The sequence below is a fragment of the Lactuca virosa genome, chromosome 3 (assembly GCF_052849685.1).
Source record: "Lactuca virosa cultivar CGN04683 chromosome 3, Lactuca_virosa_CGN04683_v6, whole genome shotgun sequence".
Lineage (NCBI taxonomy): Eukaryota > Viridiplantae > Streptophyta > Magnoliopsida > Asterales > Asteraceae > Lactuca > Lactuca virosa.
Genome location: NC_136428.1, coordinates 279,874,355 through 279,946,403, shown reverse-complemented (window position 1 = coordinate 279,946,403; position 72,049 = coordinate 279,874,355). Strand labels below are relative to the sequence as shown.

Genomic DNA, 72,049 nt, shown 5'->3' with positions numbered 1-72,049 from the left:
GTTGTGGCTAGTGTCGAGGCATGAGTCGGGACTGATGTTGTAATTACAGGGGCAGCCACATATTGTTGTCTTTTAGCGCGTTTTTGAGATAGGTTGCGCTTCTTTTTGTTCCAAAACTTTCGCTTCTTGCTCTTGGGCTTGTGGTCTGAGGCGTCTTCGTGGGTAGACACCCACTGGTGTTCTTGACTGTTACTGCGGTTAAAATTGCCAACACCGCCTTCACCTCTGTTGGCGTTGTTAGCATTGAGTTGCGCCATGACGCTGTCACGACTGCCGTGACCGCAGCTTGGAAAGTAGTAGAGTCTATCTGCAGGATTGCTGCATCGTTTGTTGGCTGGTTACCTCCTTGTGAAGACATAACTCTGTTGCATGGGGAGAAAGGATTTCGTGAGTGGGGATGATTCTAATTATACCCTTATCATTTATATACACATATATAAATTTCGCACTTTACTGAGCTATTCTTGATGTTTCTGCTAACGTTCCGGAGACGGAGTTTATGGTAGTGGGTAGAAGTAGGTTTTGTACGGGCGTTAAGTTTTTCCCATCCTAGGATTATGTTTGTCCAAACACACTTAGTTGACGAGTTCTGATGGGATCCGGTGCATTACTGCTGGTATGACCGCACCCTATAGGTTTACGGAAAGGCTCCTTTCAACCATGAGGTTTAAAAGGCGAGATGATAATGAGTATTGAATAAGGGTTTATACGTAAGGAGTTATCTCACTAAGTTTATCTTAGTTCTGAGTGTATCGTGTTCCAATGTTTTTGGTGTCCTTTGAAAACAATTCATAATGAGAGTCTATATATAATAAACTTATGAATTCTTAGTAGTATTGCTCCCAATGAAATAATACGGATGCCCCTTTCATTTGTATGATTATAGTATATTTAGTTTTTAGAGAAAGGTTTTGAGCATGATGCACGTCTACACCACATTATTGCAAGGAAAAGTTTGGACCGCAAATAAATCTCTCGACTAGTGTAATCACTAACTCGCGGGGTCGGGCCTACACATGGAGGGGAGTAACACCAACGCATACTCATAGGCCTAATCTACCAGGTCTTGTGAGTAAAATGAACTCTGCTCACGGCAATTCGTCCCCAAATGGTGATTGTTGTTGCTGATGGCGACTCCATCCCTTGATCAATGTTGCCCAACGGGGCACATGTTCGATGTAGTCGAGGCGGTTCGCGAGATCCCTGGCTATGTAAGGAGAGTTGTCGACCTCTGGCTCCACTTCCGATTCTTTTTCCTAATCACCCACTAACTCTTCGGGTTCGGAAAGTAGGGGTCTCCTGGTAAGTAAAATCTTGCCATGATGTTCGTGCGAGAATAGGGGTGAGGTAAGAGGTATATAATAATAATCATATTCCTAGAAATACTTATAGGGGTTTGATCCTCTTTAGTTACTTTTATGATGACATGGTGCATACCAATGACATATCTAGGTTATATATAACTTTAGCGTATCCATTTAGTGATTGTAGACCCACTAGTAAGAATCAGTTTAGTTTTCACATAAGTTATACTACCACAAAATACTCCTATAGTATTTTAAATGTTATGTTTGGTTGTTAACGATTTTCTGGTATGGGTGTTGGTAAGTTGATAGACTTGTTGTCCACTATGACTATCCCCCGACACATACTAGTCACTTCTCGGACGAATATAGTTGATCAGGCTATATTCCTCCCAGACTTGATTGCATATCCCAGGGCATATTCACATTGCACAACTCTTCTATTTTTAACTTTTGTGTTTTCCTTAGACGTGGCACTAAACCGGTATGCATGTATGTACTTATACTTTTAACAAGAAACTATTTATTTCTAAAAGTATAGTTATTTTAAAATGTTTAAATCAGAGACTTAAGTCCCAATGCATTTATAGTTTGTATATCTTATATGGTTCGATATACTTAGTTCACTGTAAACAATGCTCTGATACCAATCTGTCACACCCCCAAACCAAGGATGGCGGAAACGTCCGGGGGTGGAGGACTTCATGTATAGTATCACAACAACGAGTATAATAGTGCTCAAAGTAAATACAACCATCATAAATATAATTGAAAAAGTTATACCATAGTATGTTTTACATGTTTCAAATCAATTACACTATGATGACAAAATGAAATGTTTGACGATTTAACGTCTCATCCTCAAAAGCAGTTGATTTCCTGTTTCACTGAACCCTGAGAATACAAGTAGTTTGAAAAAGTGTCAACAATTAAGTTGGTGAGTTCATAAGAGTTTTATTTGAGAAAGAAGTCGTTTCCTTGTAAAAAAGCGATAGAGTATGATTCTAGAAAATTCAATATTTTCTTTATTAAACGCGAAATGGACTCTCCTATGTTATGCAATAATGTACCCTAGAAAGACCCGTAGATTCCTTCTATAATTACCCAATGTATATAAGTTATATAAAATCTAAGTTAAATAAACTGTTGAATATAATGGGTCTGCCCTAGGTCCACAACCAAACAAGGAACAGGAAATAAGGCGGGCCCACCAATTCTAAGTTGATTGTGACTAGATTCTTATATAACTCTGGCATATACACTTAGCAATTATAGCTGAAGTCTAACAATTTTAGATGAAATGTAGTTTTGATAGAAGTATGTTTCCAAAGAAAATCCAATATTTTCCTTATAAAAGTCATGTAGTCTTAATTGTCAAGACCGAGAATATGTGTGTGTTTTGTACTTATAATGTTCATAATGGTAATGTGTCTCCAAATAAAATCAAATATTTTCTTTATAAAAGTCATGTAGTCTTAATTGTCAAGATCGAGAATATGTACAAGTATTTTTCCATACATAAAGTAATTCATGCAAGTTTAAATCGACATAAACTCGTTTAATTTAGAAGTAAAACCCCTTTTCAAAGTAGAATTTTCCCTGTAAACTTGAAAGATTGTTAACTCCCTATGTGAGTCGCTATAACCATACTACGACAGAATAACCTGCTGCGACGTTCTTCAGGCGTCGGAAACGAAATGACATTTGTCACCCCCGATCGGCCGATCGGACTTATGCAAGCAGCATGGGTGTGGATTGTCAATCCCAATATAGATCTATACACAATTATCACGCTCTCCCTACAAGAGACTCTGGTTATAACTAATTCAGGATTTTCTGTGGTACTTAAGAGTACCCCGAAGGAGAATGTCTCACAACTTACGTTAACTAGTTTACATATAGTTTTGAGTATAAAACCTCTTCCGTGGAGGAAGTGAAATCACCTTTTATGAAAATACATTTGTGATATAAATCCATAAACTATTACTATTATAGTTTATCAAGTAGTATATGAAAAACCCATTTGTTTTGAGAGTAAAACCTTTTCCATGTAGTATGCTTTTATCGAAACTTCATAAACTATACTTAATGTAGTTTATTATATGTGTTCGAAATGAATGGAGGAAAAACCTTAACATGAATGACTAATTTCTGTTTATGATGATAAACTAACAAGAATGCATCCAAACATTGAGAAACTTATCGTTATGCACTTTGCTGAACATACTACAAAGTGTTGTTAATATGGTAAACTATGTAACTAGTTTTTATCCTTTCTGTACTGTTTTGAAATCATCATAGAAAAATCATACGAAGTCAAAAACTAACTCCGTAAACTCTGAGAGTTTAGAAAATGTGTCTAGTTTATTCATAATTTTTATTATGATTTTTAGAAGTCTCTAACTTATGTGAAAGTGTTCATAATCACAGACTGGTCCGAATTCGTTTCTGAAATGATAGGCAGTGTTGTAAAAATCACCATAAATCGTAGAAAAATCATATGGAGATGTGAAAGTAGTAATTTTAAAGGTATAAACCTGAACTACTTGCATATTAAACAGTTTTGAAAGATATTAAGTTTAAGTTGGATAATACAGTTCGTGAACAGGTCACAACTTTTCTGTTGTAAGCTGTCAAGTTGAGTTTTGAATATGTTTTGGTATTTTAACTTGTATTCCCCCCTGAAAACTGAAGAAAACTAGAAAATGTAAGGGTATGAACTCACCTTGAGTGATTTCTTGAAGAGTGGAAGGTTGAAGATGATGAGTTTCAAGTCTAGATCACTTGATGAACACACGAAGTTTTGGATGATCCTAAAAACGATTTTTGGTGTTAAGATATGAGTCGATGATCCAAGAGTGTTATGAAAACATGTAATAGCACTTGAGTTAGAAGGAAATACTTACCAATAAGTGAATAAATGACTCAAGAACACATCAAAAGTGTGGCTGAAAGTTGAGAGAAAAGAGTCCCTCTTGATGGTTTAAGAAGTGTATAATGTTTGATGGTGAAGCAAATGATCAAGGAAATCCCAGACATTTCCTTATATGGAGGGTTGCTGGAGCAAGTGGCTAGGGTGAAGGGATGTTTGCCTTGGTTTGTGTGATGTGGATAAAGTTGGACCAATGAGAAAGTGACACTTAGGAGGCAAGTAGGCACACTTGACCCACTTGTGGTATAGGATACTCTTCTTAATGTAAAATAATGATTTATAATTAATAAATCTTTGAAAAATAATTAAAATAAGTGTTATGGGGTTAAAAATGATAAAAATATGAATTTGGTGAAAAAATCCCGTCAAAAACGGGCTTAGGAGGCGAAAGTAGTCGAAAACCGGCATTAGGGACCGAACCTGCGAGGTTCGGCTCTTAGGAGTGTGAGAACCGGGAAGAGGGGAGAAGGAACCGACAGAAGGATGAGAAGACCGAAGGTCCGAAGGGAGGGTGCGAGGGTCTCGGATGGGGGGCCGAAGTTCGGTCCTTGCTGCTGGCTTCGGTCCGAGATGGCTTATGACAATTTCGCTTCTGACAATTTCGCTTCTGACATGTTCGGCTCCTAAGAGGTTCGGCTCCTAAGAGGTTCGGTTCCTAAGAGGGGTTTCGGTCCAATATAGCTGTTTTTCGAGAAATCTTTCCGTTTTGCGTGATTTTTGACCAAGTTAAGGGTCGGGATGACCCGGATGACTATAAAAAGTTTGAGAGAGATTTTGGGAGAGATTTGGGAGAGATTTCACATACTTGGAGAGATTCACATACTTGGAGAGATTTGGGAGAGATTTAACATACTTAGAGAGATTTCACATACTTGGAGAGATTTGGGAGAGATTTCACATACTTGGAGAGATTTGGGAGAGATTTCACATACTTGGAGAGATTTGGAAGAGATTTCACATACTTGGAGAGATTTCACATACTTAGAGAGATTTGGGAGAGATTTCACATACTTGGAGAGATTTCACATACTTGGAGAGATTTGGGAGAGATTTCACATACTTGGAGAGATTTAACCTTAGCCATTATTATCGTATAATCTCGTAATGCAAGGTTCGTGAACCCTGTTATGCTTCGTTAATGATCGTTTTAAGTCCCCGAAAGGGTCCTTAGTCGTATTTTGATGCGTTTAACTCCCTTTTTAGGGTTTTTACATTGTTAACACATAGATTCTTCGAGACACTTGAATTTTTGACATACAAATACACATTTTTATACATAGAGTATCTTTTTAACATACAATACTAGTTAAGTTTGACCGGTTTAACTTGTTGACTTTGACTTTGACTTTGACTTAAATTTGGCGGTTGTCACATTACTCATTGATTATAGACAGTTTGGGAGGAGCAACGTGGGATATATCTGACTACAGTTGCCAGTTCAGCCGTTGAGAGGTGAGTCTTCTCACCATACCCATGGGTCTAAGGCACCAAGGGCGGCCCATTATGTGATTATGATATATGTGTTAGTCGTTATGTGTTTGGTATGTCATGTGAATGTGTGGTTGCATGGAAGACCTAGGGGGAGCCCGTGGCATTAAATGTAAGACCATGTGGGGTAGTCGATGGCTGTCCTAGGTAAAGACCATGTGGGGTAGCCCATGACATTCTTACAGGTTTTATGAATGCATGGCTTATGTGATATGTGTGTAGCTTTAATTAGCTAACAGGATATGTGTATATGTATGGTGTGTGGTATGCTCTGGGGAATTCACTAAGCATTTCGCTTACAGGTTGTTAATTTGTTTCAGGTACATCTGAGCCCAAGGGATAGGGCAAAGCTTGATGGCGCGGTGTGGACTCTCTCTCTCAGGTGACTTTATGGGACACTCTGATATTTGAAAATAAAGTTGTAATGAATATGGATTTGAAACAATTGTTTTGGAAATTCTTGATTTATGGAAATGTGTTTGGTTAATTAAAAATGAAAAAAAAAATCTTTGAAAAATTGGGTCGTTACAAGTTGGTATCAGAGCCTTGGTTTGAGGGATTCGGGCACACTCTCGGGTGTGCCAGGACTCAAACTAAGGGAATAATAAATTTCTTTCAAAATAAAAGTTAAAAACTTTTAAGAAATGAAAAGAAGAGAGTGCAACGCGCGCGATCGGCCGAGCCAAGTAAGTAGTTCCCAATGTGTTAGCCATGTTATGCTGATATTTGAGCTTGATGATCGTATGAGACTTGCTATGTGTATGCTTTTAAAATTGTATATGGTTAGGAGCTTATAGTCTCAGAATGATTGATTTGGCCTTATTTCTTGTTCCTTGTTTGGTTGTGGTCCTAGGGTGGAATCATTTATTCGAAAGCCTATTTAATCCTTTTCTATGTATAATTTGCATGTATAAAGGCAACCTGTTATGATTGGTCTGATTGATATGGGTAGAGAAAATCTTAGGACAACTTAAGATTTGGGTTATGCGGTGGTTTGTAGTAAATGATTTGTTTTGGGACGAATTGGAGCTATCAGGTAGAGCTTTGGGGAAAGGCACGGGTAGGTGTGGAAGGTAGTATTGGGCCCGTACTACTGAAAGCACAGGACCTATGCCCGAGTCAATGCTAGATCTGATCACTCTAAGGAGGACCGATGTGGGAAGATCCCGTTTATAGATGTTCTGATTTATAACATTTCAGTTCAGCATGGTGGTGACACGATTCGGGACAGGGGGATCAGGATCAGGATCGGGACCGGGGTCTAGGTCTGGATTGGGCAGCGGTACCGAGCCTATTGATGAGAGACTGCGCAATATCATTACAGCTGAGGTTACGAAGGGCATCCTTGACGCTACCCCAGTCATCTTTGGGACGTTCAAGGAGGGCATTATGGAGATCATGGAGGAGAGACTCAGATCATTTAGGGCTGAGATTGCTTCGGGCCAGATTGGGGTCCGGACTCCCTCGTTCCGAGAGTTCAAGGCATCTGGGGCGCCGGAGTTTTTTGGGGTCAAGGACCCCATTGTCAGCCGATTCTGGGTAGCAGATATTGAAAACGCCCAACGCATGAGTTCTTGCCCGGATGTGGCAAAGGTTGGGTTTGCTTCTTGCATGCTGAGAGACAGGGCCCGAGATTGGTGGGGCGAGGTGACTAGTCAGGTGGGACCAGCCGGAGTGGCCGAGATGTCATGGGCCGAGTTTGTCCGACGTTTTGATTTGGAGTTTGCACCACCCATTGAGGTGCAACAACTAGTGCGAGAGTTTCATGATTTGCGGCAGACCATAGAGACTGTGGCGGAGATCACCGCCAAGTTTCAGGAACGAACTTTGTTGATCCCACAGTATGCTACTGATGAGGAGATGAGATGGACCCGATATCATTCCATGCTGAGGGATGATATCTGGGAGTTTGTGAGCTTTACGGAGTGCAAAACCCTGAACGAGATGGTGGAGAAGGCCCGTGAGAGGGAGATGGACTTGGATTCCCGTACGAAGCGGAAGACTGAGCAGGTGCAAGCAGCAGAGGCTCAGGCTAAGAAGCCTAAGACCTCTGATTCTTTGGGTAGAGGCCAGCAGGGCCGGGACCGATGTGCCAAGTGCAGGAGGTTTCATAGTGGGGAGTGTCGGACGGCTGGGATATCGGGATGTTACTCTTGTGGTCAGCAGGGACACGTGAGCAGGGATTGCCCCAAGAAGGGCTTGATATGCTTCTACTGCAACCAGACTGGCCATAAAAAGTCCGATTGTCCGAGGTTGCAGGGAGGGGGAGGAGCAGTGGTGGTGCCCGCGCCCTCCACAATGAGGATCACAGATAGCCGCCCTGCTAAGGTGGATGCTCCAGCGGTGAGGAGCCGCGCCTTCCAACTGACTACTGAAGAGGCTCGAGCAACGCTAGATGTTGTAGATGGTACGTACCTAATATTCCCTGCCTATATTACTTTTGCATGACTTATGTGTGATCTATGCTTGCATAGGGACCTTTTTGGTCAATGGTATGTCTGCTCATGTCTTGTTTGATTCGGGTGCTACCCGATCGTTTGTGTCACTTGCACTTAGCAAGAAGTTTCAAGACGCGCCGGGAACCTTGGATTCCCCGCTTGAGGTAGAGATTGCTGATGTAACATCCTAAAAATACAGTCCAAAAATTTCGTTTTAAACCATTAGTCAAATATAAAAATCATAATTCATGTATCAAGTCACATGTCAAAATAAATCAGAGTATAAACATCCCAGGCTAAGCAAATGGTGTGTGCACTGCAATCTTCCCGAGCTCCTCTTTTACAAACTGAGTACCTGAAACCAAACTGAAAACCGTAAGCACGAAGCTTAGTGAGTCTCCCCCAAACTACCACATACCATACACATATCACATGCAACTAGGAGATACGGGCCCCGCCCTCACTCATGGAGATACGGGCCCTGCCCACACTCCGCTAACTAGGAGATACGGTCCCCGCCCACACTCCACTATCTCTGAGATACGGGCCCCGCCCACACTCAGTTACTTCGAGATACGGGCCCCACCCACACTCAGCTACTGTGAGATACGGGCCCCGCCCACACTCAACTACTATGAGATACGGGCCCCGCCCACACTCACTAGTCATGAAAATACATACAAGCTCTAAACAGGCAACAAGTATCACTAGCATATAAATATGTACCATATCAGCTATCTATGAGATACGGGCCCCGCCCACACTCAACTACTAAGAGATACGGGCCCCGCCCACACTCGCATTGCTATCAACACATATAAGTATCACACAGACAACAAGTATAGCAATCCAATAATCTGACTGATATCTATACTCAGATAATAATGAGATACGGGCCCCACCCACTCTCAACTACTAACGTATCACACATATACGGGCCGACCTTGGTGCCTTAGACCCGTTCCTACTGGAAGAGGACTCACCTCACACTGCTGAAGTCCCGCTGGCAAAACCCTAGCCGCTGGATGACAGATTCCCGAATCTGTCAACATCAAAATAACACCCAATTAATAATTGGGTTCCATCACATATACTCATAAGTCCATGCTTGGGTAAAGGCTACTTTACCCCTAACTTAGCTTGATTCAAGCCTACGACCCAATCCAACGGCCCAAAAGTCTAATAATAAACCTAAGCCCATCATATGGCCCAATTTTCCAAATTGGGCCCAAACCTTTACATGGTCTTCCCTTAAGGCCCAATTATTCAGTCCAGTCCAACATATCTCATTCTAAGGGCCCAATATTATACAACCATCTAGGCCCAAACTATGGCCCATCTATGGCCCAATTTTCCAAATTGGGCCCAAATCCTCATATGGGCCTTACCCCAAAGCCCATCTAAATATTCTAGTCCATAAGATTATTCTTGGATGGACCATATTGGCCCAATTACCAAAGCCCAACTCAAGGTCCAAGTGAAATTAGGGTTTTACATAAAATGACGATTAGGGTTAAGTGTTTCTTACTTAATCCATTAAGTCATTTACTCTACTAGATAAATGACATGGAATAATTTGGGCTTAATACACAATCCAATCCCAATGGCCCAAAGGTGGGTCCAAATAAGTCTAAGGCCCAAATACTCTTAATTAGTGTTTTCTAAACCCTAATTAGCGTTTCCCACCCAAACATGGCCCAATAGGCCCAAAATAAATCTTTGAGCCCATTAGGGTTTTGCTAGGTCCATTAGGGTTTTGCTAGTGGGGCACCACCCACTACCACCTCGGGTAGTGGTGGTCAACGGCGACACACGGCGGCGGCCACCACCTTATGGTGGTGGTTATTTTTTTTCATTATTCTTTGCTAATTACATATACAATGCTTGAAACCAAAAATAGACACACACACACACACTGACTAACATAATACACACACAGCCACCCTAGTGGTGGCCGGCGGTGGCTCATGGCGGCAGTGGCTTTTTTCGGCCAAATAAAACACACCACACAAACTCAACGGAAAATACACCCACCCACGCTATAATCTTGCAAGCAACTCCAGCCACCCCTTGGTGGCCTACGGCGGCGACAGCAAGGCTCTCGGATGGCAGTGGCGGTGGCCAAAACTGCTTCACGAAGGCAGCCACCCACCTGGTAGCGTTCAACGAACGGTAGAGACGCAAGAAAGCGGCAACAACGGCTAATCGACGGTGATGAGCATGAAAGGGTGATGCAATCAGTGAAAGAAGGTGGCGCTCATCAACGACGGCCTCGTCTTCGAGAATATGGTAGTGAAGCGACTCGACTATGGCCTATAACAGCCCCTGAAGTCGTCGGTCTTCCGGTTCCAACATAGATGGAGGCGGCAGCGGGCTTGGCGGCGCAACAACGGACGAACTCGGCTGGGCGGCGACTGAAGAGATCCACAACCCTCTCGTTGACATTCCTTGCTCCGACTTGGTCGTCAATGGACCTCCTGATAGTAGGAGGAGGCAAGGTGGTCGGGTTCGGAGGTTTGAGGCCTTAGCGGTGGTGGTCTTGGTTTTTAACGGCGACGGCTCGGGAGAATGAGAAAGAGGTGGCGCCGGAGATGGGAGGCCTAAGGTGAAGGTGGCGGCTGCATAAATTGTCCGTAGGGTTAGGGTTTCACAAGGGTTTTATACCCGCCTCCATGAAACTTATTGCCATAATGACACTTATGGCCCCTTCCTTCATAATTATTTTCGAAATAGGCCCCATATTTACTCTTTAAACCTTGCCCCTTGAATTCCTTTGCAAACTAAGCCCGGATTTTACTAAACAGCCCCCATCTTCTAAAATCTTTACAAAACTAATCCAAAATTTACCTTTTTAACCCCTAACGTTCAATTATGACATGATCGGTCTTCCCTTCTCTTTTTCTTCCAAATTAAATCCAAATAATTACCACGGAGCCCCCTGTCTTCATAAATAATTATAACTGGGTCCGGAACTTCCACTTTTAACCCTAAACTTCTAAATTATGCTAATTAGCTCTTCGAGACCATCCTTTGTTATATAATTATTTATTTTAGGGCTACATTCGTTCATTAATTTATTTATTTATCTAATAAATAAACGGGGTGTTACAGCTGATGATCGCACCGTTAGTGCTGCGAGGGTATATTAGCGTTGTGTCCTGAATGTGTTAGGCGAGAGGTTCCGCGTAGATCTAGTTCTGATACTGTTGCGAGGATTGAAAGTAATTATCGGGATGGACTGGTTGGGGGCCAACGGGGCCATGATTGATTGCGAGCGCCAGTTGGTCGGGGTTCAAACCCCAAGTGGGGGAGAACTGGTTATTCATGGTGAGTGGGCCTCGCAGGGACCGACCCTCTGTTCGGCTGCGAGGGCTAGGGAGTTTTTACAGCAGGGTTGTTCGGGATTTCTGGATTATATATCGGATACAAGGGTAGAAATCACAAAGGATGTAGGCAGTGTGCCGGTTGTTCAGGACTTTGGGATGTTTTCCCCGAAGAGTTACCAGGAGTGCCTCCGGAGAGGCAGGTGGAGTTTCGCATCGATTTGGTGTCGGGTGCCGCTCCAATAGCAAAGGAACCATATCGGTTGGCACCACCCGAGATGCAGGAGTTATCTACACAACTTTAGGAGCTGTTAGACCGAGGGTTCATTCGTCCGAGCAGTTCCCCGTGGGGAGCACCAATTCTTTTCGTGAAAAAGAAGGATGGAACCCACATGATGTGCATCGATTATAGGGAACTAAACAAGCTAATGGTGAAGAACTGTTATCCGTTGCCAAGGATCAATGATTTGTTCGATCAGCTGCACGGTGCGTCTTGGTTTTCCAAGATTGATCTTCGGTTGGGATACCATCAGATGAGGATTCAGGATGAGGATAGACCGAAGACGGCTTTTAGGACTCGGTTTGGGCATTATAAGTTTGTGGTGATGCCGTTTGGGCTCACTAATGCTCGTGCAACATTCATGGTTCTTATGAACAGGGTGTGCAGACCGATGCTGGATCGGTCGGTGATTGTTTTTATTGATGATATCCTGGTCTTTTCTAAGACCAGGGAGCATCATGAGCAGCATCTGAGGGAGGTATTAGAGACCCTGAGGGCGGAGAAACTTTATGCGAAGTTCTCTAAGTGTGATTTCTGGTTGCGGGAAGTACAATTTTTGGGGCATGTTATCAATCAGGAGGGTATTTCGGTTGATCTAGCCAAGGTTGAGGCTGTAATGCAGTGGGAAGTACCGAGGAATGCATCAGAGATTCGTAGCTTCTTGGGTTTAGTGGGCTACTATCGGAGGTTTATCCAGGATTTCTCCAAGATTGTTGTGCCATTGACCCGTCTGACCAAGAAGAATGTGACGTTTCGGTGGGGTGCAGATCAGCAAATGGCTTTTGAGACCTTGAGATGGAGGTTATGCGAAGCTCCGATTCTAGTACTACCGGAGGGATTAGATGATCTGGTGGTGTACTGTGACGCATCGATTTCAGGGTTAGGTGTGGTACTGATGCAGAGAGGGCACGTGATATCATATGACTCACGACAGTTGAAGCCGCATGAGGCAAATTACCCTACGCACGATCTGGAACTGGGGGCCGTTGTGTTTGCCCTCAAAATTTGGAGGCATTACTTGTATGGAGTGCGGTTTACCATTTACACCGACCACAAGAGTCTGAAGTATTTGATGGACCAACAAAACCTCAACATGCGACAGAGAAGGTGGTTGGACGTGCTAAAAGACTATGATTGCGAGATTCTATACCACCTAGGGAAGGCCAACGTAGTGACCGACGCTTTGAGCCGTAAGACGATAGGTTCCCCGATTGGGAGTGTGTGTTTGAGGATGACGGTGATCTCTCCATTATTGGAGATGATCAAAGAGGCTCAGGTTGAGGGAGTGAAGAAAGAGAATTGGAAAGTAGAAAGGATCCGAGGATAATATCCTTTGTTTGTTAAGGATAGTCGTGGTCTCTTGACGCAGTGTGGCGGAGTGTAGGTACCGGTGACCGGGGGAGTGAGGCAGAATATATTAGAGGAAGCGCATAAGTCCAAGTTCTCTATACATCTAGGAGCTACGAAAATGTATAGGGACTTGAGGCCGAGTTATTGGTGGCCATGCATGAAACGGGAAATTGCTTGGTTTGTAGAGCGGTGCTTGACTTGCAGGAAGGTCAAGGCCGAGCATCAGGGGCCTCATGGTAAGGTCCAACTACTACCCATTCCCATGTGGAAGTGGGAGGAGATCATGATGGACTTCATTACGAAGTTTCCAAGGACGACGAGGAGTGTGGATGCCATATGGGTGATTGTGGATAGACTGACGAAGAGTGCCCATTTCATTCCGACATCCGAAGTTATATCCGCAGAGAAGTTGGCGGATATTTACGTGCGTGAGGTGGTGGCTAGACATGGGGTTCCTATGTCGGTAATTTCTGATCGTGATGTTCGGTTCACATCCAGGTTCTGGAAGAAATTCCACGAGGAGCTGGGCACTCAGCTACATTTCAGCACGGCGTACCACCCCCAGACCGACGGACAGAGTGAGAGAACGATCCAGACACTGGATGATATGCTACGGGCATGCGTGTTGGATTTTGGAGGGAGTTGGGATACGTATCTTCCACTGGCAGAGTTTTTGTACAATAACAGTTATCATGCCAGTATCGAGCGAGCCCCGTTCGAAATGTTATATGGTCGAAGGTGCACGACCCCGGTTTGTTGGGATGAGGTTGGACATTGGGTCATAGGAAGCACTTAGGTAGTGCTCAAGACTACCAGGCTGATTCAGCAGGTACGCGACCGGATGCGAGTCGCGCAGAGCCGTTAGAAAAGCTATGCTGACCGACGACGATCATATCTTGAGTTTCAGGTGGGGGATTTCGTGCTGCTGAAGGTGTCGCCCTGGAAAGGGATCATCAGGTTTCGGAAGAGGGGCAAGCTGGGGCCTCGGTATATACGCCCGTTTAGGATCACGACCTGGGTGGGCAAGGTGACATATCGCTTGGAACTGCCAGAGGAACTTAGCCAGATTCACAACACATTCCATGTGTCGCAACTTCGGAAGTGCGTCACAGACGAGGCTGTGGTTGTCTCGTTGGGTGATATCCATGTGGATGAGAGCTTGAACTACATTGAGAAGCCCGTTGCCATCTTGGACAGGAAGACGAAGGTTCTTTGGAATAAGGTAGTAAGACTGGTGAAAGTGCAATGACAACATCAGAAGGGTTCCGAATGGACTTGGGAACCGGAAGAGGAGATGCGAGAACATTACCCCGGTTTGTTTGGGTCAGCAGACTTCGAGGACGAAGTCTAGTTCAAGTGGGGGAGACTTGTAACACCTGGTTGGATTTGGAAAGGTTTTATGCATGGACTCGGCAAGTTGGAAGATCAACTCGTCGAGTAGAGTCGTGGTATCATGGAACGCGGAACGGGACCGACTCGGCGAGTCGGAGTCGGCGAGTCCGAGCTGTTTAAAGAAAACCCTAAATTTTGGGGTTTGCCCCTATATAAACGACATTATACGCCTTTGTAGCCTCCTTTAGCATCATAAGAGATCGTTTACAGCCGCAAACACTTGGGTGTGTGAAGTAAGAGCTTTGGGAGCTTAATCTTGGGGCTGTGAAAGGAATTTCAAGCTTGAAAGAAGTATCAAGGGGAAAACACTAGATCTAACATCTAGTTCATATTGGGCATTGAATTGAGGTATGAATATGTTACCTTAAGCCTAGATTCTATTTGAGAGTTGTGACCAACTTTGATGAAATGGAAGGAAGCTTAGATCTGGACCTATCACAAGGATATGGTTCCAGATATGGACTTTCTTAGGTCCCAAATATCATAAAGTCACACCTTTTTATAAGCTTATCCCCTCTACATGCATTAAAACCTTGTTTGAAGGTTAGTTTTGGTGTTAGGGCCTTGGGAGGCTATGCATGCACGTAAAGTTTGCAACTTTACGTGACATCTTCACTAGGAGAGTATGGATCTAAAGTTTGAAACCTTAAATCCCAATGGAAAGAGGCGGCTGTCGCAGTAGTCACAACAGCTGTATCGGCGGCAAGGTTGGGAGCTGGTCGAGCTTTTCAGTACCGGGACTTCGACAACACGAAGCCCCCTACATTTGATGGTACTCAGGATCCGATTGTAGACATGAGGTGGCTATCCGACGTGGAGGGATGTTTCTTCACGTGTTCATGTCCTGCTGACCAGAAGGTCAGGTGTGCTCTGAACTTTCTTAGGTCCCAAATATCATAAAGTCACAGCTTTTTATAAGCTTATTCCCTCTCCATGCATTAAAACCTTATTTGAAGGTTAGTTTTGGTGTTAGGGCCTTGTGAGGCTATGCATGCACGTAAAGTTTGCAACTTTACGTGACATCTTCACTAGGAGAGTATGGATATGAAGTTTGAAACCTTAAATCCCACTGGAAAGAACCGAATACGTGAGAACTCGTCGAGTCCCTCTGGTCAATCGGCGATTCGAGAGGGTTTTCTCATTTACGGCCAAGGGTTCACGGCCAAGGGTTTACGGTCAAGGGTGTTCGGTTGGTGGTTTACGCCCATGAACATCAAGGAACTCGACGAGTCCCTCGGGTGACTCGGCGAGTCGATGAGTTAAGCAGGGGACCCGACGAGTGACTGATTGTGCTCGACGAGTCAAGGTCAGTATGGACTGTTGACCTTGACTATAGACCTTGACTTTGACCAGGGATGACCGTGGGGGTATTTATGGGATTATGCTGAGTTACTTACTCATTGATTATAGACAGTTTGGGAGGAGCAGCGTGGGATATATCTGACTACATTTGACAGTTCAGCCGTTGAGAGGTGAGTCTTCTCACCATACCCATGGGTCTAAGGCACCAAGGGCGGCCCATTATGTCATTATGATATATGTGTTAGTCGTTATGTGTTTGGTATGTCATGTGAATGTGTGGTTGCATGGAAGACCTCGGGGGGGGGGGGGGGGAGCCCGTGGCATTGGATGTAAGACCGTGCAGACCATGTGGGGTAACCCATGTCATTGGATGTAAGAGCATGTGGGGTAGCCCATGGCATTCTTACAGGTTTTATGAATGCATGGCTTATGTGATATGTGTGTAGCTTTAATTAGCTAACAGGATATGTGTATGTGTATGGTGTGTGGTATGCTCTGGGGAATTCACTAAGCATTTCGCTTACAGGTTGTTGATTTGTTTCAGGTACATCTGAGCCCAAGGGCAAGGGCAAAGATTGATGGCACGGCGTGCACTCTCACTCATGCGACTTTATGGGACACTCTGATATTTGAAAATAAAGTTGTAATGAATATGTATTTGAAACAGTTGTTTTGGAAATTCTTGATTTATGGAAATGTGTTTGGTTAATTAAAAATGAAAAAAAAAATTCTTTGAAAAATTGGGTCGTTACACAGACCGGCGCAGTCTCCAGCGCCGGCTACCCTGAGGATTACTGGAGGGGGTTAGGGTAGAGCAGAGCCTCCGAAGGCTCAAGGAAGCGCCTTCCATCTTACAACCGAGGAGACCAGGACAGTACCAGATGTGGTGACCGATATGTCTTTCTCCTATCTATTTGTTATGATTGTATTGTGAGCTTTCGTTTTCTTTATGCATAAGTTATTAGGACATATGAGAGGTTAAGGATAATTTATTGTCAAGGTATTATAGATGGTTAGGATCTGAAGATGCATTCGAGGTTAAGGAGTTAGAATAAAGAATCGCCAGCCTAGGACGAGCAGTTGTAATTCAGAAATCCAGAGGTCATCAGCGGGAATTCAGATTCTCTCGAGGTTCGTTACTTCGTATTGGGAGGATTGTCTTGCGTGGGTTAACCCCTATAAAGTTAAGAATGGTAATACTCGGTTGGGACGGTTAAGTCGCGTATCAGCTTCGCCATCAGTGGGTAGTGGTTAGTGCTCTAAGTGGGGGAGAATCGGGAATTCTCGGATGGGACGTTAGCTATGTAAGATGTTGTTTGTTGCGGTTCGAATAACAGTTTCCATAGTGGTTGGGTTGAGGCGGTCCAGACATGCTAAAGACTTTGTATGGGTTTTGTTAGTTATATGATCGGGTACTGAGTATATGTTATGCGGTAGCAATCAGTAGGTCTGTTTTCTGGTAGTGAGTATGATGTTTAGTGATAATAACCCATGTAATCGTATGTTAGGCGCTTGCTAGTTATCACCTATAGAATGCTCTTAGGAACTGTAGGTGGTTATGAAGGAGAGCTTGGAAACTCTGGGGTAGCAATTTGTTCTATAAGTGGATAGTGTGGGGTGAGGTTTCAGTATTGTGACACTTGTTGGTGTTGTGAAGGACATGGATTAGGCCTTCTTGGGCAATGAAGGAGGTGAGTATCTCCAGGATGGGGTGTTGGGCAACTGAAGTGATGACAACAGTGTCGATAGGTTATCGGGAGCATTCCAGTCATGAGCTGAGGGCCGAAGAGGGACATACCAGACTCATGCTGTGGGCTAAGAAGCAATCCAGACCTATGCTGAGGACCATGTAAGGGTATTCCAGTCATAGGCTGTGGGCATAGAGATTGTGATGGTTATGTCTCTGGTAGGAGCGCGTTCAAAAATGGATGTATTGTTGAGATTCGGGGGAGTTGTACTCAGTTGTGAAGAATCAGAGGATTGTGGATGAGACGCAAGGATAGATCCTTGGATCTCAAGTTATGAGTAGACCTGAGTTATGTTCATAGAGGTATTCCAATCTAGGGTATTCCATCATGAGGATGACCGGATCCTATGATTGATTGGACTTGATATGTTTGGTATTCCAACCCGAGGGTTGATTGGGCCAAACTTGTTTGTGGTACGAGGGTATTCCATCCTAGGGATGACTGGACCCGTCATAGGCATGCCTAGTTTTTCAGCCCGAGGCTTATTGGGCCAGGTATGAGAGTTTGTACTTGTTAGTTGGTTGTTCACATGAGTTGTTGAGGGAGCTGAAGGATGCATTATCCCGTCAGCACATAAGGGTTCGCTTCAGGATGAGGGAAAGTTGGGTTTTCGATACGTTGGATCATTAGGATTATGGTCAGGTTTGGCAAGGTGGCATATAAGTTAGACCTTCTGAAGAGGTTCGGTTAGATTCACATCACTTTTCACGTCTGGCAGCTGTAAGGGCGCATACTGGATGAGTAGGCGGTTGTATCGCTGGGTGATGTTCAGGTCGGAGAGCACTTGAATTATGAAGGGAGACCAGTGGCAGCATCGGAAAGGATCCGAGTAAACTTGGGAGCCGCAGTCCAAGATGCGGAAGCATTATCCTGAATTGTTCACCACAGCAGGTTTCGAGGACGAAGCCTAGTTTAAGTGGGGGAGAATTGTAACATCCCAAGATTTGTCATTTCTAGTTCCTGGGGATAGATTGGTGAAGCCATGAGAAGCATAAGGGTTAAATTGCAATTTTGGGACCCGGAAGAGTACGATGCGCGTACATAAGGGTACGCTGAGCATACTAGGCGCGCCCTAGTACGCTGGGTGTACTCATGACAGAAGGAAACCCTAATATTTAGGGTTTGAGTGCTATATAAACGTCCTTATGAGCTCAAAACCCTCCCTTACCTCAGCCTCCACTGTTTAGAGCCGTTTTACCCAAACCCTAGCCATTTCCTTGAGTGTGTGAGCTTATAGAGTGTATTTTGAGTGTTTTGAGAAGAAGGTTTTGAGAAGAAGGTGTTGCATCAAGGAGTTGGAGAAGAAGATCAAGCTTGTAGATCTGAAGTTGGTTGGTGCCCTAAAAGCTCCAGAAGGTAAAAAGCTTCAAACTTTATACATGCATTTTATAGATCTTGCTATTTTGGCTTTAAGGAACCATTTCTTGTCCCAAAAGTCCCAAGATGGTGCATGATGTGATTTGGACGAAATAAACTGTCCTTTTGGACTCTTGAAGAGGTTTTGAGTGACAAAAATGAGGTCCCAATGGCTTAAGATGTCCCATACATGGAGTAGGAAGGTCTTAATGGATTAAAACCAAGTATTAAGAGCTTTCTGGACGACCAAAGTGTTAAAGTTCGTGACTTTATGAGTCCTAGGCACATTTGGTTACTGGATCTGAAGTTTGGGCTAAGTGCTTAAGCCATTAAGCATTTATTAGGGTTTTGGCAAAACCCCGCGTACGCCCAACGTAAATCCAGTACGCCCAGCGTACTGGGTCAACCACCCCGATGGTGGTCAACATCAGGAAGAGTACGCCCAGCATACCAGAGGAGTACGCCCCGCGTACGTCCTCTATTGGGCTTTTGTTATTTGGGCTTCGGGATTTGGGCTGTTCATGGACTAGCTGGACTTGGGCCTTTGCTGGACTTTATGATTATGGTGTTTTGGGCCAGTTTTGAATATGGATCTTGGAGTGAGGCCTAATTAGAGAGTTGGGCCCAATTTGGTAAATTGGGCCAATAATGGGCTTTGCATGAGGACTTTCAAGATTATGGATTTGGTATTGGGCCTTGGCCCAATAAAGAGAAAAGACATGATGGATTGTGTGGACCCTTAGTCAAGACTGATATCTTGTGTATTGACTTGGTATTTATTATGTGATAGTTCGGGATTCCCGGTGAGACAGCGATCAGAGGTTTTCAGTACTTTCAACACTACTTGCGAGGTGAGTTATCCTCACTATACTCAAGGGTTTAAAGCACCAAGGCCGGCCCTTTGATTGGTTATTTGGAATTGTTGCTGTTGTGATATGTTAGCTCGGTATCCTTGTAGATAGGATGGTTATATGCTAGTATGATCTATTAGATCGGTATCCTGGTAGATAGGATGTGGTTATGCTTAGAGACCTGTAGTTGGTCTGACTGTCTGTATACTGTTTGGTGATTACCTGTTATATGTGCACATGCTTGTTATGGTAGTTGAGGGTATTCCATCCCGAGGATGAGTGGACTCTAGTATGTTGTCTTTATAGACCGTTATATGATTATCTGATATAGGTGCACATGTTTGATTGGTTGTGGGCATTCCAACCCGATGGTTGTGGGCCGAGAGTATTCTATCCCGATGGATGATTGGACTCGTAGTATGTGGGCATTCCAACCCAATGGTTGTGGGCCGAGAGTATTCCATCCCGATGGATGATTCGACTCGTAGTATGTGGGCATTCCAACCCGATGGTTGTGGGTCTGGGGTATTTCATCCCGATGGATGATTGGAACCATAATATTGTTATATATGTATTGTGTGTGGGCATTCCAACCCGATGGTTGTGGGCCGAGAGTATTCCATCCCGAGGATGATTGGACTCATAATATGTGGGCATTCCAACCCGATGGTTGAGGGCCTGGGGTATTTCATCCCGATGGATGATTGGACCCATAATATGTTGTTTGTTATTATATGTGTATGGTTATGTGTATGGGTATTTTGGGGGTAACTCACTAAGCCTTCGAGCTTACATTTATCGATTATTGGTTCAGGAATAGTGGATGACCGCGAGAAGGCGAAGGCGTGACCGTACACTTCCTCGATTTATGATTATGATTTCTGGGAACTCTGATGTTTAAACTATTTTGAAAACAAATTGTAATAATTGAATGGTTTTAAATGTTTTAAAAAGTTTTAAATTGACTCGAATTTTTATGGGTGTTACAACCTATTTGCCAAGTATTGGTCTATTTGTTAACTGGTTTGCAACATACTCATGTGTAAATGTGAATTTGTGAATAAGTTTCCAAAAATTGTGAATAAGTTTCCAAAATGCTAGTACATTAGTTGTAAAATTGTTTTTATAATACTCTATGTAATAGTAAATTTATACATGTATCACACAAATATATTAAAATATTATTATTTTTATAAATTTATACATATATCACACAAATATATTAAAATATTATTATTTTTATTAAATATGACATGTGTTATTATTTAAGATGGTTAGAAGGATATGTAGTAAAAAAATATAGGAGAATATTTTATTTCTTTAGGTGGGCTTTATGGAAATTCTTTCAAAACATTAAGCAAGTAGTTCAATCCCAGTTAACTAATTACTTATTAATTGTCTTTGTTAAATAAGCTATTTTATTTAATTAATAAATAAAACATTAATCAAATGGTCATTGCCCTAGCGGTAATGAGTGACTTTTTAATTTGAGTGGTCATGAGTTCTAGTCTTGCTGGAGACATAGGTGGTGATAGTTAGAACTAGATTAGTTTTCCGTTTCAAAAAAAAAATTTATAAATAAATAAATAAATAAAACATTATATTTATTATGTTTTATTTAATTAATACCAAATAAATTTATTATTTATAAGTATATTAGTTATTTCTATATCATTTTTCAAACTTTTCATGTCTGATCCTATAGATTCATATATTTATAGTACAAAACATTACTTGTATCTTGCATACTATATCCAACACATGACAACTTTCCTTCGAACCCTTTTTCCATTCGATTGGTTTTAACTATCGATCGATTAATTACATGAACCGATACATGTATACATGTATACAGGCACCATTTTACAAGATATAGATATAAAACATTTGGACAAACATTAGGAACAACAATAACTTGACATTAATGTTTTGGATGATGTTTGTCTTTTTAATTTGAGTGGTCATGAGTTCTAGTCTTGCTGGAGACATAGGTGGTGATAGTTAGAACTAGATTAGTTTTCCGTTTCAAAAAAAAAATTTATAAATAAATAAATAAATAAAACATTATATTTATTATGTTTTATTTAATTAATACCAAATAAATTTATTATTTATAAGTATATTAGTTATTTCTATATCATTTTTCAAACTTTTCATGTCTGATCCTATAGATTCATATATTTATAGTACAAAACATTACTTGTATCTTGCATACTATATCCAACACATGACAACTTTCCTTCGAACCCTTTTTCCATTCGATTGGTTTTAACTATCGGTCGATTAATTACATGAACCGATACATGTATACATGTATACAGGCACCATTTTACAAGATATAGATATAAAACATTTGGACAAACATTGGGAGCAACAATAACTTGACATTAATGTTTTGGATGATGTTTGTCTTTTTAATTTGAGTGGTCATGAGTTCTAGTCTTGCTGGAGACATAGGTGGTGATAGTTAGAACTAGATTAGTTTTCCGTTTCAAAAAAAAAATTTATAAATAAATAAATAAATAAAACATTATATTTATTATGTTTTATTTAATTAATACCAAATAAATTTATTATTTATAAGTATATTAGTTATTTCTATATCATTTTTCAAACTTTTCATGTCTGATCCTATAGATTCATATATTTATAGTACAAAACATTACTTGTATCTTGCATACTATATCCAACACATGACAACTTTCCTTCGAACCCTTTTTCCATTCGATTGGTTTTAACTATCGGTCGATTAATTACATGAACCGATACATGTATACATGTATACAGGCACCATTTTACAAGATATAGATATAAAACATTTGGACAAACATTAGGAACAACAATAACTTGACATTAATGTTTTGGATGATGTTTGTCTTTTTAATTTGAGTGGTCATGAGTTCTAGTCTTGCTGGAGACATAGGTGGTGATAGTTAGAACTAGATTAGTTTTCCGTTTCAAAAAAAAAATTTATAAATAAATAAATAAATAAAACATTATATTTATTATGTTTTATTTAATTAATACCAAATAAATTTATTATTTATAAGTATATTAGTTATTTCTATATCATTTTTCAAACTTTTCATGTCTGATCCTATAGATTCATATATTTATAGTACAAAACATTACTTGTATCTTGCATACTATATCCAACACATGACAACTTTCCTTCGAACCCTTTTTCCATTCGATTGGTTTTAACTATCGGTCGATTAATTACATGAACCGATACATGTATACATGTATACAGACACCATTTTACAAGATATAGATATAAAACATTTGGACAAACATTGGGAGCAACAATAACTTGACATTAATGTTTTCGATGATGTTTGTCTTTTTAATTTGAGTGGTCATGAGTTCTAGTCTTGCTGGAGACATAGGTGGTGATAGTTAGAACTAGATTAGTTTTCCGTTTCAAAAAAAAAATTTATAAATAAATAAATAAATAAAACATTATATTTATTATGTTTTATTTAATTAATACCAAATAAATTTATTATTTATAAGTATATTAGTTATTTCTATATCATTTTTCAAACTTTTCATGTCTGATCCTATAGATTCATATATTTATAGTACAAAACATTACTTGTATCTTGCATACTATATCCAACACATGACAACTTTCCTTCGAACCCTTTTTCCATTCGATTGGTTTTAACTATCGGTCGATTAATTACATGAACCGATACATGTATACATGTATACAGGCACCATTTTACAAGATATAGATATAAAACATTTGGACAAACATTAGGAACAACAATAACTTGACATTAATGTTTTGGATGATGTTTGTCTTTTTAATTTGAGTGGTCATGAGTTCTAGTCTTGCTGGAGACATAGGTGGTGATAGTTAGAACTAGATTAGTTTTCCGTTTCAAAAAAAAAATTTATAAATAAATAAATAAATAAAACATTATATTTATTATGTTTTATTTAATTAATACCAAATAAATTTATTATTTATAAGTATATTAGTTATTTCTATATCATTTTTCAAACTTTTCATGTCTGATCCTATAGATTCATATATTTATAGTACAAAACATTACTTGTATCTTGCATACTATATCCAACACATGACAACTTTCCTTCGAACCCTTTTTCCATTCGATTGGTTTTAACTATCGGTCGATTAATTACATGAACCGATACATGTATACATGTATACAGGCACCATTTTACAAGATATAGATATAAAACATTTGGACAAACATTAGGAACAACAATAACTTGACATTAATGTTTTGGATGATGTTTGTCTTTTTAATTTGAGTGGTCATGAGTTCTAGTCTTGCTGGAGACATAGGTGGTGATAGTTAGAACTAGATTAGTTTTCCGTTTCAAAAAAAAAATTTATAAATAAATAAATAAATAAAACATTATATTTATTATGTTTTATTTAATTAATACCAAATAAATTTATTATTTATAAGTATATTAGTTATTTCTATATCATTTTTCAAACTTTTCATGTCTGATCCTATAGATTCATATATTTATAGTACAAAACATTACTTATATCTTGCATACTATATCCAACACATGACAACTTTCCTTCGAACCCTTTTTCCATTCGATTGGTTTTAACTATCGGTCGATTAATTACATGAACCGATACATGTATACATGTATACAGACACCATTTTACAAGATATAGATATAAAACATTTGGACAAACATTAGGAGCAACAATAACTTGACATTAATGTTTTGGATGATGTTTGTCCAAACTCTTAAGGTTTATATATGATGACATATCTAAACCATAATTTATCATATTTCGTAACGTAGTAACATATTGATTGTCTCCCACAAACCTCCGACCCAAAAAACTATGAATAACTAGTTCAATGAACTCATTTTGGGTAAAAAGAATGTTTGAAGACTTGGATATTAACGTGAAGATTACAATTTCACAGCTTTTTATTTTATACATAAACAATTTGGCTCTACGAAACCTAATGACACAATGGATAGACCACTTTTAAAAGAAGAAAAAAAAAAACAATTTTACATTAGCCCACAGTGAAATTTGTGATTACACCTGACAATGAGGTGAGTTTGAAACGACTCAATCTTGATTTAAACCCGTTTAACAAATTTCAAAATCAAATCCAATCCTACTCTATAAGCCGCAAAGTTTTGAATAATCAAACTCATACCCTTATTCATTGAATCAACAGTTATCCAAACCCGTCCCATAACCCATAGATTTTTTTAAGAATCAAACAAAAATGTTTATTTAGAAAACGCATTACATATTTGAGGACTTTCAATTGGAATTAAATTCACTATTGTAGTAACTTCTGATTGACTTTTGAATATCGAATGCGGTGATAGAGAATAGCAATTGCAAACTTTTTTCCGGTTGATAATGACTTTATTGATTTATAAATGAAATTAATGATTGCTTGATGAAATATTAATGAAATTTCTTGGTAAAAGATCATCTAGAAGTCCACTCCTCGAGTTCTATGTAAAAATAGTTTGGTTTTTGGCTTTTGCCATTTGGACTTTCGATTAGAATTAAAATTAAACTTTAGACAGTATAAAATATAAATATATGATTCTAGAATTTATACGGGGCGGGTTATAAACGGTATTGATCGGTGATGATCCATACCCGACCCTTTTAATAAAAATATTAGCGGGTACGAGTTGTTAAGGGTCAAAACTCGCTCCATTGCAAGACCTATTTGTGATTATTTTGAGAAATTTTAAAATTTGGGGATATTTATGAAAAACCATATGAAAACATGGATATATTTGTCATTTTCTAAACAAAAGAATATATCTTTATATAGACAAATTTAAGTTTTTAACGAACACCCATTATTATAGAAGAATGAATATATGTTCTGATAAACAAGTTTCTCGGTCTTTTTTCTTTGAGTGTCTATCGTAAATTTAAGTTTCTTTGAATATCTAGTACAAAAACCACTATTTTTTTATAAAAAAAATAATAATAATAAATTACTTTTATTTCTAGCAATCAATGACTGGAATTAAATATTTTTAAACAAAAAACCAGATAAGATAGAAACACTTAACTAAAAAACTCATGGAATTAAAATGTTTTCCTTTTACCAAACACTACATAACTATATCTCCATTAGTTATACTTACATTAATTTATAAAATTTATTTAATTTAAACAAAATCCAAAACCCACTAACCATTTGTTGAAGTATTGTATTCGATCCCCTTCTCCTTTAAATATGCTCTTTCAGCTAATGTCATCCGTGATTGAAACGTTGCCCACTCCTTTTGACACCTCTCTCTCACCTAAAACCAAAAGCAATTCAAAATAGCATCCTACTTTATCAATTTTCTTTTATGTCAAAAAAGTCAAAAAGTCAACCGTACCCCTTCCCATGGTGCCTTCCCATTCTCGGAGTTTCCCTAAGAGAAAAAAAGGAAAAAAAAAAAATATTTTTTTAACAAAATAAAGTAAGTTGAAAAAATATTATATAAAGTAGATTGATATTTTGAAAAATGGGATTTTGAGAAATAGACTCTCACCTGGTTCCCGAGTGAAGGAACCGTTTGATGAATAATCCACTGAGCATCTACAACTCCTATCTTTTCGTGAGCGGGCTGTTTTAAAAGTTAAACAACCAACTTTTTATTCAAATTTATTATATTTTTGGAATAAAATAAAATAATATAATTTTGATATTATATATTATATATTATATATTATCACCTCGGCACATCTCCTAAGAGCAAAGTCCAAACCCCATCCATGGACCAAGTCGTTCTGTATATCAGGGTTTAATCTGGTAAGCTATATATCACTTTTTACTAATTTACCCTCGTTTATTTTTTCCTTTGATTTCCCTACCCATGTTGTCTTTTTAATTAAATATTTTTTTAAACATTATTTATTCATAAAACATTTTACCATCATTTTTTTTTCACCTTTCTCATTAAGTTCCAACCTTCTATATAATTTCTCTAAATGTGCACGTTTAATTAAATATTTTTTTAAACATCATTTATTCAGATAACATTTAATCAGTTCTTTCACATAAAATTCTAAATTTAATATATTTTCTCTAATTTTTTTTCCTTTAATTTCTCTAAGGGTATGTTTGGCGCGCCACAATTAGCTTATTTTTTGAGTTTTTTTAAGTTGTCATGTTTGACAAGCCAAAAAGTAGCTTATAAGCTAGCTTTTTAAAAAGCTACTTAGATTAGGTTATCAGAAGCCTTTTTAAAAATTTCCAAATATACTCCTTAATTAATTATAGAAACATATTATTTTAAATGCCCTTTTATGTCATTTTATATATTTCAGTTAGCTTATTAGCTAGTTTTACCAAACATCATTTTTTATCAGCTAGTTTTTCAGCTACCAGTTAACTTTTAAACATCATTTATTAAAATCGTTGTCAAAAACCTGGATCATATGCCAAACACAACGCCATGCATTCCGAGAGAAAACAGGAGCCATAATCTCAACAAATCTGTGTTTCATAAAAAAAATAAATTTTTTTTATTAGGTGTTAATAATAAAGCAAAGATTAAGGTTGAGATTTTATAAAAATATGTAAAGTGGCAAAAAAAAAAAAACATACGCTGCACATGGTGGCAAATGTGGATCAGTGCACCACCCATCCCTTTCCTCAGCTTCTCTAGGAATGAAAATGTGGATAAGTGAATTTACGAAATTACCCCTATTTCAACAATTGAGAATGAGTTTCATTTCTTACTTGTGCACTTCACTATCATCTCGTTTCCTTGTCATTTGCCATGTTAATCCACTATTAGCTGATAAACCTGGTTGGGAAATTTCTAATCCATGCTTCTTAACCAAACTTATATACCTGTGTATCAAATGCTACAAAGTCTTAAAAAAATTATTTACTTTTCAGTTACCAAAAAGATCAAAAGATTCTAAAAAATTCACCTTTCAGCATCAAAATCCTCCAATCCAAGATCCTCATCCCAGATGAATATATAATCATAAGGTGCCAATATATCCGGATGCAAAAACCGTTTTGCATACCACCTAAAAAATTCCAAACAAATAGTTTAAGTTTTTGAATTTATGCAAAAGGGTAATTTTGTAATTTTGTAAATAACTAAATATTACCATTTAGTTTGCTTGAGAACACTGACATGTATAGCTCTCTTTGACCATTCAAATTCATCCCATTCAGTTGTGCGTCCATCATAGTGAAACAACAAAATGGAGAAGTTCTCTGAGAACTAAACTTTCTATAATTAGATAGGTTTTATTTTATTTACACACACACACACACACTGTAAATGAAATAACCATAGCATCATTCACCAACCTTTTTCACAGCTTTATCAATGTTTTCCTTCTGCTCATAACCCACTGTAAATGTTACAAGGTACCTTGGTTTGATAATCAAATCCTGAAAAATACAAAATTTCATCCTTTCAAATAAATGTAATTACTAATTACCAAATACCAATATCAAATTAAAGTAAATAAAATAATGGATTTTTTTGAAAAAGATATTTACCTCACTGGGTATACCATAGAGTCTTCTGAGGTAGAGATCAGACTCAGATGCAACTATACCTGGTGGGAGTCTTTGAGCACCTTGAGGATTTGTTGACACCCATATCTGCATTACAATTTACAAGGATTTACATAGAAAGAAAACACATAGAGATACACAAAATGGAATAACAATAAACAAATTTACCTTTGTGTCCTCTGGTTCGTATGATGATAATCCCTTGTGATGCCTTATTAAAGACCAAACATTCAAGAGGGCTTGTGATGAGAGGCCTGAGTATTTGTCCTCTATGTAACCAAGATCAATGGATGGAAGTAGAGTAGATGGAAGGTTCATCTGTTTCAAAGACAAAATTAGGTTCATGTGAATGAAAGAATTATAAAACTGTTGAAACTTGAAAGTATACCTTGGTTAATGAAATTGTTGGGAAGGATACTCCTAAAAAGAATCCAAATACAATACTGATAAAAGTTGTTACTATTAGCCTCATTGTCTCATTTGGTCTTCTTACCATTCCACTGCATAAAAAATAATTGTAAATGACAATGAACAGATATTTTTCAGTGTAAGGAAACAATAAATCGAGTGAAGAAGAAGAAGAACCTGCGCATAGGTGTTCCCATATTTATTCTGAACTGGATGCCCTTTTAGAGCTCTTGTGAATCTAACAGATTGAGTGATTCATAACCTGTGGTTGAATGTGAACGATTATTGAGGCTTGAAGAACCATAATCAATTGAATTTAGTTTGTCAAAATCAGATTTATTTCGCCTAATATGAAGTGAAAAACATAATCGTTATCAGTTCCAAACGCTCAACACTGATTATTGCTATTTAGTTTGCAATGTGTATGCTGTTTAAACCCAGATCTGAAGCTATAACAAGTTATCGATAAGTTTAATTTCTTGTGTAGCTACAGAAATACAGTTTTTTTTTTTCTATTTATTTATATTACCAACCGACAACTATATTTACTGAATTACCAAACCACATACGGCATTCACAAACAAACAAGGTGGAGCGAGAAATCGGGGGAAAACGAACTCAATCGATGCAAACATAATGCAAATCAGCTCAGCCTAGATCGTAATCTAATTATATAAACCAGAAGAAAATGCAAATCAACTCTCGTAATCCATGAACATACACACAAATACAGCGATAACGTAAATTTCACTTACCTGAAATGAGCTACAGCAAGAGAAACCCTAGATTTGAGACGAAAATAGTGCTCGAATTTGAAATTTTTACTTCATCAAATACTAGTAACAGCTTCTAATCTCCTGAGTAAGTTCGAGAGAGCAAAATTGAAGTAACTAAACGGAGGGATTACCGAACGATTTTATTGAAGATCGATTGAATTCATGAAAGCTGATTGTAAAAGCTTGCACGAAGAATCTTTGAACAGACAAAATTCTATGATGATTGATGCGAATTGTTTATTTGAGAGCGTGGAAGATCGTTGGGCAAGACACTGTGTTGCCCCACTCTGTATTTGTGTCAGAAACAATAAGATCTTGACCGTTGGTTATGGTTTATGTTTGGAGACGTGTACGGACAATAAGGATTCAAAACTCTTCCCGCATTTTTTATACGTTATATAATAGTACATATACATAAAGTCATAAATATAATACAGCGATAAATACATATTATTCAAGGTATTTTTGTTTACGTTTGAGTTCATTTTTGCTGTTTCAATTTTGGATTTAAACATTAGTTTTTTTATTGGGTATTTTCTCATGAAACTGAGCGTATCTAAAAAATTTAGTTTTTTTTTTAATAAAAATAAAAAATGGTTCGTTATAAGAAAGTAAAAATAAAAACATAATGTTGTTATTATGTGCATTAAGTCATTTGTAGTTTGATGTTAATGTTTGTATATATTTCTATGAGCCTTTCAAAATTTCAAACAAATATTATCATATTGCAACAGAAAAGGTATATTTTTTGACCCGAAAATACGCAACAAAATATGCTCTTAGTTTAAATTAGATAAAATTTTAAACTAGACATGTTATGACAATAGTTTTTTTTTTTTTTGGTTATTTTTTTTTATTTATTTTCTAATAATGAGTTGTTAACTTTTTGTTTTTTGTCGTTGATATAACACTTCTAAACACTTGATATATTTGATATAAATCTATATTTATGTTATAATATAATTATAAATTAATATAAAATTGTCGTTTTACATTACATTTTGAAAAATATCATGACTCATAAAACTTGAATTTTGACATTGGACCGCTTCATATCTTTTAAGATAGAGACAAATGGGAATAACCGAACCACGTCTACAAAATGCCAGAACCTTTATATTAGTACAAATTTTAGAAATACAAAAAGTAATAATATTGTTTGTAGGTAATTTTATCATCACAGTTTCTATTAGGGTAAATTTGTTTTATCTTTCTATGATGCCTAAATCATTTTTGAAGCTAAAGACATGCTATAAAGAAAATCCAACATACGACTTTATGTCATAATCAAATAAGAAATGTTTAAATAGGTCAAAAAGATTATAAATCCGACAAGAAATCAACTCAAAGGGAACAATATATTAAAGAGGACAACAAATAAAGAGGACCCAAACAGTTAACTTAGGTGGTATTTTTTGATAATTTAATAAATTATACATTAATACGAAGAATTAAGAAATGATTAATTTAAATAAGTATAATTTCATAACAGATGATATTATTATTATTATTATTATTATATTACATTATTGATACATGTTTAGGACATAATTCAGTAATTGAAAGTGATGGATCTGCAAATAATCCTTTAGTGATTTTGGTCGCAATCCAATTGTTTGCAGCATCAGAATAGTGTACACCATCCCAACTAATGACCTTAGTTGGGTCTTTACAAGAATCAGCAAACACTTCACTCCCATTAATCTTTCCCCGATTCCCACAATACACGTCTTCATCCACATCATGGTACCCACAACATATCGTGAACCATTGTTTAAACCCTATCATAAATCCATATAAAAAAATGTCAAAGAAATTATTCATACATGATTAACAAAAACAAATCTTGTAATTGATAAAATAAATTTTATCACAAATTGAGCTCTGAGTGACACACCTAGGTCCTTTGCATTGCTAATTAGTTCATACTTTGCGGAGTACATGTCCACATAAATCAATATAGCTTTTGGGAGATCCGATCTCAGCTGAATTACTTTAGCTCTAAGTTGCTTGTTGAACTCAATGGCTATAGCATTTTGGTCTTTTGCACATCCAACCTCATCAAGGGAACCTTGTGGTGGATCAAGATTTTTCGCATATATTACGGGTAAGCACCCTATGGGTCCCGTATTATGTATCCAAAATGCCCTTGCCCCTTTTCCATATAATTGCTATACGTTCATGTTTTAGGTAAATGTTATTATGAAATTAATATAACCTATCATATTTAGAAAATATATCTTCAAAACAAGTGCAATAAGTATATATATGGTTTAACTCTTAACATAGATGCCACATTCTTTATTTCTCTTTGTGATGAAAACACGCATGTGTATTGAGTTATGACTTATGAGGCAACATCTACCCATATTTTGCCTTAAATAGGTTGACAAGACTTAGTTACCAACTTGGACACAATATCTTGTCTCACTCTCATCTTTATCATCTATTTTCAAGGATATATTCTATGACGTGCGTCCCACTTTGACATAAATGTGGACATTTTATAACATATTCTTAACTTATGGTTCCTAGTTTCAATCTAAAAGGTAAAAAAGAAAAAACTTACTTGAACACTAGAAGCAAATTGATTGACAAGGTCAGGGATCACAGCTCGACTCGCTTCAACTCCCAATGTCCTAAAAGCATATGCAATATCATTTTGGCCTATATCGATTGTGTATATAGCTTTCATGAAATCATCGGGTTTAGGTAAATTACTTCTTTGAGACTCCTCCTTAGCTACCAAATATACATTCTTTTAGTTAGGTAAAAACTGATAATTTAGCTCGAATATTTATTTTAAGGAATTTACCTTGATTATACAAATAAGTCGTTTTATCTTTAAGCTGATTAAAATGTTCAACTTGGACATCCAAAGAAAACGGGCTAACCCCATTTGCAAACCACGACTCATTTACACGTTTAATGGTCGCACCACCCGTTGCAAAATTCGCACCATGCGTGTAATTTGCTTTGATTGAATCCAAATATGCGCTCAAATACAACAATCCAAGTTTCTCAGCTAATTATATATCGTAAAACAATAAATTTTGTTAATAAATAAATGTTAAATACAACAATCCAAGTATTAATTAATCACAATTATTACCATAATTAAATGTTAAATACATTAATTATAATAAATATTACCATAATAAATATAAAATTCATTAATAATCTCCATAATTAATGCATTTCATATTTAATTATAGTAATATTTTTTATAATTAATACTTCTTATATGTGCCCTTAGGGCACATATTAGAAAATCCCATTAATAAATTCTTATTAATAAAACGTAAAATCACGATTATTTGTTTGTAATTCGTATAATTTTTTGTTTACCAATGAAGTCTATGATCAGGCGGCCATCGCTGGCTCTTCCGACGGGCCTCTTGAAGAAGGTTTCACCGCAGGGCGGCCCGGGAGGATAGAATGCCGCCGCTATGCCGCCAGTGTCAGAATTTGAATCACCGAAATTGTATATAGCCGGAATATGGCAGTTGCCGGAAGGCGGTGGAGATGGCTGACCGGTGGCTACTCCGGTAGCCAATGAGAGGAAGAATATGATAGCTGCCATGATGAGTACAAGCAAACTCCGGTGGTCCTTTATGTATATACACAAGCACCATTTCCTTCACTTTGCTTAAGTGTCACTTTAGCCCCTCTACTTTCACCAACTATTTTGAATACTGAACAACCAAAAATTTTAAATTACGTATATTTTAATAAAAGATGTTTAATAGTTATACATTTAAGCTTTTTATAATATTAATTAAATCATTATTGTTTAGTTTTAATCAAATTATTTAAGAGTTGTCTCCGTTAACTTGCTTTCCGCTCGTCTTCTTGTTTTAGTTGTAATTTTTGTACATTTTTTTTTAATTTAATAAGATTGTGTAATTGACTGACTAATAACATTTGTGATAAAAAATGTAAAATGGCTATGACAAATTGATAATTATATTTATGTAAGAGTATCTCCAACTAAACATTAAAACTAATCTTTTATACCAAATTAAATGTTCTCTCTATCAAACCTAACGTAATTGTTATACCATTTTGATGTAAATGATCAAAAAAAAAAACTAAATCTAGCACTTTACTATGCGTTTACTATAATTTTTGTGTACAGTTTATCATTCAAGTTTGGGTGTTAATTATATAGTTTTTCCAGTATCTAACGATATTTTAACTATAATACATGTTACTTTAATATTATATTATATGCTAAATTGATATTAATTTTTTATATATATTGAATTTGTTTTATTTTTTAAACTTATTTCATAATTTCAATTTTTAATTACATGCAGTTGACTAGTAATTGTGTTATTTAATAAGTTTTTTTTTTTTTTTTGCAAAAAGATGCACATAAAATAAATAACTAAAGTATTATTAAAAAGTATACATAAGTTAGAAAAATTAATATATTTTGAATACTCTTCTAGTGTCGATAAATAACAATACTAAAGTATCATTATCAAGATATTATTTTAATATACAAAATAATACAATATGTATAACCGTTGCATCTAAAAGGTTTATTAATCTGTTAAAGGGAAGGCTAATTATTAAAATATTCAAAATGCATGGTAATTCTAAGATCAATTCTTAAATATCTATTAAAAAATATTTGCAAAATACGTTCACACAATATATTTTTACACGAAATGACATCATTAATCGCAAAATGTTGTTGCTATTTCGTATGAGAAAAAATACGAATGTTTTAAAAGATTTTGTATTGTGGCAAAATACTTCAAGTTATCACTAATCAATTAATCTACTAATCAATTAATCTTGATTAAAGAGTCTCTAGTATTCATGTTTACTTTTCTAAATCTTATATATAGGAAATGAGATTTAATTTTTTACTGCAAATTGATAAGCCGTTTCTTTTATTCATATAGATGTTCAAACTCATGACCATACAAAGAAAAGAAGTAAGGGGCAATTACCTATAAAAACAATTTTACTGAAAAAAGAAGGATTTCACGAATGTATAATACTTCATATTAAATGTTAAAAAGATAACTTTTTATAATGGAAAACCAATAAATGTACTGTATCTCTTTTCTTTACTTTTAAAACACACATCTGGCATCATGTTGACGTATACATGCCGTTATGCTTCACCAATCTTCAACACAAATAGGCCACATTTAACTCATACAGATCATAACCTTTTAAAAATGTGTATTTTTTGCAAATTAGGGTTGTTATAATGAGTCACACTTTTATGAAAACATCTACAAATCAGATAAATATAATCTCTTTAATTAATATGTAACAATCAAGATTGCGCCAAAAAAAAGTAACATGCAATTCTAATACGTCGTACAAAAACTATGAAGGTTTTTTTTTTCTTTTGATTTATTTTTTGTTATTTTTTGGTAAGAAAGGTGTAGAGTCATTACCACCAGTACCAAAATAACGATCTCCAAATTCACCCATTCCTGGAATTACTCTTGAATGCTCGTTTAGACCGGAATCTATCTCTGACGTCACTATTTTAAGTCTTGGATATTGTCCACAAACTGTATGTATTCCTTCTGGTGCCTTCACATATCATTACCAAATAAAAATACAATCATCATTATATTTATCTTTTTATTGATAATGATATTATTTTATTTTAAGATAATGTTAAAATAAAACAAATTATAGTTGTTAGCCAAAATTAAAAAAATATTATCAAGACATTATTGAGATGAATTTATGAAAGAACTCTACTTTGGTTTTTCATTTTTTGGTTTAAACATAGAAAGATTTTTTTATATTGAGATTTTATATTATTTTTCATAAAAAAAAAAGTATTACATGAAACTTTAAATTATATAAAAACCACTATAATTTGGAATTATTTTTGATATAACCAGATTTTATTATTATTATTATTATTATTATTATTATTTATTTATTTATTTATTTATTTATTTATTTTTTTGTGATTTAACAATTATAACATTGAATTTAAGAAAAACATCTTTAACCATAAAATTAATCTTCTGATTGTTTTTTGAAATTCATTAACCCAAAAAACTCAGTGTTTTTTCTTTAAAAAAACAAACTTTCAGAGATCAAAGCAGAAAAAAATACTCTCAATGGTTAATAAAAAAAACAAAAAAAGAAAAAAAAAAAACTAGATGGCTTTTATGGAATCTGACTTTAAGAAATATGATCACATACCTATAATAGGTAAAAGGTACCTTACTTATTACAAATAATAACAACATACTTAATGTTTTATTCAAAATGCAAGTACTTTGCTATTATGGATATGGAAATATATCTACATTGTTATTATAGGTAAAAGGTACTTTACTTAATACAAATAATAACAATGTACTTAAATTATTATCCATAATAGAAACATACTTGATTTTTTACCAATAATAGCAACACACAAAACTTTACTTATTACAAATAACAGCAACATACTCGAATTTCCCTACCAATATAGGCAATCTACTTTATATATATATATATATATATATATATATATATATATATATATATATATTGCTATTTTTGGTAGAGAATATAAGTACACTGCTATCTTAATTAATCCGAATTGAGCTTACTGCAATAAGGTTAAGGAAAATGATGTTGGATTCAGATACACCCTTGTTGAGCAACAAGGAAATTGCCTCCACAGCAGAATCACCTGATTAATTATACAAAAATGGTTTAAAGAATATTAAACATTATTTTTTATTAAAAAAATTGATGATAAGTTCAAGTGTATTAATTGTATAAAACCTGAAGCAAGCACTGGATCAAGTAATAAAACTTGTCGGCTTGCAATATCTTTAGGTAGCTTCTCATAAATTAACTGCACCAAAAAATTTAATTTGATTAATAAGAATATTTAAAAAAGTATAAAAAATACAAGTTTATTTTATTTATATCTATAAATAACAACATACATTATTATTATTATTATTTAATGGTTTTTATAGGAGAAATTAGACCTGTCGATCATTCCCTTCGCGTTGAATAAGGACTTTACCGATTTTGATTCCTTTACAACAAGCTCTTAATGCATTTTCCATGCTTTCCCCACTAAAAAATTGTGAAATTTAAACTTTTTATATTTTTGATAAATATGAAATGAAGAAAGAGTGAGAGACTTATGTTCTTTTGTGTGGAAAAATACGTTGTTGAAAAGAAATACCTTCGAATGACTGACACCCCACATAACCTTTTGCAGAATACCACTCCTGTGTAGATGGATCCTGCAAAAAGGAAAAATAACTAGACCGGTGAGAAGGCATTTACGTCTTTTGTACATGTCTTACTTTTTTGGGTAAGAGAAAAAAAAATATTTTTATCCCATTTACATCAATGGACACAACCCAGTACTATATGTTATGTTTTGTCTTGTCCTGTATAACTTACCTGTTGGAGTAATGATTTGTTTTTCAGTAAAAGGAAGATGACCTAAACCATGCTCCACAACCTAAAAATTATTTCAGACGTTTTAAATGAATATAAGATTATAATCTTAAATCATATTTTAAATATTTTAAATTGTCATCATACCAAGCGAATAAGCCGATCCGCATAAAAAACAAAGTCATGCTTTCTTGTTTTCACATCACGTATGAGTGTGTGCATTCCGCGAATCTAAAAGAACACAAAGTGAAATAAAATTATTTGAAATAAATTATAAAATACATATTAATAAAATTTTTGATAGAATGTTTATTATTTGTTACCTGGAATGTTGAGGGGATAACAAAAAGGTTTTGATAAATTTTACAAAGATCATGTTGGCCAAGCTTTGTACGGATATGTTGGACTATCAAGTCAATGGCCACATCATTATCTGATCCTCTAGGGATGATAATATCTGCATGCTTCTTTGATGGAAGAATGAATTCTTCAAAACTAGGTTTTACATGTTTATCATACTGCAAATCAAAGTTTAAATGTATAAAAAAAATGTTATATCCAGGAATAATTCAAAGAGGTTTGGCCTGGTGTAGCGCAGGAGGGGATAATGTGGATCAGTGGAGTTGGGTTTAATCTACAAAATTAGTTATTATCTAGTATTCAATTTGTTAGAGTTATATTTTCTAGTTATTTAGGATCTGTTAGTAGCAGGACGTTATAAATATAACGGTCCATAGTTATTTTAGGGGAAGAAATAAAAAGTTAACCTTTGGTTATTGGAGTTTGCCTGTACTCGAATCCAGGTCCTATCATCTTTGTATCAGAGTGGTACGGTTTTGATGGCGGAGAAGCTAGAGGGAAAGGGAACCAATGGAGAGCATTTGGCGGCGTTGGAATCATCTGTCAACCGAATCATTGATTCCACGGAAGCTCATAAGGTGGAGGTGGCGGTGCAAATGGAAGAATTCACCAGGGCAATTGCTGATTTAACCCTGGCGATCAAGAAACCCACCAAGAAAAACAGGAAACACGATTCTGGTTCGTCCTCTAATTCAGAAACTGATCGTGGGAATGAAAATGATGACTCCAATGATTCTGATCAAAACACGCAAAGTTAAAAGAAATCAAAAAAAGGAAACAGGAAAAGAAACGCACTCAAGGATTGCCGAACAGGTATTTTGAAGTTCAAGAATTCAGTCAAAAGGATCAGTTGAAGGCGGTGGCAATTTGTTTAGCATGACTCAAAAACACCGTTCCGCTCTTAGAGGAAGTTTAAGCGGAAATTACTGGAGCGTTTCCAATCCTCCCATGAGGGTAGCGTTCAGGAGCAATTTTTAGATATACAACAGAAAGGGTCCGTTCGTGACTACGTGGACCGGCTTGAAGGTTTTGCGGGCCAATTGGCGAGCGTACCCGAGTCGGTTCAAGAGAGTACTTTCATCAAGGGGCTCAAAGTGGAGATACGTTCAGCCGTCCGGATTGCGGAACCAGAATCCCTTATTCAGGCAATCCGTATGGTTATCAAAATTGATGAGACCAGGGCTATTGGTGGCGTTAAAGTTGGTACAGGGGGACCAGATCGACACGTTGGAACAGCGGGGTAGATTCTAAGGGGACCCCGTCTCTAACATAGAAGTTAGTGAGAAGAAAGGAAGTGGGGGTGGGACGTTTAAGCGTTTGACAACAGCTGAGTTGGCAGAAAAATGGGCCAAAGGGATATGTTTCCAGTGTGACGAAAAATTCTCACCCGGTCATCGTTGCCCGAGCAAGACATTGCAGGTCTTAATTTTGGGTGATGAAGACGGGGGACAAAGATGAGTCGAAGGGACAGTTAATTGGACCTGATATTGGGCATGTCATGGCTTTAAACCTTGGGAGATATGACAGTTAATTGGCGGGAGTTATGGATGCAATTTTGGGATGGGGAAAGATTGGTCACTGTCCGGGGTGATCCTAGCATGGCCAAAACTTTGGTTTTGTGTAAATCTCTGTGTAGGATGTTACAACAGGAGGTGGAAGGATACATGATCCACGTGGGAACCATCGAAGGGGAATGGAAACTAGGAGGAACATCACAGTTGGTCCACACCGTTCTGGAGTTGTTTGACGATGTTTTTCACATGCCAGCCGACCTACCTTCGCAAAGGAGCCATGAACATGCCATCAATCTTCGAGAGGGTAGGGGACCGATTAGTGTCAGGCCTTATCGGTACCTGCATGCACAGAAAGATGAGATTGGGAGACTAGTTCGTGAGATGCTCAAGGCAAGAGTGATCCAACCGAGCACGAGTCCTTTCTTAATCCCGATATTGTTAGTTAAGAAGAAAGATGGACGTTGACGGTTCTGCGTGGATTACCGCGCACTTAATAAGGAGATGGTGCTAGATAAGTTTCCCATACCCGTGATTGATGAATTGTTGGATGAGCTTCACGGGGCAGTTGTATTTTCTAAACTCGATCTTAAGTCCGGTTACCATCAAATACGTATGAAGGTGGGGTACGTGCAGAAAATAGCTTTCCGAACACACGAGGGCCACTACGAATTTTAGGTAATGCCATTTGGGCTTACGAACGTGCCCATGACTTTTCAGTCCCTCATGAACAAGGTATTCCAACCATTTGTAAAGAAGTTTGTACTTGTGTTTTTTGATGACATTTTAGTATACAGTAAGTTTGAGAGGGAACACCTGGAACATCTAGAGAGGGTTCTCATGGTTCTGAGAAAAAATAATTTATATGCGAACAAGAAAAAATGTTTTTTTAGTTTGGAGCAGGTGCAGTACCTTGGTCACATCGTATCCAAAGAAGGGGTGTCGGCTGACCCAACCAAGATTTCAGCCATGTTGCAATGGCCGGTACCAAAGACTTTGAAGGAACTCCGGGGGTTTTGGGTTTGACTGGTTACTACCGTAAGTTTATGAAGGATTATGGTAAAATAGTGTGCCCCTGGCAGAGCAATTAAAGAAAGATAATTTCAAGTGGACCCCGAAAGCAACCGAAGCATTTAAAAAATTGTTGGTGGCAATGACTCGGGTACCTGTGTTGGTGTTGCCAGATTTTTCTAAGAAATTTGTACTCGAAACAGATGCGTCTGAGTACGGTTTGGGGGCGGTGCTCATGCAAGATGGTAGACTGTTGGCTTATTTTATTCATGTTTTGGGAACACGAGTACGTCTCAAGTCGGTTTACGAAAGAGAGTTAATGGCAATTGTGTTAGCCATTCAGAAGTGGAGACCATATTTGCTGGGTCGGAGGTTTGTTGTTCGAACCAACCAACGGAGTTTGAAGTTTTTAATCGAGCAACACGGTGTCACGGAAGACCACCAGAAATGGATCTCGAAAATTATGGGGTACACTTTTGACATTGTTTATAAACCGGGTAACGAGAATAGCGTGGCTGATGCGTTATCAAGAATTACTCCCGAGGCGTAGCTGGGTACTGTCACGGCTACAGTCTGTCGGTTTGATTGGGAGGCATTATAGGCTGACCTGCAGTCAAATCAAGAGATTTGTTCCATGAAAGAAAAAGTAGAAGAGGGAACCACACCAGCGGGGTATTCGGTGGACCAGCAACGACTGTTGTTTGAAGGCCGACTCGTAATTCCTAAGGTGTTGCATTGGGTATCGGTTCTTTTTAAGGAGTTTCATGAAGGTGTGGTTGGCGGGATATCAAGGGTACAAAAAACGTATCAACGCCTTGACCGTGAAGTGTACTGGGCAGGAATGAAAGGTGACGTGACGAAGAAGGTGGTCGAGTGTGACACGTGTCAACGACACAAATACTCAACGATGGCCCTAAGTGGGTTGTTGCAGCCACTTGAGTTGCCATCTATAGTTTGGTCCGAGCTTACGATGGATTTTATTGACGGGCTACCAAAATCGGAGGGTAATACCGTCATTTTTGTTGTTGTGGATCATCTCAGCAAATACACGCATTTTATACAGCTAGTTCGGTGGCAAATGTATTTGTGAGGGAGGTCGTGAAGCTTCACGGGATATCGGAGTCCATTATTTCTGATCGTGACAAGGTATTTCTTAGTAATTTTTGGAAGGAATTGTTTAAAGCAATGGGCACCAAGTTGAGAAGGAGTACGACTTACCACCCACAAACGGATGGTCAAACCAAGGTGGTCAATCGTTGTTTGGAGACGTATATGCGTTGTTTTGCGGCGGAAACGCCAAAGAAGTGGGTCACAGTGGGTCACATGGCTACCGTGGGCAGAATACTGGGATAACACTTTATTTCATACTTCAAAAAAGACGACACCTTTTCAGGTATTGTATGGTAGGAATCCGCCTCATCTGGTGTATTACGGGAAAGCAAAAACGGTGGTAGGCATGGTCGAGCAATATTTGGAAGAGCGGGATCAAGTGCTAAAAGAACTTAAAGTCCATATGCTCAAAGCTCAACAGAAGATGAAGAAAAATGTGGATGCACATAGGAGAAATGAAAGTTTTGATATTGGAGATCGGGTGTACTTAAAGCTTCGCCTATATCGACAACGTACTATGGCGAGACGGGTTAACAAGAAACTTGCACCTAGATATTTTGGGCCTTATGAGGTCATTGAGAATATCGGACATGTGGTGTACGTCTCCTGTTGCCAGAAACAGCTCGCATTCATGCTGTTTTTCACGTGTCCCAATTAAAAAGGGCCATTGGGAACCGTATTGCTGGTCCTCATTTGCCAGCTACCCTTACTGAAGACATGGAGGTTATCTTACAACCTGATGGCGTAGAAGGAGTTCGAGAGGGTGTCAAGGGTCGTGAAGTGTTGATTCGTTGGAAGGACTTACATGATTATGAAGCAACTTGGGAAGAGTTTGAAGTGTTGAATGAGCAATTTCCTGACTTTAACCTTGAGGACAAGGTTCAAAATTGGACGGAGAGTGATGTTATATCCGGGAATAATTCAAAGAGGTTTGGCCTAGTGTATGGCTGGAGGGGATAATGTGGATCAGTGGAGTTGGGTTTAATCTGCAAAATTAGTTATTATCTAGTATTTATCTAGTATTCAATTTGTTAGAGTTATCTTTTGCTCCATAGTTATTTTAGGGGAAGAAATAAAAAAGTTAACCTTTGATTATTGGAGTTTGCCTGTACTCGAATCCAGGTCTTATCAAAAAACTATAATAAAATGATAAAATCAACTAAAATTTCCAATATTGTTTTAAAAAAGAACTAAAGAGCACTACTTTAGTAAATTATAACATTAAAGCTTGTTGAAAACATTGTACTTTGAAAAATCAAACCAATTATAACATGGCAATTCCAATTTTTTTATTAGGACGTTATACTTTGAATTATCTTTTAAATTATAACAGTGAAATTTGCTTTGAATTTAGAAGATATTGCTATAATTGGGTATGTTTTTGAAATTATATTGCTTTAATAAGAAGAAATGAAAGTAGAATGCTATAATAAACAAATCAACAAAAGTATATTGCATTTAATCCTTTGATAAATGGTTACCTTATATTTTTTGAAAAAGGTACAAACAAATGTGACAATAGCTAGAATCACTAAGTTGGTATCTTCTAGCTCTTAAGCTAATTATACACATACTACTTGTAAAATTCATGCAATTTTTCATAAAGTTAATTTTGTTACTTCATAAAGTTTATTAAGATAGTAGATTTTGTTATTTCATAAAAGTTCATTAAGCAAAAAGAGAGCTCTACTAACTTGGTCAAGCACGTACTGAATATTTCTGCCTCTCTCAATGGTGTCACGCTTTATCCTCCTTCCCAATCGCACATCAGAGTCTATATTCATGAATTCAAAAGTTATTATTATATAATGGAAAATTTAATAATAAACATGTGAATCCAAAAAAAAAGTAAGTTATATAGTAAAATGAAAGATGATATAGTATCTAGCCATGTAAGTTTCACTTCATTTTCCATTATATTATTTTTCCCACATTGATTTTCTATTCTCTATATGAAATCCAACATTCGTTATAGAATTTTTAAATGGTTTAATTTATTTTAGTTAAAAGTACAAGAAAATCAATGTGAATAAATTATGATAAGTAATGAACCTGAATCAACAAAGATTTTCATGCTCATCATATCTCGAACTTTGCTATCATGAAGGACAAGAATTCCTTCAAGAATGATGACATCCGAAGGGTTTACCTACATTTAGCTCAAAGATCAAAATTATTGATTTGTCCTACACTAAAATTTGTTCATGATCATCATAATTAGTTCAACTTCACATACCATGCGACCTGATCCACTGCTCTTATGGATCTTATAATCATAATCTGGAATGTTAGCTGGTTGTCCCTTTTTTAATGTTTCCATGCATGATAAGAGAAGCTCAGTGTTGAAAGAATCTGTATAAATCATCATGACATAGTGTAAAGTTTCTAAATGTTTAAAGAATTTGTAGCATTAGGAATTTTGAGATGAATAAGTTAATTACCAGGGTGATCAAAATTGTAATCTTGTGCATTTGCTGATTGCTCATCACTCAAAGAACGATAAAATGAATCCTATAAAGATTTGAACTTGATTAAAGTACTTGAACTAAACTTTAGCATTGCTAGAATTAGAGTTCAATCAATAATCATACAAAACCATGTAGCTTGTAGCATCTAATGCATGTTACTTTACAACCTTTTGTAGGGTTTCAATGTGAATAGAGCTTGTGTCTTACTTGATTGATAAGAGCAACCCTTTGATCATGGAGTCTTGATATGATCACATTGCAAACAGTTGTTTTTCCAGATGCAGTTCCACCAGCAACACCTTACATTTCAAAGAAATGAAGTAATTTGTTAATATTAAGTATTAACATCACAACTGTGACATAATCTCAAACACAAACACAACTTTCTAAAAAAAAGTGAAGTTTTGAAGTATCAAGACTCTGAGACAGATGATTTACCAATGATGAAAGGCACTTTGTTTGGCTTTTGTGCACATGCACTGTCTTGTTGAGAAGAAGACTGATCTTTAACAATGTTACTCGATTTATCCGACTTTTTAGCATCCATCACAAGTGTGAAACTCTGATATCGATAAAAACAGTTAGTTGTGTAATTAAATTCACTAAACGAAATTGATTTGAAACAATGGAGTTCTCTTAGTTCAATACGAAGTCAAACTCCATTCCACACAAACATAAGTTCAACCCAATTAGATTTAAAGTTTTGAAACAATAATCAACATAACGATGATATAGAAAATGCACAAGTAGATGAACATATCAAGACATATTTTGATCGAATAAAATCTCATTGTTTTAGAAGAAAAGAGAGCAAGCGGGAAAATCACAGTTCTTTGAGTTGATGACGTAGTCCATTCTTACATGGAAAATCATGATTTCCTTTTTAATTTCTTTTCAGAGTAAATTGGGTGAATGATATATGTAGTTTGGGGTATATTACGTACTTAGTACCTATTATTTATTTATTTTTTTAACTTGGACCATCTTGTTTTTTGTTTTTGTTTTGATTTTGGTCCGTAGTTGACTATTTTATATTTTGTTCCTTTTTAGTATTTTCTAATTATTTTTGGTTATTTAAAGAATAAATTACATCGGCGTGGTTTGGCGGATCAAATAACTTGCACCACTCGTTCTTTGTTTTTCATGCACGATCGCTCGATAGTTCTTTGGGCATACATAGTTAATGAGAGCATGTTAACCTTCATCTCCCGCCCTGCATGCGAGGGGCATTTTTGTCTTTCTCTTTTTACTTCTTTCTTGTGAATCTTTGTATTGACATATCTACTCTAATAAATAAATCTACTCTAATAAATAAAAATCATTTCTATCATTTGTCACATTTTTTTATTCATTTTAACAAATGCGAGTATGTGATTAATTTTCACTTATCATTTAGTGGTAATTTTTGATTTTTTTAATTAACTATTCTAATTTTTAGGTTACAGAAAGTAATTAAAGTAATTAATGTGTCATTAATTTGTTTCTTTATATTTTCAAATTTTAATATGTTTCCTTTAATTTATATAATTCAAAATTAGCATGTTTTTTCAAAGTTCATTGTCATTTTAGACAAAATGGTCTACATAGGAAAAATAATCGAACTTTGTTGTTTTTCATTGATAAAACTAACAAAAAGGCTATATGGAAAAAATGTAATTATTTCTCTGTAGTTTGTTTTATTAGTATAAATTGATTTATTTATTTATCATTTTGTTTGTATATATTTTGAAATTTTATTTTAAAAAATACTTAATGTTTACACCTTGATATTTAACATTTCCTTTAAAAAAATATTTAATATTTATATCTTCATATATAACTTTTTTTAATCAACCCGTGTATTACATGGGTCTCATACCTAGTAATGGTAAAAGATCTCCCCCTCTCTCTCTCTCTCCCCCCCTCTCTCTCTCTCTCCCTACCTACTTCACACTTTATTCCCTCAACCATGCACATCTTTCTTCTCGTTTGCCATATTCATTTCCAAAGAAAAAAATGGTGATTTTTAGTTGTGGCTGATCTATGATCATACTTCTCATATGAGCAAAAACCTTAGTTTTTGTTTCTGTGGATGTTCTAAAACCAACACTGTGTGCCTATTTATTGGTTGGATCGATCTGTCAATGTGCCCTATATCCATCGACATCATTCCATGTTTGTTGAGGTCAAAAAATGTGATTTAAACCACTTCGGTTGTGGTGACTTGGTAAGACATATGGAAGATATGATGGATAACCAATTGACCCATGTTCAAATCCTGACATTACTCAGTCCTTGTGGCCATGAAGGTTCGCCTGCAGTGACTCCAGAGCATGAGGCAAAACCTCATGTTTGCAGAGGAAAATTAGTCGGTGCGCGAAAGCTGGCCCGAAAACCCTTGTTAGGGATGTTCCCTTTCCAAAAAATGTGATTTAAGTTGTTATTATTAAAGCTATGTCATAAGAAAAAAAGTATATGATGTTGATTGCAAGTTAGGTTTTTAATTTTCATGATTTGTTTTATATTGGATGTGACATTCTCTCTATTAAGTGTTGTTCTTGTTCTTCTTCAATCTAGTCATTTATATTTTGTAATGTAAGGGTTTAGTTTGAAGAATATTTTAGTATTGGTATATTTTGGTTTGATGGAGAAAAGTTGTTTTGTTAAAACTGTATATTTTTGTGTTCATCAATACATTTACCAATTAAAAGAAACCGGCATTGCAAGTTCATAACTTTTCTTAACATGAACTAACAAAATATGGTAAATACAAGATAAACCGTGAGTTGATGTCATATTAACCAAAACTAATGTAAAACATAACACAATAATGTTTAACAACCATATTAACAAGCACAACCTATTTCCAATTGGTTTTAGGTCTAACAAGAATATAATTTGAGCATTATCATTATGCATTGTTTGCACACAATATCTATGAGATTCCACAATATCCCTACTCCGACCCTGTTCAATGTTAGGTTATAACTCATAAACCATAACTTTGATTGAGTTGATTCCGGTGGCTCCGGAAAGAGATAACATTTTCTACAATTCTTATCTTTGATTTTATTTATTTATTTATTTTTATTTTTTTTCAATTCAGTCCCTTTTTTTTGAAACGGCAAATCTAACCTATTCCTAAACTACTCCTTAAATCCACCTATGTTCACAACGGGACTTGAACCCTCAACCTCAAAGAAGGAGGGCAACATCAGATACCGCTGAGCTATGCCGCATGGAAGATCAAGGATAGTTGATGTCTCTTAGATTTGTGCAACATTGTTATGCTTTTACTAAATTCCCAAGCTTTTGTTTTTGACATTTTAATGCCCACTCTTTTGTATGTATTACATATATATGGTTTTACTTTATAGCCTATGCTTATGATAATTAAACTTCCCTTTATAACTCATCCGAACACATATTGACACATACTTATACATACTTACATATTTGTTACTCTCTTACGTACACATAGGGGCGAAGCCAAAAAAAAAAAGGGTGTTCCTCAACTTAACATGAGGAAAAAGAATACAAATGAGGAAAAATGCTTGAGGAAAAAAATAACATATATCATAAATACCTAAATGATATTTTACTTTTAAAAACAAAAAAAAAATGAAAATGTGAGGGTGGACCTGGGTTACTATGGTCCTAGGGTGGCTCCTCCTTGCTTACACATACATTTACCTATATATTGTTCTTCACTTTCTCGTTTATTAATTTATACACTTAATTGGATATATTACAAGCCATTTATCATCTTTTTACTTACTCACACACCCTTATACACGTGTGTGTGTGTGTGTGTGTGTATATATATATATATATATATATATATATATATATATATATATATATATATATATTATTAACATTTGTTGGCTTCTTTTCTCACATTCACATACATTTGTAGTTTTGTACATTGTTATACACGTTTAATACAAATAGATGTTTGTTGATCTCTTTTTTACACCCACATATGTATAAATACCTTAATAATGATTTGTTACTTCTTTTCACCATCACATACTTATGTCAATATAGATTAACAAGCAATTGTTTACTCCTTTTCATAAACACACACTTCTACATATATATAGATATATTAATAGGTATTTAGCAAACTCCTTTGTACACCCCTACTTATAAACCTATAGATACTTGTGTATCCCTTTAATACTCTTGTACACAGATACACTCAATTATACATACGTACATGTATCGCGTGTATTCTTATTCATATTTCATGTAGTTTATAGGGTTATTATTGTCCATAAATTTCCAGCCACTATTAGTTTCATAAAACAAGTCCTTTATGTGGTAATTACTTGGTTAAAGTGGACTAGGGTATCACAAGTTCAAGGTTATGTATTGGCCACGTGAGGAAGCATCAATCGGGTATTACATGCATGATAGTTCAATGCTAACTCGATGTATATTGGCAGCAATAGTAGGGGCAATATGGAATTAATTTATACACTAACTTGAACTTAGTTTGGGGTTTCAATTCATGGCTTCATGCCATGAAGCCATGATGAAGGGTATGGACAGGCCCGACCCAATACATGAGCGACTTGGGCTTAGGCCCATGGCATCAAAATTCTTAGGGCAGCAACTCAGTCCAACAATATCTATAATATATAAAATAGTAGCCCAAAAATTATCCCATATCTTTTGATCTGATTTTGGACGTGAGAAAGCAACGACAACTTTAACGCCAAACAACCATCTATATCCGATCATCGCATAGACAAACGAAACGTCCGCTGGCGCCTAGAAAAACGTTGTTGTCGATTGGAGAATCCAATGTCTTACATCTCCGATAAATAAAAAGTAAGAACCGATTTCTGTATTTTTCTTAGTCGATAATGCAAAGCTCCATTTTCTAGTTATCAGTCAATAGTCGATTACTTATTAAATATCCCGATTTCTTTGATTTCTGGTTTTTAAATACTCCAATTTATGTATTTTTCAAGTTCTTATTTGTGATTCTTGATTTCTCTAAACTGGTCCGGTACTTAAAGATCGTGATTGTAGCCTTTTAGGTTTGAGATATAGTGTTTCTGATTCATTGATTCTGACTTAGGTATGATTCTGATTTGGCTGAGTTTAATTTCTGTTATTCTGGTTTTCTTTCCTTGTCTCATTCTAATTTCTGAAGTGATTTGTGTTCAGTTTTTTTGTTATTTGTTTCAGAAATCAGATTGTTTCTTGTTGGTTGTTGTAATGAAAGGCTTGTTCCATTTTTACTAGACTCGATTTCTTCTCTATTTGAGTTCGAAATCTAATTATTTGGGTTAGTTTCAGAAATCAGCTTTATTTCTTATATTCTTCTCTTTTTATTATAGGGAAAAAGGGTCAAAGTCTTGCATTCTTCTTTATTTTAGTTAAATCTCTTTATTACATGTACTTTTGTTGCAAAAGCTTCCATCATACTTCTTAATAGAAAACATAATTTGGGACCATCTAGTAACTCATTCTTTTTCATGGTAAATGTCAAAATCTTAATCAAGTCGAATGATTAATTGCTCATTGGTTTCCATTTATTTGTGAATTATTATTGTTTTTGTCATTTATTTACATGAGTAATATGTTTTTTGTTTGAGAATGTTTTATTTAAAGTTTTTGAATTTGATTGTTGAGGACTTGTTTCAAGGGCATTTTATGAGTAAAAGAAAGTTGAAGGAGCTGTTTGGGCACATCCATCACATGTAGTTACATGGACAATGCTTGGGATCCTGATGGCTTGTATTTGTTGTCATTTGTCAATATTGCTTCGTTTCTAAATTCTCTGCTGGATTATTTTGTTTTAAAAACAACTTTGTTTGATTTTTTGTGGACTGATTAATTGTGCATAAAACAAGACATAACTTGAATTATAATCCCAAAAAAGGTTGCAAAGCAGAAGTTTGTTGGTAGTATCTTATTCTTGGGTTAAGGTCATAGAATAGCAACATTCTGTTTTATTTTTGTATTTTTTAGAACCGTTATCATTTGAATTTTTTTTATAAACCCCTCTTTTAATTATCAAGTTTGATATTGATATCAATTTTGTAGACTATGTAGTTAAGTGGTTGAAGAATACTAATTGGTTTATAATAGTAACAAAAAAATAAATATAATTATCAAGTTTGTAAAGTAAGTGATGTTTTTTCTTCAAAAAGTATGTGAAAACATCATTTTAGTTGATTTTTGTAGTTTTTGTTTGTATAGTTTGTTTGATTATAAAACTTATTGCATTTTTGCTTTTATAAATTTTTTATTTATATGTTTTGTATATTATATAAGGGTATAAAAATCTTATCTCGCCTAGGGTATCAAAAATTAATGGACCGGCCCTAGGTATGGATTTGGGCAGCAATTAAACAATTCACAAATGGAGAAGGGAATAGATGGATTGTACACCTCTCAATCATAAGAATAACATAAGGGAATGAAGCAACACATATATAACCTCAAATCTTTTAACAAAAGAAAGTGTGTCTGTGTCTGATACATGGCCCGACCAAATAAAAAGAAAGAAAGAAAGCAGAGACAAGTGTGTATTACATGTATATGCTTCTGATTTCAAGGTTGAAAGAAGTGGATTGAGCAGAAAGGCATCGTCAAACATGAGAAGGAAGAAGATGGTTAAGAACTTACCAGGAAGTCTCGTGGTGTTACTGCTTCAATTCAACACGTACTATCCCGACTCTCTTTCCCATATCTCTCTCGTTCGTAGCTCTCTTTCTCTCTAATTCCCGATGCGTAATATATATCGATGGTATCGGTTGTTTATATAAGGTATGGAATTTGTGTTGGAATAGGATGCGATCGAGGCTTGAATACGTAGAGAATACGATCTATTCTGGGAGGATACGTACCTGTATGTTTATGTAAACCTAATTTCCAAATTTTTCACTTTGGTCCCGAACTTTCGGATCTTGGTAGAATTACCCCAAATCCATTTTCCATTAAGTTGTTGGTATTTTCCAGAATTTACATATTAGTACCTCAGATCTCAGATTTTGTCACTTCATATCCTAAACCCGATTTTCCCTACAAAACTGATATTTCCTTGAAAAAGAACTTTACCCCCTTGGTTTTAATTCCTTTACTACTTAAATATTTTCAATATATTTTAATTATATATTAACTCTTAAAATAATTTAAATCTCTTCGTAATTTATTTTAACAATTTTAATTAAACTTAAAAGAAAAAAAAATGCAAAAATGGTCCTTATGGTATGCATTTTTTCTGAGGTTTAGTTCAAACCCTAACTTTTTTTGGATGGGTGGTCCTTTTGAGCTAGTTTTGTTGCGTATTTGGTCCCTCTAAAAATTGAAATTACTTTAATACCCTTGGTGTATTTATTTTCCATTTTTTTAATTTGGTCTTTATGGACCCTCAAACTCGAAAATTACCTGTCTCTTATACCCTTATTGATTTCGTAATTTATTTAGCCGGTTAAAAAGTTGATGTGGCCGTTGACTTAGGTGGTCAATTAGTAATTGTGCCAAATGTGTAATTCCAGAGTGGAAAAAACTTGTAAATAATCTTAATTCATTTTCCATAGTCGTTTTATAAGAAGAGGAATGGAGATTTGAACTAGGGTTTTTAACCATCGTATCCACTACTGAGATTACATTGTTGTTGTCGAAGGTATTCTACTCTTTGAAGATTGTTTCACTGTTGCATGGCTGAGAACGATAACGAAGCTGTATATCTGAGAGTTCATCTACACTACAATGGTGTATTTGTTCGACATCCTTCTAGGTATGTTGGTGGGAATAAGTTCCTCTTCACTGATGTTGATTGGGAAGGTATGGATGTAAGGGACTTTTTTTATTTTATTGATAGAGCTATCGGGGAAGAGTTTCAAAACGTCTACTACTGCTTACCTAACATCCCTTTATCTAGAGGGATTCGTCCCATTGTAGATGATTTGGATTTTGCCTAGTTTATAGATAGCGGGTATGAATACGGGGAAATTTCAGTTTATGTTGATCATAATGGGAATGGGTTGGAGGAATGGTGGGATGATGACATGAATCTGGTTGTTAGTGAAGATAATGAAAGTGGCCTTGAAGATGATGGTGTACCTAGAAAAGAAGAAAACACTGCCCATGATGAAACCCATCCCAATGTAGGTCTTGAAGATGAAGTAATTGACATTGACAAAGTACCTTTGAATAAGACGACTGGGGATGAGTTTCATAGTAAGTTATGTCCTCCAGAAGGTGATACTGGTGACAATGAAGTTGAAGAAGAAGATGTTGAGATCCATTCCATTTTCAACCCTGATATGCAATGGAAGAGGCAAATACCTGTTCTTGGGATGAAATTTGAAAGTCCAAAGCAGCTGTAAAATATGTTATGTAACTATGATGTGGCAAATGGATACCAACTATGCTTCAAGAAGAATGATAGTAAAAGGTTGTTGGCGGTGTGTTGCAAAGGAGCTTGCCCATTTAGGTTATGGGCTACATGGATGAGGCAGGAGGTGTCATTTCAAATCAAGTCATTGAAGATTGAGCATAATTGTGCTAGAAACTACAAACTAGGATCAATTGTCACATACTCTTGGATATGAGAGCATTATACAAAGGAAATTTTGCATACACAAAAGTTAACAATTAGACAATTGAGATTGGAGGTCATCAAGAAGTTTTGAATACAGGTTAGTTTAAGTCAATGCAGAAGAGCAAAGGCACATGCAAAGAAACTTATCGAGGGGACTCTTATTGAGCTTTATGCAAAATTGTGGTCTTATGGGGAGGAAATTAGAAGAAGCAATCCAGGTTTAACAGTCAAAATGGATGTCCAATGCATGCGTGATGGTTTGACTTACTTCAGTAAGTTCTATGTATGTTTTGCTAATGTGAAATCTGGTTGGTTAGAAGGTTGTAGAAAGGTGTTAGGTATAGATGGATGTTTCCTTAAGGGTGTATGCAATGGGGAATTATTGTGTGCTGTGGGTAGAGATGCTAACAACCACATATTTCCAGTTGCATGGGCAATAATGTGTGATGAGAATAAGGAAAACTGGATGTGGTTTCTAGAGTTGCTCAGAGATGATCTTGAACTAGGTATGGGCACTGGGTTTACCTTAATGTCTGACCAACACAAGGGTCTTATGGAGGCAGTTAAGGATGTGCTTCCCTGTGTTGAGCATCGACAATGTGCAAGGCACATTGTTGCAAATTTTAAGAAGAGGTTTGCAGGGGCTATTTTTGAGAACCTTTTTTGGAAGGCTTGCAATGCAACAACACCACAATCTTTCAATGAGTTCATGCAAAAAATTGAAAGATTAAGTCCGGAATCCCATAAGTACTTGATGAAGAAGGAACCAAAGACCTGGTCAAAAGCATTTTATGATGTAAGTAGGGCATGTGTTGTAGTGGAGAATGGTATTTCTGAGAGCTTTAATGCAGTAATTGTTGAGGCCAGAAGGAAACCAATAATCACTATGTTGGAGGAGTTGAGGTTATATATCATGGAGAGGATGTTTAACTTAAAACAAAAGAAATGAACAAACGATGTAAGTCCTGCAATAAGGCAGTTACTAAATGGTTTAAAGATTGAAGCTAGGTACTGGAAAGTGCTCCTAAGTGGACTAAACAAGTTTGAGACAAGAAATGAAGGTCAAGCTTATGATGTGGATCTTGACAACAGGACATGTTCTTGTAGGTTATGGCAACTAAATGGATACGGGTGTGCCCATTCAGTTGCTATAATCTTATTTCTGAATAGGGATGTGGTCACCTATGTGGATCCTATTTTCTGCAGAGCAAACTACAATAAAACATACTTGAATAATATCTTGCCTATGAATGGTAGTAACTTGTGGCCAGAGACATCATTCACCCCACCCTTACCTACCCAAAGAAGAAGGATGCCTGGAAGACCTGCAACAAAAAGGAAGATAGATGTGACAGAGAAAATGAGGAAGCATAAGGTATCAAAGAAGGGTAAACCCATTGTGTGCAGTGCTTGTCATATGCATGGCCACAACAAGGTGACTTGCCCCACAACAAATAAGCCACAAATGGGGAAGCATAAGGTATCAAAGAAGGGTAAACCCATTGTGTGCAGTGCTTGTCATATGCCTGGTCACAACAAGGTTACTTTCCCCACAAAAAATAAGTCAGTTAAGCTCAGGGTGAAAAGACCAAAGATAACCAAGACTACACAGGTATATTGAAATGATGTTGTCATTTTAGCAAAGCAAGTTTGTAAATCTTAAATATTGACATGTTACCTTGTACAAGAATCTGTAGTTGAAGGGTCGGTGAATGGTGGTGCAGTAGGTGTGCAAGGATCAGTTAACAGTGTTGTAGGTGGTGTACATGGAGGTGAAGGTGGTGTGCATGGTGGTGAAGGTGGTGGAGTGCATGGTGTTCGAAAGAAAAAGGTACTTTGAAACTGTACAAGTATACCCCTAATAATGTTTTTAGTATTATTAATGGAAGGGTAATATGGTAATTTTATTATTTAATGGAAGGGTAATATGGTAATTTTATTATTTAAAATTGTACAAGTATACCCCTAATATTGTTTTAAGTATTTTGAATGGAAGGGTAATATGGTAATTTTCTTATTTACAGGTGAAAGCAAGAGGAGTGGGGGTTGCAGTTAGAACAAGAAAGCCTTCTGAGAGAATTTTGAAAACCAAACTTGCAGAAGCAGTGTATGGGAAAAATGGTGAAGGCAGCTCAACAACAAATGCAGTGGATATAGATTAGGATTTGTCTCTTTACACATGTGTCATGTTTTGAACCTTTATGTTATGTAATAGTTTATGTTGTTGCTGCATGGGGAACATTTGTGTCTTTTGAACCTTTACTTAACTTCACATGGATCCCCTAATTCTGTCGTTTGAACCCTATGTAATTTTTCTTTATGACTTATTGTTCTAATATCACATGTGATGGTACCCTACTATTTTATCAGTATTCAATCCTTGAGTTGGTCCACAAATGTACACTCCTCCCAAAATGTTGTCATTTTAATCCGGATGTGGATCCCATGTGTGGTCCTCATTTTACCCAATGACTTTTACCTGTATTGGTCCACAAACTCAATCACTTTCACTTATCTGTTGTACCCATTTGATATGCATTATATTCAATTGTTTTGGTCCACAATAACCAATGCCTTTTATCAGTATTCAATTGCACTTAACAAGACCATTCAGTGGAAAAAAATTATAATAAAATAAAGATGCTTGTTTCCATTAGATACAAAAGTACATGGGGTATACAAAATTTGATTAAATTACAGGGGCATTTACCAGACAAGGGCATTTACATCCATACATATACTAATCTATATCCTACCCACCAAAAACCACCAAAAACCATAGAAGATCTTCATATCCCCAACCCCAAGTTTACAAAAAGGGACAACATCTATACCACCAAAAACCATTAACTACCCCCAATCCCTTAGCCCCAACCATATCTATCCCACCACCTTTTCTTTCTGCATCATCAACACAGCAGCAAGAAGCACAAGAAACATCATATCAATCCCGAACTTCAACTCACCCCTCAATTGTTTATTTTCTTTAATAGCCATAGCTAGCTCACCATCAACAATTTCTTTAGCAGCAATGGCTTCAACATTCAGGTTCTCTAGCAAAGTTACCCTTCTCTCTAGTCTTGCAGCGTAACTAGTGTCTTTCATTAGTTTCAAATCATACTTGAGATTGTTGAAAGCATTCTTGTAGTGTGGTGTCAGCTCATCATCGATCCACTTGAAGTATTTACACTTCTCAACTGCTGTGACATCCCCATTTTCACGGCCAGAAAAGACCGATTTTGTTTATGCTTTATAAAAATCAGAGTACCTCTTTTAATAAAAATGTAGCAGAATTTGTTCCCAGTAAAACATGATAAATACGTTATCAAAGCATTTCCGAAGAAAAATATTTTTATTCCTTTTAAAACATTTGGGATGTCATCGTCAATACATAAACATAAGCACAAACAGAACTTACATTCATTATCACTAGTGATTTTATATCTCCTTAATCTCTCAGTGTAATGTAACTTCATATCAACACCTGTGATATAAATAAACTGAGTGGGTCAGGTTGGGAAACCTGGTGAGTACATAGGGTTTTCAACCCACAATAATATAATTATTATGTTTAAACATCAAACAATCAACCCAATTACACATCCCCATTATCTTCTTTACTCTTAAGGATCTACCCTAAGAATCGACTATTCCTCGTTAATTCATTCCTAAGGATTGTCCTAAGGAGTAGGCACGAAGTCCATCGTTGCCTATGACACAGCTGTCAAGCACATCTACTAGTTCTATCACTTAGGCGCAGCTGCCATAATTGTGACATTCTCTATGAGGCACAACTATCGGTATTGTCCTTCGGGAACAGCTGCCAGGGTTATCTCGTTTATTGACAGTATCATTTTCGAGAGTCCACTCGCAATACATGTCAATGGGTTTTTAGAGTACACCGGTGAACCCATCGTTCACAACACCTACAGGTTGCGAGCCTGTTAGTGTTCCACTGGACTGTCTAGAATAGTCCGTGGTTGTCATCCATACTCTGCTAGATGACGGGGCCATCATTTGGGTAAAAGGCTTCTCACATCGTCCACCTCTCACCCTCACCTCATGGTCTATTTCACCTCTCACCTCATCATCCGACTCATATTTCATCTACCCATATTTACCCAACATATTTTGCAGATATAAAATATATATACAGTTTAAATCATTTAAAACATGTATAAAATTGTTCATCCAACATAGATAGCAAGTATACAGATAAGATTCACACATAACACGTAATTTATATTAAATACTTCATATCTATGTGTAAGATGAAAGTAACTATGCACTCACCTGATAAGGTGGTGACTCGGTACTCGGACAACACTTCGTTTTACTTTAAACAACTTCCTTCGACAAAACCTAGTATCATTACCACTAGAGTTTAGTCTAATATTCGCCTAGACTAATTAATAGTCTAACTATTATTACTATTATATAAACGTTAAACAATACTCTTCACCCACTATGTACAGACAGGGGTCAGACATGAAACACCGGAGGGCAGGATCATTTTGGCATATAGCACTTCTAAATCCAGCAACCCAAGCGGCCCTCCAAACCAGATTCTCCGTACCGCGTGTGGTTAAAAAGACATTATAACGACACTTATATAACTCATAATAATAGTCCAAATACTTATTATAAGGTCCTAATAACATTACTATATTAAAACATAAGCTATACTAAAGGTAGGTTAGGCATAACTCACTTACAGCAGGTTTTTATGTAAACCGGGCTCCGTTGGAGCAGCGTTCCCGAGCTGAAAGGCTCTTCTTCTAGGAGTCGTCGGGCGCTCTGGGGCTTCCGCCTCGTGCTAGGGAGGTTCCCTAGGCTTTTCGGGGGGTTTCGGGGCTAGAGAGAGGTTCTAGATAGAGAGGGAAGTGATGGAAAGTGTGAGGAATGAAGAGGGCTTCACCTCTTATTTATAGGGGCTGGAGGGTCACTCACGTCGTGAGTTTTATGATGCTCACGTCGTGAGCCAGCTGGAGACACCCAGGCACAGCCTGGTGCTGACACGTGGCATCGCACACAGGGTGGAAATCAGCCGATTTTCAAAAATTCATAACTTTCGCATACGAGCTCCGTTTTCGACGTTCTTTATATCCACGCGTAGGTAAAAATAGGATCTACAACTTTCATTTTTACTCCGTCGGTTAATTCTTGACCGATCTTAAATTTAACAATAGGAGGAGACTAGACTGTTAAATGACCGCGAGAAATTTGTAACTCCTTCATACGGACTCCGTTTTCGTCTGTCTTTTTATCATTGAGTTCCTATTAATGAGATATTTAATTATCATTTAGGTTGCGTAGGCGAAAAACCGCTCGATCTAAAATTCGAGTTTCTGGTTGTGCATTGCTAAGCCAAATCTTAGAAAATTCATAACTTCCTCATACGAAGTCAGATTTGGTCGTTCTTTTTATGGACGCTCTCGGTTTAACATATTATACGAATTTCATTTATATTACTAAGTCCAAAAAGTCATCTATCGTAAATTCACTTTTTACGTTTCCCGGTGCCGTGCCGGTTTTGCCGCGAAACTTCGACGGGCCATAACTTCTTCGTTATAACTCAGATTTCGGCGTTCTTTATATATACGGAACCCTTGTAACATATGCTACAACTTGGTTAAGATTAATCCTTCTAAATAATCTTTCATCAAAAACTCATTTTTGATGCTCATTGTCTCTAAATTGACTAGCCCGGATCTACGGGCGTTACAATTATCTCCCCCTTAGGATGATTATGTCACAGAATCATCAACGAAACAGGGTTGTATAATGACTCCATACATTATCTCTTCATCCTAGGTAATAACCGTAACTTCTATGTTGCTTCGAACGAGTATCTAACTCTTGGACTCCTTGACTACAGGCGGTGCTCGGTCTTGCACCTGCTCCCTATCTCACGTTAGACTCCAAATTATGACCTTCAAGTCACAATCTCGATTCTTACTGGAGACTCCTTCTTCTTCTTAACAAACTTGAGATAAGTTGTTTGATTTCCTCAATAGACCGATGGGTCACGTTCTAATGACCTCTCATCGTACGTTGCAATGCTTAGACTCAGGTCTCTTAGAGTCTAATTCAAGAACAGACTATGCCTTCCTTCATGTTCTAATGTGATATAATCACATCTTAAAACTTAGCATCTCTAGCTACAAGCTTCTTTAACAATTATCGCGATACTTCTACTGATCGCCTTGATTAGCTTTCATTTCAATCTTCTGGTTTAAGTCAGATGCTACATCGAACTTGGTTCTCTGAACCATGTAACATACTCATCGTAGCTGGACTCAATTTGATATGACCACTAGGGTCGAAATAACAATCATCTTCTTAGTCATTACCGAAACGATGGTAACGACATACTCGAATAAAACAGAATCAATCACTAGCTCCTTGGTAACCTTGTGATTTTCCCTGATCCAAGTGTGAGTCCTGTGATTCCGGTAGTATAGGCCTCTACTACCATCTACACATACTCTTACTCGTCCCAAGTATTGTCTCGCAGTCTCCAAGTTCTTATTTCTTAAAAGCACAAAACAATTTAACACATACGAATGTGTCCAAATAATCATAAATGTTTCCCTAGACTCTACTAGGACTTCTTCCATGCATACCTTCAACAACAATTCTGCTTCAACTCGGTTGGTGATGGAAACACCAGACGATAGGACAAGTTTAGGAATTACACCAGTCGTTCTATCATCCCGCCAATCAAATGTGTACATTCGTACGTACCATACTCCTCTATACGTAACGTTATTTTATTAGACATATTCTAAAAGCAAGATACCACTCTTACGATATCTTCCGACAGGTATCATTCACTATCATAAGCCTTCTCATTTCCTCCATTTATTCAATTCGCTACGAGTCTTCACCAAGACGTTATGTTCACGGAAGCATACGTTCAGTGTATCGAGACAAGAATATAGATAGAGAAGATTTAGACGCGTATTCCTCCTTATTACTCTAAAAAGTTACATGCCACTTCTAATATCGTAATTAAACGTTTAGAAATCTGAACACATAAAATTTCCAGATCCGGTCGGCAACAAACCATAGATCCGATCAAATAATAGCATCATAAAGCATCACAAATATTTTAGCACATAAAGCAATTTAGGCAACTTCCCTAAATGAGATAGTGCTCGTGTCTATTCAGGTGTACTACCTAAAATATATTAGACACACTCCTCACGATCATCGCTTAGCATTCTAAGTTTAAGTCTAGAAATAAATCCTTATTCCTAGTTCGCTTAAACTAATGCTCTGATACCAACTGTGGCATCCCCATTTTCACGGCCAGAAAAGACCGATTTTGTTTATGCTTTATAAAAATCAGAGTACCTCTTTTAATAAAAATGTTGCGGAATTTGTTCCCAGTAAAACATGATAAATACGTTATCAAAGCATTTTCGAAGAAAAGTATTTTTATTCCTTTTAAAACATTTGGGATGTCATCGTCAATACAGAAACATAAGCATAAACAGAACTTACATTCATTATCACTAATGATTTTATATCTCCTTAATCTCTCAATGTAATGTGACTTCATATCAACACCTGTGATATAAATAAACTGAGTGGGTCAGGTTGGGAAACCTGGTGAGTACATAGGGTTTTCAACCCACAATAATATAATTATTATGTTTAAACATCAAACAATCAACCCAATTACCCATCTCCATTATCTTCTTTACTCTTAAGGATCTACCCTAAGAATCGACTATTCCTCGTTAATTCATTCCTAAGGATTGTCCTAAGGGGTAGGCACGAAGTCCATCGTTGCCTATGACACAGCTGTCAAGCACATCTGCTAGTTCTATCACTTAGGCGCAGCTGCCAGAATTGTGACATTCTCTATGAGGCGCAACTGCCGGTATTGTCCTTCGGGAACAGCTGCCAGGGTTATCTCGTTTATTGACAGTATCATTTTCGAGAGTCCACTCTCAATACATGTCAATGGGTTTTTAGAGTACACTGGTGAACCCATCGTTCACAACACCTACAGGTTGCGAGCCTGCTAGTGTTCCACTGGACTGTCTAGAATAGTCCGTGGTTGTCATCCATACTCTGCTAGATGACGGGGCCATCATTCGGGTAAAAGGCTTCTCACATCGTCCACCTCTCACCCTCACCTCATGGTCTATTTCACCTCTCACCTAATCATCCGACTCATATTTCATCTACCCATGTTTACCCAACATATTTGGCAGATATAAAATATATATAAAGTTTAAATCATTTAAAACATGTATAAAATTGTTCATCCAACATAGATAGCAAGTATACAGATAAGATTCACACATAGCACGTAATGTATATTAAGTACTTCATATCTATGTGTAAGATGAAAGTAACTATGTGCTCACCTGATAAGGTGGTGACTCGGTACTCGGACAACACTTCGTTTTACTTTAAATAACTTCCTTCGACAAAACCAAGTATCATTACCACTAGAGTTTAGTCTAATATTCACCGAGACTAATTAATAGTCTAACTATTATTACTATTATATAAGCGTTAAACAATACTCTTCACCCACTATGTACAGACAGGGGTCAAACATGAAACACCGGAGGGCAGGATCATTTTGGCATATAGCACTTCTGAATCCAGCAACCCAAGCGGCCCTCCAAACCAGATTCCCCGTACCGCGAGTGGTTAAAAAGACATTATAACGGCACTTATATAACTCATAATAATAGTCCACATACTTATTATAAGGTCCTAATAACATTACTATATTAAAACATAAGCTATACTAAAGATAGGTTAGGCGTAGCTCACTTACAACAGGTTTTTCTCAAAACCGGGCTCCGCTGGAGAAGCGTTCCCAAGCCGAAAGGCTCTTCTTCTCGGAGTCGTCGGGCGCTCCGGGGCTTCCGCCTCGTGCTAGGGAGGTTCCCTAGGCTTTTCGGGGGGTTTCGGGGCTAGAGAGAGGTTCTAGAGAGAGAGGGGGAAGTGATGGGAGGTGTGGGGAATGAAGAGGGCTTCACCTCTTATTTATAGGGGGCTGGAGGGTCACTCACGTCATGAGTTTTATGATGCTTACGTCGTGAGCCAGCTGGAGACACCCAGACACAACATGGTGCTGACACGTGGCATCGCACACAGGGTGGAAATCAGCCGATTTTCAAAAATTCATAACTTTCGCATACGAGCTCCGTTTTCGACGTTCTTTATATCCACACGTAGGTAAAAATAAGATCTACAACTTTCATTTTGACTCCGTCAGCTAATTCTCGACCGATCTTAAATTTAACATTAGGAGGATATTAGACTGTTAAATGACCGCGAAAAATTTGTAACTCCTTCATACGGACTCCGTTTTCGTCTGGCTTTTTACCATTGAGTTCCTTTTAATGAGATATTCAATTCTCATTTAGCTCGCGTAGGCCAAAAACTGCTCGATCTAAAATTCGAGTTTCTGGACAAGTTGTGGAGATCATAAAACAATTTATTGAAAAGAGATTCTTCAAGTTTTATAACTTATGACTTTTAATGATTAATTTAAAAGAAAAACCTTTAGAATTCCATAACTTGAGGACAAGTTGTGGAGTCCATTAAAATCATCAAAAACAACAATTCAACCAAGAATGTTACAAGTTCTAGATTAAACTCATATGAACTAGGTAATTCAAGTCAAACAAATTCCATGCAATTAGACTTAATCTAATAGAAAACATGAAATTTTGACAATCACCTTTCAAATGGATTAGCATGATCATTATCATATCTTAAAAAAAAATATTTTTATGATTCAAAACAGTTTGGAATAATGATCCTATCCATTTGGGGGCCAAAAAACGTTTTTCTGCACTCTGCCCAGCCAACTCGGCGAGTCAATGAACATGACTCGTTGAGTAGCACATTTTGTACATGGACTCGTCGAGTCCATCAGTGGACTCGGTGAGTTCATCACCCAAAACGCAGAAAACTCGATTTTTTCAATTTTACACAACAAGTAGCATCGAGTATAACTGAAAACAACCTCGCTCTGATACCACTGTTGGGTTTTGAGCATTCTAACACTCCTAAGGTGTACATACAACCCTAAATACCTTGGATCTATGTTTTCTCCATTATACATGCAAACCTGAATATTCCAAGGTATTACCCTAACTAGCATATAATCATATGTTACTTGCGTAATAAAACTAGATAGAATTACATACCTTTTTTCTTGTGGTTGATTCCTTGGAGCTTTAAGAGCTTAGCACCAATAATGTGAATGCCTCAAGTGGAATCACAAATCACCAAAACAACTTGGAAGAACTTTGAGAGAATATGGAGCTCAATAAAATCGACCACCTTTTCTGTCACACACACTAGTGCACGTTTTTGTGAGCCAAGGACCCCTTTATATATTATGGAGGATTAGGTTACATCCATGTAAACCCTAATACCCATGACCTTTCATTTACATAGGATCCATGGGTTAAAATCTCCACGGACTATCCATGGACTTCCATACACTTTTAGCCCATCCTAAATAAACCTTGGCCCATTCCATATATATATATATATATATATATATATATATATATATATATATATATATATAAGATTCCATATTTAATTAGCCTCTTTTGATCACTAAATTAATTCCACATTAATTCTTGATCAATACAAATTGTTCCGGTGAAGTGCAACCCAAATGGACCATGCCGGGTCGGGTCAAGTCATACTAATTATAGTTATGGACTTAGACACTAATCCAACAAGAAGTTCGTGCAAAAGCAAAAGGAATGTCTTTGGTTGCTAGAGGTGAAGGAGAAGAAGATGATACTTATCAAATTTGGTCATCTGGATCAGATGATTAGGAGATGCGTAATCCTACGTATGGTGCCACGTTTACACAGTTCGAGGAAAAAGATGAAGAAGCGGTGACTGGTCGGTGTTTCGTGACCAAGAATGGAGACAAATCACCGATGACTACCAAGGTACGTTCTGTTCTTCAATCTTTTATTATTCCTTTACAAGCTTATGATTATGAAATAACTGCTTTTGATGATACTGTTGCTTATTTCGATACTATTGTTGTGTCTGCTAGTTATGGAGATCACAAAACAATTTATTGAAAATAGATTCTTCAAGTTTTATAACTTATGACTTTTAATGATCCATTTAAAAGAAAAACCTTTGGAATTCCATAACTTGAGGACAAGTTATGGAGTCCATTAAAATCATCAAAAACAACAATTCAACCAAGAATGTTACAAGTTCTAGATTAAACTCATATGAAATAGGTAATTCAAGTCAAACAAATTCCATGCAGTTAGACTTAATCTAATAGAAAACATGAAATTTTGACAATCACCTTTCAAATGGATTAGCATGATCATTATCATATCTTAAAAAAAATATATTTTTATGATTCAAAACAGTTTGGAATAATGATCCTATCCATTTGGGGGCCAAAAAACGTTTTTCTGCACTCTGCCCAGCCAACTCGGTGAGTCCATGAACATGACTCGTCGAGTAGCACATTTTGTACATGGACTCGTCGAGTCCATCAGTGGACTCGGCGAGTTCATCACCCAGAACGCAGAAAACTCGATTTTTTCAACTTTACACAACAAGTAGCATCGAGTATAACTGAAAACAACCTCGCTCTGATACCACTGTTGGGTTTTGAGCATTCTAACACTCCTAAGGTGTACATACAACCCTAAATACCTTGGATCTATGTTTTCTCCATTATACATGAAAACCTGAATATTCCAAGGTATTACCCTAACTAGCATATAATCATATGTTACTTGCGTAATAAAACTAGATAGAATTACATACCTTTTTTCTTGTGGTTGATTCCTTGGAGCTTTAAGAGCTTAGCACCAATAATGTGAATGCCTCAAGTGGAATCACAAATCACCAAAACAACTTGGAAGAACTTTGAGAGAATATGGAGCTCAATAAAATCGACCATCTTTTCTGTCACACACACTAGTGCACGTGACCCCTTTATATATTATGGAGGATTAGGTTACATCCATGTAAACCCTAATACCCATGACCTTTCATTTACATAGGATCCATGGGTTAAAATCTCGACGGACTATCCATGGACTTCCATACACTTTTAGCCCATCCTAAATAAACCTTGGCCCATTCCATATATATATATATATAAGATTCCATATTTAATTAGCCTCTTTTGATCACTAAATTAATTCCAAATTAATTCTTGATCAATACAAATTGTTCCGGTGAAGTGCAACCCAAATGGACCATGCCGGGTCGGGTCAAGTCATACCAATTATAGTTATGGACTTAGACACTAATCCAACAGGAAGTTCGTGCAAAAGCAAAAGGAATGTCTTTGGTTGCTAGAGGTGAAGGAGAAGAAGATGATACTTATCAAATCTGGTCATCTGGATCAGATGATTAGGAGATGCGTAATCCTACGTATGGTGCCACGTTTACACAGTTCGAGGAAAAAGATGAAGAAGCGGTGACTGGTCGGTGTTTCGTGACCAAGAATGGAGACAAATCACCGATGACTACCAAGGTACGTTCTATTCTTCAATCTTTTATTATTCATTTACAAGCTTATGAAATAACTGCTTTTGATGATACTGTTGCTTATTTCGATACTATTGTTGTGTCTGCTAGTTATGGAGATCACAAAACAATTTATTGAAAATAGATTCTTCAAGTTTTATAACTTATGACTTTTAATGATCCATTTAAAAGAAAAACCTTTGGAATTCCATAACTTGAGGACAAGTTATGGAGTCCATTAAAATCATCAAAAACAACAATTCAACCAAGAATGTTACAAGTTCTAGATTAAACTCATATGAAATAGGTAATTCAAGTCAAACAAATTCCATGCAATTAGACTTAATCTAATAGAAAACATGAAATTTTGACAATCACCTTTCACATGGATTAGCATGATCATTATCATATCTTAAAAAAATATATTTTTATGATTCAAAACAGTTTGGAATAATGATCCTATCCATTTGGGGGCCAAAAAACGTTTTTCTGCACTCTGCCTAGCCAACTCGGCGAGTCCATGAACATGACTCGTCGAGTAGCACATTTTGTACATGGACTCGTCGAGTCCATCAGTGGGCTCGACGAGTTCATCACCCAGAACGCAGAAAACTTGATTTTTTCAACTTTACACAACAAGTAGCATCGAGTATAACTGAAAACAACCTCGCTCTGATACCACTGTTGGGTTTTGAGCATTCTAACACTCCTAAGGTGTACATACAACCGTAAATACCTTGGATCTATGTTTTCTCCATTATACATGCAAACCTGAATATTCCAAGGTATTACCCTAACTAGCATATAATCATATGTTACTTGCGTAATAAAACTAGATAGAATTACATACCTTTTTTCTTGTGGTTGATTCCTTGGAGCTTTAAGAGCTTAGCACCAATAATGTGAATGCCTCAAGTGGAATCACAAATCACCAAAACAACTTGGAAGAACTTTGAGAGAATATGGAGCTCACTAAAATTGGCCACCTTTTCTTTCACACAGACTAGTGCACGTTTTTGTGAGCCAAGGACCCCTTTATATATTATGGAGGATTAGGGTTACATCCATGTAAACCCTAATACCCATGACCTTTCATTTACATAGGATCCATGGGTTAAAAGCTCCATGGACTGTCCATGGACTTCCATACAATTTTAGCCCATCCTAAATAAACCTTGGCCCATTCCATATATATATATATATATATATGTATATATATATATATATATATATATATATATATATATATATATATATATATATAAGAGTCCATATTTAATTAGCCTCTTTTGATCACTAAATTAATTCCAAATTTATTCTTGATCAATACTAATTAAATAATATGATTTCATATTAATATATTATAACTTATAATATATTAATAAACCATAAATATCCTTTTCTCATAAGTCTATCCATACAAATTGTTTCGATGAAGTGCAACCCGCATGGACCATGCCGGGTCGGGTCAAGTCATACCAATTATAGTTATGGACTTAGATACTAATCCAACAGGAAGTTCGTGCAAAAGCAAAAGGAATGTCTTTGGTTGCTAGAGGTGAAGGAGAAGAAGATGGTACTTATTAAATTTGGTTATCTGGATCAGATGATGAGGAGATGCGTAATCGTACGCATGGTGCCATGTTTACACAGTTCGAGGAAAAAAATGAAGAAGTGGTGACTGGTCGGTGTTTCGTGACCAAGAATGGAGACAAATCACCGATGCCTACCAAGGTACGTTCTATTCTTCAATCTTTTAATATTCCTTTACAAGCTTATGATTCTGAAATAACTGCTTTTGATGATACTGTTGCTTATTTCGATACTATTGTTGTGTCTGCTAGTAATGAAGCTAAGAAATATAACACTCAGTTGCTAGAGACTCAAAAGTTGTTGGAATAGAAAAGAGGCAGGGTAGAGTATCTAGAACTTCAATTGAAAAATATTAATAGTGACAGCGAGAGTTTGGACAATGATGTAAGAATGTTGTTAGCTCAAAGAAACATATATTGTAATTCTGCTAAACGTCTTTATGCAAAATTAACTGCATTGCATCATTCATCTGATATAAGCAAAGAACAACATAGGAAGTTATTGCCTTTTCTTGCTTTTGAAAGAGAGAAGGTTGATATTATGTCCTATGATTGTGAGAAAACAATAGCTGAGGTTGATAGAGTCCCAGATGATAGATTTGCTTATGGTATTGTTAAAATTGATAAATATCTTGATGCTGATGAACTTTTTGAAATTGTAAATGACACATTGACCAAAAGTGAACAAATAAATTTTTTGAAAAGAACTGAGAATTCGAAATCTGACTCTCAATCAAATTTTGCTGATGTCGAAGATAATTCTGATAGTTTTAGCGAAATCAGTGAAATTGAGGAAGAGGAAAGTATCGATTGTTCTCAGTTATCTGTCATTAATGTGACATCTATGTCAAAAAGCAAAGAAATATGTAATGATTCGATGGTTAAGATTGACACTGACAAGCTCTCTACTTCGAAAGTTTGTGATTTCGACCATGTGAGTGTCAGAGATAGTCAAACAGATAGTAGTGATGATGAAGACGAGGATGAGATTTCGAAAAATTCAAAGTCAGAAAAGACTGTTTCGAAAGAAACAGATATTCCACGAGTTGTTGTTGATCAGGTGTATGGAGATACACAATTTTTTGACAAAGTGATGACTGAAAAAGGTGCTCATTATCTTGAGACAAATACAGTTGTGTATCCAAATTTCAAATGCACAGATGATGTTATTTTTCTAAATCAAGTGCTTGTCACAACTGGGAATGTTGATAACATTAAACCGGAATTTAACAAGCTGGTTGAAAAAGATAACAAGAAAACATCTGATGAAGGATTCTTTTCGAATCAAAGCACTGTCAAAAATAATCTCACAAAGAATTCTTACAATTTTCAAAGACAAAAACCACAACGAAAGTGGGTTGAAAAACAAGAAATTTCAAAAGAAGTTTTAAAACAAGATGTTGTTGAAACAAATCAAGATGTTAAACTCAATTCACAAGATTTTAAGGATCTTGTTGAAAATTTTTCGAAAGAAAATGGAATTTCGAAAAGACAAGCAAGAAAGAAATGTTTTTGGCAAGTTGTGGAGAATCTTAAGACACCAAATGATTTGACAAAGAAAACGAATGAAAAGATAATGTCTAAATCTGTTAAGACTCAGTCTTTAACACATTCAGATATCAAGAAAAATACCGCTCAAACTCAAAAGACTTTGTCTCAATCATTAAACAATTCTTCAAAATCTAAACAAACCACATCTTTGTCTCAAAATATTAATCAACAAAATTACACAAAGAAGTTTCATACATCACAACCATCAAGGAGTTTTAGAACACACAATCATCAAAGGTTTTCACAAAATCATGTTTCAAAACAAAATTTTTCCACACAACAAACCACGAATTTTCAAAATCGATTTTCTTCGAAAACAAGTGTTTACTCAAATGTTGCAAATCGAAAATTTGAGAGTGTTCGAAAGATTAAGAATGATCGAACAAAAACAAATGTTAAATTTACTCCTCAAAAACCAAACTTTCCGAATCCATCTGTGAAACAACCTTCGAAAGTTTCATACACCAAGGGTTCTTCAGAAGTACATACCATTGATCATTAGCTTGAAGGCAAAGGGAATATATACCAATCGGGAAATTTCACTCAACATCAAATCAAGAAAGCTTATGAGCAGTATTTGAATGAATCTTCATCTGGAAGTTCATCTTCGAAAGAATCAAATACTCCTGTTCAAAAGTGGCAACCGATATCGAAAAAACATCAAACTGAGAAGAAACAGGCGAATGTCAGTGATAATCCTAAATTTTTGAAAGTTAATGTTTCTATGACTTTAACTCATGATGTGGACTTAATTGATAGTGTCAAATCAAAAGTTCGCAATTGGGTTTTAAATTCGAATTTTCACTCCGTTTTTCAAACTAATCACCAAGGACCCAAACAGCCTTGGGTACCTAAAATTTTCCACTAATTGCAGGTTTTATGTGACGAGCAATATGACGAAAAATTATACATTGATAGTGGTTTCTCACGTCACATGACTGGAAAGAAGGAGAATTTACGAGATTTTTGAAGCTTAGAAAATGCTGGAGTAGTAAAGTTTGGAAACAATCACAAGTGTCAAGTGAAAGGTTATGGTAAAGTAACGAATGGACAATTTACAGTCAATCGTATTGCTTATGTCGAAGGTCTTCAACATAACTTGATAAGTGTTTCGCAAATTGTTGCGGGCACTGGCAATCAAGTGGTGTTCAATGAAGAAGGAAGCATTATTTCTAATGTTGAAACGAAAGAGGTTTTGTTAAAGTCTAAAAGACATGGTGATATGTTCACTCTCGACATCAAACCCATTGTTGGGAAACCTTCAGTGTGCTTACTTTCAAAAGCTCCAACTGATGTTATATGGTTATGGCATCGAAGGCTTTCTCATCTGAATTTTCAAAATCTGAATAAATTGGTGGTAAATGATCTTGTTCGAGGTTTACCTGTTTTAAAGTTTGACAATGATACTTTATGTGCAGCTTGCGAACAAGGAAAACAACATCGTCAAGGACATCCAATTATCATAGATTCGAACATTGTTGAACCGTTGGAACTTCTTCATATTGACCTTTGTGGACCATCAACTGTTGAAACACTTAACAAGAAACGGTACATTTTGGTTATTGTTGATGATTTCTCATGATTCACTTGGGTGTATTTTCTTAGGTTAAAATCTGAAGTCGCTCATACAAAGATTGAATTTATCAAGAAAATTGAGAAAATCTTAAAGAAGAATGTTCGAAAAATCAAGAGTGATAATGGCTCTGAATTTAAGAACAATGTTCTTGATTCGTTCTTCACGGATAAAGGAATTTCGCATAATTTCTCTTCACCATATACACCACAATAAAATGGTGTGGTTGAAAGACGAAATCGCTCTCTTTGTGAAGCAGCAAGAACAATGCTCACATATGCGAATCTTCCTCAATATCTTTGGGCTGAAGAGGTTTCTCCAACATGTTTTACTCAAAATCGACCTTTCGTTCATCGCCGTTTAAACATTACTCCTTATGAAATTATCAATAACCGAAAACCTAATGTCAAACTCTTTCATGTTTTTGGTTGCAGGTGTTTTATTATGAATCTTAAGGATAATCTTTCGAAATTTCAGTCTAAGGATGATGAAGGAATATGCTTGGGATATTCACATAATTCGGTTGCTTATAGAGCGTTGAATAAACGAACGAGAAAAGTAGAAGAAACGTTTAATCTCACGTATGATGATTATTACGTTAAAAGAGTCAAAAAACATTTTGATCAAAAACCAATTATTAATGAATCAAGTGATGAATCTGAAAGTCTTAATTCATCTGATTTTGATTATGATTTGATTTTTTGTGTTCCAGATAGGGCTGCTGATGTTGAAGTTCATGCAGTAGATAATCAAATTCCTGAATCTTCGAAACATTTTGATTATTCGACATTAACATCTGATACTACTGCTGATAGCGAAAGAATGCTAGATGCACAAGTGGAGGGGGAGCATTTTGATTTGACTTCTCATGTTGAGGGGGAGCATCCTTTCGTGGGGGAGAAAAGCAGTATGGATGGTGTTTTCGAGGGGGAGCATCAGAATGATACTAATGTCGAGATAGAGCATAATGATTTAAACATGACGAATTTTGATCAAAATGACAATTTTCATGATGTGAATGATAATATTTCTGTTGTAGGATCAGAAAATGATGAAGTATTTGAAGATGCAGCATTGGATTTTGATCCAGCTTATCCACCACTGGAAAAATGGACAAGAAATCATCCAAAAGAACAAGTTATTGGAAATCCACAAGATGGAGTGTTGACAAGAGCTCAAATTCGTGCAAAGAATGAGGTACTTAATGCTCATCAAGAGTTTTGCATGTTTAATGTTTTTATTTCGAAAATAGAGCCTAAGACAGTTAAGGTTGCTATGGAACACTCTGATTGGGTTGTTGCTATGCAATCTGAATTGGTTGAATTCGAAAGAAACAAGGTTTGGAGATTAATTCCAAAACGAAAAGATGTTTCGATTGTTGGGTTAAAATGGATTTTCAAAAATAAAACCGACAAAGATGGCAGTATTATTCGAAATAAATCTAGGCTTGTAGTTAAAGGTTATTCGCAACAAGAAGGTATCGATTACTAAGAAACCATTGCCCCTGTTGCAAGAATTGAGGCTGTTCGAATATTTTTAGCCTATGCAGCTCATAAAGATTTCGATGCATATCAAATGGATGTCAAATGTGCATTTCTCAACGGTGAACTTGAAGAAACACTTTACGTTGAACAACCTCCAGGCCTTGTAAATGAAGCATTTCCTGATCATGTTTATATCTTAGATAAAGCTGTTTATGCGTTAAAACAAGCACCAAGAGCCTTGTATACAACTCTTACCAATTTCTTAAAACAATCAAAATTTAAACAAGGATCAGTTGACCTCACATTATTTCGAAAGAAAGTTGGGATCATCTAATGCTTATTCAAATTTATGTCGATGATATTATTTTTGGCTCTACTGACCCTGCTTTGTCGAGAGAGTTCGAAAATTTGATGAAAAGTCAGTTTGAGATGAGTATGATGGGAAAAATTAATAATTTTATGGGATTAAATATTCGTCAAAGCAGAGAAGGAATTTTCATCAATCAAGAAAAATATACCAAGAATTTGCTTGAAAAGTTTGGATTGACGAATAGCACAAAGATAAGAGTGCCAATGGCGGTTGGAACAAGGCTAACACCTTCGTTAGATAAACCTGCTATTGATCTTACTTTATACAGGAGCATGATAGGTTCGTTACTTTATCTCACTGCAAGTCGACCTGATATCATGTTTTCTGTTTGTAATTGTGCAAGATATCAAGCAAATCCTAGAGAACCTCACTTAACTGATGTGAAAAATATCTTTCGATATCTCAAAGGAACAATTTTGTTAGGATTGTGGTATCCTTCGAAATCATGATTTTTCATTCAAGCATTCTCAGATGCAGATTTGGGAGGTTGTAGTCTTGATCGAAAAAGTACAAATGGCGGATGCCAATTATTAGATGGGAAGCTTGTAAGTTGGCAATCGAAAAAACAAACATGTGTTGTAATTTCAACTGCTGAAGCTGAGTATGTTGCAGCTGCTGCTTGCACTTCTCAAATCATATGGATCCAAAGTCAATTGCGTGATTATGCAATAAATATGAAAAAGATTCCGTTGTATTGTGATTCACAAAGTGCTATTCACATTTGTCATAATCCAGTACAACATTCGAAAACAAAACACATTGCACTTCGTTATCATTTCATAAAAGATCATGTGGAAGATGGAAATGTCGAAGTTCATTTTGTAAAGAATACTGATCAGCTTGCTGATATCTTTACAAAACCATTAGATGAAAAGTCATTTGTTAGAATTTTAACACGTTTGGGAATGATAGAAGCAAGTTCTATTCCAGGACTAATTTCGAAAGAATGACAAGTTGGTGTTGAGGAAAAGTGTCGATTCAGAGGCATTGATTAATCATTCAGAGGCTACTAGTATGAACCATTCAGAGATTACTGTTCACATTCAGCACTTCGACACGCTTCGATTTC

At 36.4% G+C, this 72,049-nt stretch overlaps 3 protein-coding genes across 4 annotated transcripts; all 3 read right to left on the bottom strand.

Annotated features, from left to right (window-relative positions):
* Positions 1 to 25,825: 25,825 nt before the first annotated feature.
* On the bottom strand, positions 25,826 to 29,694 carry LOC145167228 (uncharacterized). Of its 2 annotated transcripts, XM_079086357.1 has the most exons (15): positions 29,459 to 29,694; positions 28,881 to 28,965; positions 28,684 to 28,795; positions 28,464 to 28,613; positions 28,278 to 28,382; positions 28,083 to 28,166; positions 27,878 to 27,993; positions 27,692 to 27,793; positions 27,495 to 27,608; positions 27,360 to 27,416; positions 27,182 to 27,248; positions 26,486 to 26,539; positions 26,302 to 26,376; positions 26,146 to 26,181; positions 25,826 to 26,064 (listed from the first exon to the last, which is right to left on the bottom strand). In XM_079086357.1, the coding sequence occupies exons 2-15, from the start codon at positions 28,898 to 28,900 to the stop codon at positions 25,951 to 25,953; spliced, it is 1,206 nt and encodes a 401-aa protein (XP_078942483.1). In that variant the 5' UTR covers positions 28,901 to 28,965; positions 29,459 to 29,694; the 3' UTR covers positions 25,826 to 25,950. The 2 variants fall into 2 exon arrangements, with proteins under 2 accessions (XP_078942483.1, XP_078942484.1); XM_079086358.1 differs by lacking the exon at positions 26,486 to 26,539.
* A 1,266-nt stretch (positions 29,695 to 30,960) lies between these two features.
* LOC145167227 (GDSL-like Lipase/Acylhydrolase superfamily protein) lies at positions 30,961 to 33,090 on the bottom strand. The gene is made up of 5 exons (XM_079086356.1): positions 32,828 to 33,090; positions 32,295 to 32,504; positions 32,049 to 32,221; positions 31,377 to 31,650; positions 30,961 to 31,260 (listed from the first exon to the last, which is right to left on the bottom strand). The coding sequence occupies exons 1-5, from the start codon at positions 33,060 to 33,062 to the stop codon at positions 31,001 to 31,003; spliced, it is 1,152 nt and encodes a 383-aa protein (XP_078942482.1). The 5' UTR covers positions 33,063 to 33,090; the 3' UTR covers positions 30,961 to 31,000.
* A 1,720-nt stretch (positions 33,091 to 34,810) lies between these two features.
* LOC145167226 (uridine kinase-like protein 5) lies at positions 34,811 to 50,145 on the bottom strand. The gene is made up of 15 exons (XM_079086355.1): positions 49,971 to 50,145; positions 43,782 to 43,905; positions 43,551 to 43,642; positions 43,317 to 43,386; positions 43,112 to 43,227; positions 42,928 to 43,024; positions 42,570 to 42,649; positions 37,207 to 37,401; positions 37,031 to 37,114; positions 36,887 to 36,947; positions 36,663 to 36,723; positions 36,460 to 36,550; positions 36,248 to 36,320; positions 36,070 to 36,152; positions 34,811 to 35,044 (listed from the first exon to the last, which is right to left on the bottom strand). Exons 2-15 carry the CDS (start codon positions 43,888 to 43,890, stop codon positions 34,859 to 34,861), a joined length of 1,398 nt encoding a protein of 465 aa, XP_078942481.1. The 5' UTR covers positions 43,891 to 43,905; positions 49,971 to 50,145; the 3' UTR covers positions 34,811 to 34,858.
* Between the last annotated feature and the right edge of the window lie 21,904 nt (positions 50,146 to 72,049).

What these genes read in the sequence shown, in the direction of transcription:
- LOC145167228 (XM_079086357.1), bottom strand. Translation starts at nt 28,900, where the DNA reads ATGGGAACACCTATGCGCAG. An exon ending in TTGATAAAGCTGTGAAAAAG is followed by an intron (nt 27,994 to 28,082) that starts GTTGGTGAATGA and finishes TAGAAAGTTTAG; the next exon opens with TTCTCAGAGAACTTCTCCAT. An exon ending in GAGGATTTTGATGCTGAAAG is followed by an intron (nt 27,609 to 27,691) that starts GTGAATTTTTTA and finishes TTTGATACACAG; the next exon opens with GTATATAAGTTTGGTTAAGA.
- LOC145167227 (XM_079086356.1), bottom strand. Translation starts at nt 33,062, where the DNA reads ATGGCAGCTATCATATTCTTCCTCTCATTGGCTACCGGAGTAGCCACC. An exon ending in CCTGATCATAGACTTCATTG is followed by an intron (nt 32,505 to 32,827) that starts GTAAACAAAAAA and finishes ATATATAATTAG; the next exon opens with CTGAGAAACTTGGATTGTTG. An exon ending in AATTTGCTTCTAGTGTTCAA is followed by an intron (nt 31,651 to 32,048) that starts GTAAGTTTTTTC and finishes ATGAACGTATAG; the next exon opens with CAATTATATGGAAAAGGGGC.
- LOC145167226 (XM_079086355.1), bottom strand. Translation starts at nt 43,890, where the DNA reads ATGGATGCTAAAAAGTCGGATAAATCGAGTAACATTGTTAAAGATCAG. An exon ending in CAAAGTGCCTTTCATCATTG is followed by an intron (nt 43,643 to 43,781) that starts GTAAATCATCTG and finishes TTGAAATGTAAG; the next exon opens with GTGTTGCTGGTGGAACTGCA. An exon ending in ACAAATCATTACTCCAACAG is followed by an intron (nt 36,724 to 36,886) that starts GTAAGTTATACA and finishes TCCTTTTTGCAG; the next exon opens with GATCCATCTACACAGGAGTG.